This window comes from Nelumbo lutea, chromosome 5, assembly GCF_056320005.1.
Source record: "Nelumbo lutea isolate HS-2025 chromosome 5, American lotus-T2T, whole genome shotgun sequence".
NCBI lineage: Eukaryota > Viridiplantae > Streptophyta > Magnoliopsida > Proteales > Nelumbonaceae > Nelumbo > Nelumbo lutea.
In genome coordinates this window covers 64,052,980-64,125,068 of record NC_142688.1, presented here as the reverse complement: position 1 = coordinate 64,125,068, position 72,089 = coordinate 64,052,980, and the positions used below count along the sequence as shown (strand labels likewise).

The window sequence follows — 72,089 nt, the reverse complement described above, 5'->3', positions numbered from 1 at the left end:
AGTTCTTGGGAGAGATCAATATCTGATCTTGATATCAATCTTTTGGGAAAAGATAGATTGGAGTTGTACTTACAAGCCATCCTATTGATTCTTGCGAATGGTTAAGTTCTTTTCGAAGAACACTGCTGATTCTGCTCCATCCTGCACTGTGCCATCTTCAGTGGGAGCAGATTTTGGATCCTTCCTTGGGCATGAACACCTCCGTTGGGAGATACTATTTCTCCGTATCAGGTATAATCCCTCCCTACTCCTTTTGGTTCAGATCTGGTTCAGTTTATGATTCAAGAATGATCCTTCAAAATATGATTTTCTAAATAAGGAATGTGATTCGTAGTTGAAGGGAGAGAAATTTTTTTTGAAATTCGCCCCCTTATTCCGCAATCTTTGGGCATCCATGTGATGGATATCCTATCCCTTCAGTGGTATCAGAGCCATGGTTTAAATTTTGAACCGATTTGTTTCAGATCTGAACCTGTGCATATGGGCAGAAGGCGTTCTACCCAATTTGCACAGATATGGGTTTTGGGAACTTTGTTCCCAAAATTGATGGGCAAATATTCTGAAATTAATTTCATATAAATCTGATTATTGTTTAGAACTGTTCTTTATAATTTTCTTGATTTATGGGCTGTTTATACAAGAGGAGATCGAATTCTTGGTTTGCGTAGGGAACCTGAAAGATTTGCAATTTCTTGATTTATTTATTACATTTGTTCTGTAAATAATTTTTTTTTTTATTTTTAGACTCAATGTATAGGTATTCGATCAGATATAATCATTAATAGAAATAGGATTTTTATTTATTTTTATATTGGATCGAAGATGGCGGCACAGAAAAGGAGAATTCGCAGAGAAGAAGATTTCGCAGATGGGAGAACTACAATCTGCGATTTGCAGTTTATGAAACTGCAAACTGTGATCTAACCTTTGTTTTGCAAGATGGATTGTGCAAACAGCCCTGATTGACTGATTCTTGATTTTATTTTATCAGTTCTATAATTTCAGATTATTTTTTTGAATTAAAGATTTAATTAAAGATCAAACCCTAGACCTATTCGAACCAAGATTGGTTCAAACTGTTTGGACCAAATCTAGGGTGTAATCAAGGCTGAAAGTCAGCCCTAATTTTCCCACTAATGGGCCTGAGGATTGATATTTAATTAAATGGTTAATTCGGCCCAACCTATAAAGGCCGAGTTTTAAAACTGTTTGGGCCGAACTGGGTAATCCTAATTCAGTCCATATACCTAGATAATATTAATGGCTAATATTATGGATTTAAAATGGGCTTCCAATGGTCCTTATAGATGATTAATTGATTGGATCAATTTATCCCTGCATGAGATGTATGGATGTGTGATGTGCTACGTACATGGGCCATAAGTGCTTGGCCCATGCTCATTCAACAGTGGCTCTTGCGCACACCATGGCTGAATGCACATCATTGCCATGGTGTCCCTTTCGGTCATTGGATGACCTCTCTTAGTGGTGGGCCCCACACCTCATCAAGAGGTTACGTGCGGAACCCTAGCCGATAAATCAAACTAGGGTGTAATTAACTGCTCCCTCCAACTAATATGAGTGCATGTGATAGGGAGATTCATATGATGAACTCTCTAAAGGCCTTCCATCATTAGCATGAGGATGGGTCCTTCAGTAATGAGGAGACGCACCAGAAAATGGGCTATCCATTTGCTGTTGGGCTTGTCTAAGTGTTTCATAAGATGATAGGGGCGTCATAGACCGATGTGGGAGGGGCTTCACCAAAAAATGGGAACTCTCTCACGGTACCTTGGCGTTCACGTATATGATGGGAAAGCACTCACTGGACAGAAAGGTTTACCTGAAAACGTCTCTGAACCTTGTCTGATAGAGGCCAAAGGGAAAACTCATATGATGAATGGATATGATCCTTCACAGAAAGGTGGTGGGGTTATGCAGCTGAAACAGTTGGCTCCATGCACCCTATGTGATTTCCCACATTTCCAGAGACAACCCGTAGTCTCCGTCACTGAGAAAGGAGGGAAATCTCAGAGATGAATAAATGGAAATGGATCATAGATTAAAATCCATATCTATGAAATGAACATGAATCAAATTAGGTTGTGGACTGATGTTTGCTCTTTTATCAGAAAATGGCAAACGGATCTTTTGCAAAACTGCTTGATGACAACAAGTTGAAGGGCCCAAACTATGCTGACTGGTACAGGAACCTTATGCTGGTCCTAGCTTCTGAAAAGCTAGACAAAGTGGCAAAGAATCCTACCCCAGAGCGTCCGGGTGATAGGGCTTCTGAGGCCCGAAGGAGAGACTATCAAGAATGGGAGGAGAAAAACTCCCTTTCCCGGTGTTACATCATTGCCTCCTTAGACAACCTGATACGGAGGCAGTTCGATCAGATCGAACTTGCCAAAGACATATTGGACAGTCTCAAGACAATGTATGAAGAGTAGAATCGTTCTACTCGACAAAAGGTCTTGAAACAGTTCATGACCGCACAAATGTCCAAGGGTCAGCAAGTTCACGACCATTGTCTTCGGATGATGGGATACATCAACGAACTGGAGGCCCTTGGATCCAGGCTGGACCTTACAACCCAGATAGATGCTATCCTTAATTCTTTGCCTCCTTCCTTTAATCCATTCATTATGAACTATAATATGAACAAGCTGATTGTCAGTTTGCAAGAGCCCAACAATATGTTGCAAAGAGCCGAAGAACTAATTTGAAAGGATGAGCCTGTAGCTATGCTTGCTGAAGCTAGCAAGACAGGCAAGAGAAAGAAAAAGGCAAAGAAGCCTCAGAAGAAAGCCACTAAGGGTAAAAAGTAGAAGAAAGACAAAGCATCAGATGTCTGTCACTTCTGCAAGAAGACCGGCCATTGGAAAAGAAACTGTCCTGCCTACCTGGAATCCAAGAATGGTAATTTTGAAACTTGTGTTATAGAAACCAATTTATTGGTAGCTTTTGCGTCCTGGTGTATTGACTCCGGGGCTACAACTCATGCATGTAACTCACTGCAAGGGTTCAAGGTAAGCAGAAAGCTGAGTGAAGGAGAAGTCACACTCTACTTGGGGACTACTACAACTGTTGCAGCCACGGCCATAGGAACTGTGGAGTTACTTTTTAGAAAAGAAACTATTGTACTGAGAAATTGTCTTTATGTACAAAATTTAAGGAGAAATTTGATTTCTGTCTCAAAACTATGTGCAGATGGTATTCTGCCTTCTTTAGTAATACGATTACTATTAAAAGAAATAACAGATTCATCGCATACGGGGAACTGGAGAACGGTCTCTATGTTCTACATCCTTCTCTAGAAAACTAATATAACTGAAACTACGTCGGCTAAAATCCCCAAGAAGAGAGCCTGTGATACAGTTAATCCCATGTGTCTGTGGCATCATCGACTTGGCCACATCGGTGTTGACCGAATCACAAGGTTGGTAAAGGATGATCCTTTGGATTTTCTAACTGTAGAAGATCTTTCCACCTGTGAGCCTTGCCTACAAGGCAAAATGACGAAATGGCCATTTAATGGTAAGCCTGAAAAATGTACAGGCATAGTTGACCTAATACATACTGATTGTTAGATAGTTTTGTATGCCCTTAACTTCAATCAAAATTGATGTACTTTATGAGTTTATTGTAAATGAATAAAAGTACATATTTGATTCATGTTCCCTTGGTATGTTTCTGTGTATTACCCTTAAACTGGACACTTATTGAGACTCGTGTTAGTTTAGAATGTTCACAGCCAGTGGGTCGGTCTGGGGAGACCTATCCTGACAAGGCTGACACTGTGGTGCCACCAAGTCGGTTGGGGTGGCTTGTCTCAGCTACCGGGGTGAGACCCTAGGCACATATAGTGTGGGATTAATTGAATCTTTGAACTGGACCAGATTTCCAGTATTGCCCTGGACCATGGAGATTGATGGGCAAAACTGGAAAGTTACACCCGACCCCTAGACTCGATTATGATACTGCACTAGGTGTCGGATCGGGTTGTCTTTGATGTACCAATCAGTGAGATCCTTAGCGGGGATCAAAACCTGGGTATGTTGGGACAATTCGAGAATTCATCTGAGTGGGTGATCATAGTGACAGGATCAGCCCCTTTGTCGGACAAAGGTAATGATCGGGGATGCACTCTCACTGTTGGAAACCAAGACTGTCGGCATCCGATTTCAACCGTTGAAATTTGTTTTGCAAAATATATTTTATATGAGATATAAAAGTATATATATTATGGTTTCTAAAATGTTTGCAAAAGGGTTTTAATTCCCTGGATCCATATAAGTCGAGAGTGCAACACTATTCCTTGCAGCCGAGGGAGAGGTCCTCTCTTGTTGGGCAGTGTATGATCATTATGGGCTGAGAGGTTAAGTGTAAGACCATTGAGGATAATACCTGATGGGCTAATCTTGCATCTTGGCTTGGCCCAGGGACCACTTAGGGTAAGTGTTGGGCCCATAGAGCCCATTTGATGGGTTTCAAGGGGTGCACTGTCTTTAACAGTGTATTCGACTAGGCCTTGTAACAAAGGCTGGGCCGAACCCATGTGGCTGATGTGTAGATCAATGCTTGGGTCCCACGCCATACAAGGAAGCCCAACTGGGCAGCAGTTAGGAAGGTTAAGTGAGCACATAAGCTTAATGGGCCTAAAACCCATTTCGAACTGGGCTATTAATTTAGTTAATTAAAGGGGCGAATTCTGAGATGGATTAGATCTAGAAACCTCCTAATAAGATTAGGATAAAGCTAATCTAATCTGTAGATAAGATAAGGGTTTATCCTTATCATTAGAAGAGAAGGCTGATCCAAATATGATTTGGATAAGCACCTCCTAATGGGATTAGGAGCTGATCTTTTCAAGTTAACAAAAGAAGGAAGGGGGCGGCAGCCTTGAGAGAGACGAAGAAACACATCAGATCCTCTTTAGTGCTGAAATCAAGAAGAGAGAATTCTGCACCCTGCGAATACTCTCTGAAGATATATATGTGCAGCAGCCGCAAGGCTTCATTGTTGCAGGTCAAGAAAACATGGTATGTAAACTTAATAGATCCATTTATGGACTTAAGCAAGCTTCAAGAAGTGGAACATCCATTTTGACTCTGCTGTCAAATCGTTTGACTTCGAACAGAATCTAGATGAACCCTATGTCTACAGGAAGTGCAGTGGAGATAAGGTTACTTTATTGGTTTTGTATGTAGATGACATTCTACTCATTGGGAATGATGTAGGAATGTTAACTATAGTGAAAGTATGGCTTTCACTGCAATTCTCCATGAAATATCTTGGAGAAGCCTCCTATATACTGGATCTTCGACTCTAAAGAGATAGATCGAAGCGGATAATAGGATTATCCCAATCTGCTTATGATAGATATAAATATATAACCCTAGCAAGTGCACTAGTGATGTAGTAAAATAGTATTGTTCCCATGGGGATTTAACAAAATAAGTATTAGAATCACAGTCTTTCCTAATTATTTGGACAATCGAAATTTAGATTTAAGGAAACAAGAACTAATAAAAATTGGAAAATAAAAACAAGGGTGATCACTAATCGAATATGCAGATACTGGAATCGCTAGGACTTTTGGTCCACCTAACCAATGCAATGAATATTGATGGGTCCAATTATCCAAGACTAATTGTTATTCCCATAAACTGAGATTTTCTCCAATTTATTTAATATTCTCTCTCGAGATATACTAAACCTACTCCCATCACGTAACCCTTCGATCTCTCGAGTAAAGCTCTCAAGATGGAAGTGCATTAAGTCCAAAAAAACCATTAAATTCAGATGAATCATGTATATATATCTCTATATACCATTCAATTCATACTATAAATTATTCTGTCAATTATGTGAATTCCTCTCTCAATTCATTCACATAACCCAAATCAATTAAGAGGTGGCCAAGCTCTTAATTGCATTAAGCACAATAATTCATAGACTATATGGAAATCACAATCTTGGATAAATCAAGAAAATAAAAATATATTCATTAACATGGTTAGGCTTTCCATAGCCCTAGCAAGAAACAAATCAGTTCATGATGGAAGAATTAAAACAAACAAAGGGGAAGAAAGTACTCTTGAATTCACCCATGGTGCTGAGATCTCTTCTTCTTGAAGTTTTTTGAATTCTTAAACCTTTCTTTAACCCTTCTTGACCGGTTGCTCCTTGCTTCTTGATTCAAATCAGAAGTTGAATGATTGAATGATTCAGTGATCAAGTGATACCTAAAGCTGGTCCACCCCCTCCGTTATATAGATTAAAGGGGAGGGGGTGGTCTCCTACTTCCTCTTGAAGTTTATCTTACAAGAATAGAAAGTTCTATCCTAATTCTAACATTATCTTTCTATCTCTTGAACTCAATCCCTTTTTCACTCTAAGATTACATCAAGAATTTAAATCTAGAAGGATTCTTCTTAGTTTCTTGTTCTTGGATTCGTAATAGACCTCCTCTACGAATTGGGCTTCAGCCAGGCTTTTCTGCGAGTTGGGCTTCAACTGCGGATTGGGCCTTCCTACGAAATTGCCCCAACTTCGGGCCCAAATTAGACTTTGATGCAAGCCGAATCTGCAAAAGCCCAAAACAAAAAAGTTATGGCTTTTTCTCTTATCTTTCTAGTGGATCTTGAATCAACCCATTCAGAGTTCAGAGACGCGAGTTAGGTCCATAACACTGAATGATGTCGAAACAGTGAAAAATCATCCGATTTGTCTTTCTTTGCTCTTGATGCCTTCTTTCATACCCTGAAACAAAATACAAGAGATATGAGTCCAATTAGATGCTAATTTAGTATAAAAGACAGAATAATTGGGGATAAAAATATGATAAATTCTACTCTCATCAACTTACATTGACATATGATTTTCCCTTTGGCCTCTGTCAAACAAGGTTCAGAGCCGTTTTCAGGTAAACCTTTCTGTCCAGTGAGTGTTTACCCATCATATTCGTGAACGCCAAGGTACCGTGAGAGAGTTCCCATTTTCCGGTGAAGTCCCTCCCACATCGGTGGCTGAGACAAACCACCCCAACCGACTTGGTGGTGCCATAGTGTCAGCGTTGTCAGAGTAGGTCTCCCCAGACCGACCCACTGGCTGTGAACATTCTAAACTAACACGAGTCTCGTTAAGTGTCCAGTTTAAGGGTATTACATAGAAACAAACCAAGGGAACATGAATCAAATATGCACTTTTATTCATTTACAATAAACTCATAAAGTACATCATTTTGATTGAAGCTAAGGGCATACAAAATGGTCTAACACTGCCCACAGTCCCTGGGTGTTATAAGGTGGCTTGGCCCAGGGACCACTTAGGATAAGTGTTGGGCCCATAGAGCCCATCTGATGGGTTCTAGGGGGTTCATTGTCCATAACAGTGTATTCGGCCAGGCCTTGTAACAAAGGCTGGGCTGAACCCAAGTGGTTGATGTGTAGATAGATGTTTGGGTACCACGCCATACAAGGAAGCCCAACTGGGCAGTAGTTTGGAAGAATAAATGAATACATAACCCTAAATGGGCCTTAGGGTGCAGAATTCTCTCTTCTATGATCTCAGCTCTAAAGACAAGACTGTTGCTGGTGATTGTGTGTTGTGTCTAAAGGCTTCCGCCCCCTCTTCCTTTTATAGACTTAAAGGGATTAGCTCCTAATCTCATTAGGAGTTGCTAACCCAAATCATATCTGGATTAGAAGTCCCTTTAAGATAAGAGATAACCCTTATCTTATCTGCAGATTAGATCAGCCATCTCCTAATCTAATTAGGAAGTTTCCAAATCTAAATCTCATTTAGATCTTGTACTCTCTGAGTGGATAGGGTGTGGGCCCAATCCTATCAGCTGATCTTATCTCATAATTCACTCCTTAATGACTAATCAAATTAGCCCAGTTCGAAATGGGCTTAAGGCCCATTTAGGGTTAGGTATTCATTTAGCCTTCCAAATTGCTGCCCAGTTGGGCTTCCTTGTATGGCGTGGGACCCAAACATTAATCTACACATCAGCCACATGGGTTCAGCCCAGCCTTTGTTACAAGGCCTGGCCGAATACACTATTATGAACAATGCACCCCCTGAACCCCATCATATGGGCTCTATGGGCCCAACACTAACCCTAAGTGATCCCTGGGCCAAGCCACCTGGCCCACACCCTATCCACTTAGAGAGTCCAGGATCTAAATGAGATTTAGATTTGGAAACTTCCTAATTAGATTAGGAGCTGGCTAATCTAATCTACAAATAAGATAAGGATTATCCCTTATCTTAAAGGGACTTCTAATCCAGATATGATTTGGGTTAGCAACTCCTGATGGGATTAGGAGCTAATCCCTTTAAGTCTATAAAAGGAAGAGGGGGCGGCAGCCTTTAGACACAACATCCAATAGACTCAAGTCTTGTCTTAAGAGCTGAGATCACAGAGGAGAGAATTCTGCACCTTGCAAATTCTTCCTAGCCGCCTCCTTCCTACAGCCGCCGCCATAAGCAGTTCGATCTCCTTTGCTTGGGAGAAATATAGATTGGATCTTGAATCCAATCTTTTGGAGAAAAGATTGGTAGGAGTTGTATTCACAAGCCGTCCAAGTGATTCTTGGGAAGAATCAAGTTCTTAGGAAGGACACTGCTGATTTTGCTCCACTTTGCACTGCGCCATCTTTAGTGGGAGCAGATTTTGGTTTCTTCCTTGAGCATGAACACCTCCATTGGGAGATACTATTTCTCTGTACTAGATATTATCTCTCTCTCTCCTCCTTTTGGTTCAGTTCTTGTTCATTTTGTGGTTCAAGAATGATCATTGAAAATGAGATTTTCTAAATAGGGAATTCGATTCCCAATTGAAGGGAAAGAAATATTTTTGAAATTCCCCCCTTTATTCCACAATCTTGGGCATCCATATGATGGATTTCCTATCCCTTCAGTGGTATCAGAGCCATGGTTCAAATCTTGAACCATTCTTTTTCAGATCTGAACCTGCGCAAATAGGGAGAAGGCGTTCTATCCAATTTGCGCAGATATGGGTTTTGGGAAATTAGTTCCCAAAACAGATGGGCAAATAATCTGAAATTAATTTTAAATAAATCTGTTTATTATTTAGAATAGTTCTTTATAATTTTCTTGATTTATGGGCTGTTCGTACAAGAGGACATCAAAATCTTGTTTTGCATAGGGAGAACTCCAAGATTTGTAGTTTATTGAATTTATTTATTACATTTGGTCTGTAAATAATATTTTTTATTTTTAGATTCAAAGTATAGGCATTCGATCTGATGTAATAATTAATAGAAATAGGATTTCTATTTATTTTTAATTCTGAATCGAAGATGGCGGTGCAGAGAAGGAGATTTCGCAGATGGGAGATTCGCTATCTGCGATTTGTAGTTTGAGAAACAACAATCTGTGAACTAACATTTGTTTTGCAGGATGGAGTGTGCAAACAACCATGATTAACTGTTTTTGTTTTTCTTTTATGAGTTATTTAATTTCAGATTATTTTCTTGAATTAAGGATTTAATTAAAAATCAAACCCTAGACCCATTCGAACCAAGATTGGTTCAAACTGTTTGGACCAACACTAGGGTTTAATCAAGGCTGAAAGTCAGCCCTAATTTTTGCACTAATGGGCCTAAGGATTGATATTTAATTAAATGGTTAACTCGGCCCAGCCTGTAAAGGCCCAGTTTTAAATAGTCAAAACTGCAAAAGCTCATTTTAAAGGATAAAGCTATATGGGCCAAACTGGGTAACCCTAATTCAGCCGGTATACCTAGATAATATTAATGGTTAATATTATGGAATTTTAACGGGCTTCCAATGGGTCTTACAAATAATTAATTGATTGGATCAATTTATCCCTGCTTGAGATGTATGGATGTGTGATGTGCTGCGTACATGGGCCATAAGTGCTTGGCCCATGCTCATTCGACAGTGGCTCTTGCGCACACCATGGCTGAATGCACATCATTGCCATGGTGGGCCCCACACCTCATCAAGAGGTTACGTGCAGAACCCTAACTGATTTAAGGCCCACCAAAATCTGGCTTTATGAAAGTCAGTGGGAGCCACTTTGGTTTGACCTAAATCAAACTAGGGTGTAATTATTTGTTCCCTCCAGCTAATATGAGTGCATGTGATAGGGAGATTCATACGATGAACTCTCTAAAGGCCTTCCATCATTAGCATGAGGATGGGTCCTTCAGTAATGAGGAGACGCACTAGAAAATTGGCTATCCATTTGCTGTTGGGCTTGTCTGAGTGTTTCATAAGATGATAGGTGCGTCATAGACCGATGTGGGAGGGGCTTCACCAGAAAATGGGAACTCTCTCACGGTACCTTGGCGTTCACGTATATGATGGGAAAGAAAGGTTTGATAGAGGCCAAAGGGGAAACTAATATGATGAGTGGATATGATCCTTCACAGAAAGGTGGTGGGGTTATGCAGCTGAAACAGTTGGCTCCATGCACCCTATGTGATTTCCCACATTTTTAGAGACAACCTATAGTCTCCATCACTAAGAAAGGAGGGAAGTCTCAGAGATGAATAAATGGAAATGGATCGTAGATTAAAAGTCATATATATGAAATGAACATGAATCAAATTAGGTTGTGGACTGATGTTTGCTCTATTATCAGAAAATGGCAAACAGATATTTTGCAAAGCTTCTTGACGATAACAAGCTTAAGGGCCCAAACTACGCCGACTGGTACAGGAACCTTATGCTGGTCTTAGCTTTAGAAAAACTGGACAAAGTGGCAAAGAATCCTGCCCCGGAGCGTCCGGGTGACAAGGCTTCTGAGGCCCGAAGGAGAGACTATCAGGAATGAGAGGAGAAAAACTCCCTAGCCCGGTGTTACATCATCACCTCCTTGGACAACCCAATATAGAGGCAGTTCGATCAGATCGAACTTGCCTAGGACATATTGGACAGCCTGAGGATGATGTATGAAGAGCAGAATCGTTCTACTCGGCAAAAGGTCTTGAAACAGTTCATGACCACTCAAATGTCCAAGGGGCAACAAGTTCACGACCATTGTCTTCGGATGATGGGTTACATCAATGAACTGAAGGCTGAAATCCCCAAGAAGAGAGTCCGTGATATAGTTAATCCCATGTGTCTGTGGCATTACCGACTTGGCCACATCGGTGTTGACCGAATCACAAGGTTGGTAAAGGATGGTCCTTTGGATTTTCTAACTATAGAAGATGTTCCCACTTGTGAGCCTTGCCTGCAAGGCAAGATGACGAAACAGACATTTAACGATAAGCCTGAAAGATGTACAGGCACACTTGACCTAATACATACTGATGTATGTGGTCCCCTGAGTGTTAGGACATGAAATCAACACGTGTATTTCATCACCTTCACAGATGATTTCTCACGATATGGTTACGTGTACCTAATGAGACACAAGTTTAAATTCTTTGAAATGTTCAAAGAGTTCAGACAAGAGGTCGAGAAACAGTTGGGGAGAGAAATTAAAGCCCTTTGATCTGATCAAGGTGGCGAGTATCTCTCTGACGAGTTCAGGAACTACATAAAGGACAATGGGATTGTATCACAATTAGCTCCTCCTGCTACACCACAACTTAACGGTGTTTCAAAGAGGAGGAATAGGACCTTATTGGATATGGTCCGGTCACTTCTCATACACTCAGAGTTACCCACATCCTTTTGGGGTTATGCATTAAAGACTGCGATTTATGTGCTGAATCGGGTTCCAACCAAATCTGTTCCGAACACTCCATATGAACTTTGGACCGGAAAGAAACCAAGTGTCAAACACTTGAAGATTTGGGGTTGTCCAGCACACATTAAAAGAATGAGTGCAGACAAGTTGGAATCCAAGACCAGTCGTTGCCTATTTGTAGGCTACCCAAAAGGCTCTGTAGGTTACCTTTTTTATGACCCAAGTGAGCAGAAAGTGTTCTGCAGTCGAAATGCTCAGTTCTTGGAGACCGATTATATCCTGGACACCCATCGTCAGGAAATTGTTCTTGATGAGGAGAGCTCAGGAGCAGTGGGAGATGTCCCACAAGTTCCAGGTAGTGACCAACCTAGAAGATCCACTCAAAGAAAGGAAATGTTCCTTTCAGGCACGAAGTCACTCTCTCCAAGAAGATGTCTCCCCAGACTTCTGAGGAGATTGATGGCAGGAAGGACGTTCCCTATGCCTCTGCCGTAGGGTGCATCATGTATGCCATGCTGTGCACTAGCCCTGACATTGCTCAGGCAGTGAGTGTAGTAAGCAGATTTTAGGCCAACCCAGGGCAGGAGCATTGGACTGTTGTGAAAAACATACTTAAGTACCTTCGAAGGACAAAAGAGTTTTGTCTAGTATTCGATGGTAGCTCACAACAGATCCAAGAGTATACAGATATCGATTTCCAGTCGGATCCAGATGATAGAAAGTCTACATCTGGATATATTTTCATGATAGGATCGTGTGTTGTTTCCTGAGTGTCTGCAAACAGGGGTCCTAAGTTGCAAATTAATAGTCCACAACCCAAACTGAGCGCATTGCCGAAAGTGAGGCTGCCCTATGAATGAAGGTGTTCATTCCTGAATTTGAAATTCAGCACATCACCCATTCCATTGTTGTATGACAACACTGGACCTACGGAAGGATGACAGTAAGAGGTAGCACCAGCGGAGAATGTGGTAGACCCATTGACTAAGCCACTGACACAGAAGTGTTTGAGAAACATGTGGAAACCATGGGACACCGACTAGTACCTGATTGGACCTAAATGCAAGTGGGAGCTATTATACAGTTTTGTATGCCCTTAGCTTCAATCAAAATGATGTACTTTATGAGTTTATTGTAAATGAATAAAAGTGCATATTTGATTCATGTTCCCTTGGTATGTTTCTGTGTAATACCCTTAAACTGGACACTTAATGAGACCCGTATTAGTGTAGAATGTTCACAGCCAGTGGGTCAGTCTAGGGAGACCTATTCTGACAAGGCTGACACTGTGGTGCCACCAAGTCGGTTGGGGTGGCTTGTCTCAGCTACCAGTGTGAGACCATAGGCACATACAGTGTGGGATTAATTGAATCTTTGAATTGGACTAGATTTCCAGTATTGCCCTGGACCTTGGAGATTGATGGGCAAAACTGAAAAGTTACACCCGACCCCTAGACTCGATTATGATGCTGCACTAGGTGTCGGATTGGGCTGTCTTTGATGTAGCAATCAGTGAGATCCTTAGCGGGGGTCAAAACCTGGGTATGTTGGGACAATCAGAGAATTCATCTGAGTGGGTGATCATAGTGACAGGATCAACCCCTTTGTCGGACAAAGGTAATGATCGGGGATGCACTCTCACTGATGGAAACCAACACTGCAGGCAGCCGATTTCAATCGTTGAGATTTGTTTTGCAAAATATATTTTATATGAGATATAAAAGTATATTAATTATGGTTTCGAAATGTTTGCAAAAAGGTTTTAATTCCAGGGATCCATATTTGAGAGAGTGCAACACTGTTCCTTGCAGCCGAGGGAGAGGTCCTCTCTTGTCGGGCAGTGTATGATCATTATGGGCTGAGAGGTTAAGTGTAAGGCCATTGAGGACAATACCTGATGGGCTAATGTTGCATCTGCCAACAGTCCTTGGGTGTTACAAGGTGACTTGGCCTAGGGACCACTTACGGTAAGTGTTGGGCCCATAGAGCCCATCTAATGGTTTTCAGGGAGTGTACTATCCATAACAGTGTATTCGGCCAGGCCTTGTTACAAAGGCTGGGATGAACCCATGTGGCTAATGTGTAGATAATTGTTTGGGTCCCATGCCATACAAGGAAGCCCAACTGGGCAGCAGTTTGGAAGGCTTGATGAATACATAACCCTAAATGTGCCTTAAGCCCATTTCAAATTGGGCTAATTTGATTAGTCTTTAAGGGGCGAATTTTGAGATAAGATCTGCTGATAGGATTGGGCCCACACCCTATCCACTCAGAGAGTCCAATCTAAATGTGATTTAGATTTGGAAACTTCCGAATTAGATTACGAGTTGGCTGATCTAAGCTATAGATAAGATAAGGATTATCCCTTATCTTAAAGGGACTTCTAATCCATATATGATTTTGGTTAGCAACTCCTAATGGGATTAGGAGCTGATCCCTTTAAGTCTATAAAAGGAAGAGGGGGCGGCAGCCTTTAGACACAAAATCCAACAGACTCAAGTCTTGTCTTCAGAGCTAAGATCACAGAGGAGAGAATTCTGCACTTTGCAAATTCTTTCTAGCCGCCTCCTTCCTACAGTTGTCGCCTATAGCAGTTCGATCTCCATTGCTTGGGAGAAATATAGATTGGATCTTGATTCCAATCTTTTGGAGAAAAGATTGGTAGGAGTTGTATTCAAAAGCGTCCAGGTGATTCTTGGGAACAATCAAGTTCTTAGGAAGGACAGTGCTGATTCTGCTCCACCTTGCACTGCGCCATCTTCAGTGGGAGTAGATTTGGGTTTCTACCTTGGGTGATAACACTTCCATTGAGAGATACTATTTCTCTGTATCAGGTATTATATCTCTCTCCTCCTTTTGGTTCAAATCTGGTTCTGTTTGTGGTTCAAGAATGATCCTTGAAAATGAGATTTTATAAATAAGGAATTCGATTCCCAATTGAAGGGAAAGAAAAATTTTTGAAATTCGCCCCCTTTATTCCACAATCTTGGGCGTCCATATGATGGATTTCCTATCCCTTCAGGCAGATGCAAGATTAGCCCATTAGGTATTATCCTCAATGGTCTTACACAACCTCTCAACCTATAATGATCATACACAGCCCGACAAGAGAGGACCTCTCCCTCGACTACAAGGAACAGTGTTGCACTCTCTCAAGTATGGATCCCGGGAATTAAAACCTTTTGAAAATCATTTCAAAACCATAATTTATATACTTTTATATCTCATATAAAATATATTTTGCAAAACAAATCTCAACGATTGAAATCGGCTGCCGGCTGTCTTGGTTTCCATCAGTGAGAGTGCATCCCCGATCATTACCTTTGTCCGACAAAGGGGCTGATCCTGTCACTATGATCACCCACTCAGATGAATTCTCTGACTGTCCCAACATACCCAGGTTTTGACCCCCGCTAAGGATCTCACTGATTGCTACATCAAAGACAGCCCAATCCGACACCTAGTGCAGCATCATAATCGAGTCTAGGGGTCGGGTGTAACTTTTCAGTTTTGCCCATCAATCTCCAAGGTCCAGGGCAATACTGGAAATCTAGTCCAATTCAAAGATTCAATTAATCCCACACTGTATGTGCCTATGGTCTCACACTGGTAGCTGAGACAAGCCACCCCAACCGACTTGGTGGCACCACAGTGTCAGCCTTGTCAGAATAGGTCTCCCCAGACTGACCCACTGGCTGTGAACATTCTACACTAATACGGGTCTCATTAAGTGTCCAGTTTAAGGGTATTACACAGAAACATACCAAGGGAACATGAATCAAATATGCACTTTTATTCATTTACAATAAACTCATAAAGTGCATCATTTTGATTGAAGCTAAGGGCATACAAAACTGTATAATAGCTCCCACTTGCATTTAGGTCCAATCAGGTACTAGCTAGAGTCCCATGCTTTCCACATGTTTCTCAAACACTTTCTGTTATAGTGGCTTTGTCAATGGGTCTGCTACATTTTCCGCTGACGCTACCTTCTAAATCAGGATGTCCCCCCTACAAACAATGTCCCTCAGTACATGGTACTTCCTCTCGATGTGCTTCGACTTCGAGTGGGCTCGTGGCTCCTTAGCTTGAGCAATAGCTCCATTGTTGTCACACAACAATGGGATGGGTGATGTGCTGGATGGAACTACTCCCAACTCGTGAACGGACTTCTTCATCCACACGGCTTCTTTGGCAGCCTCACTTGCGGCACTGTACTCAACCTCGGTCGTGGAGTCTGCAGTGGACCCCTGTTTGCTTCTTTTCCAGCAAACAGCACACGATCCTATTGTGGAAACATATCCAGATGTAGACTTTCTATCATCTGGATCCGACTGGAAATCGGCATCTGTATAACATTGGATCTATAGTGAGCTACCATCGATCCTACCCTAGGTTGGCCTGAAATCTACTTACCACACTCACTGCCTGAGCAATGTCAGGGCGAGTGCACAACATGGCATACATGATGCTCCCTACGGCAGAGGCATAGGGAACATCTTTCATGCCATCAATCTCCTCAGAAGTCTTGGGAGACATCTTCTTGGAGAGAGTGACTCCGTGCTTGAAAGGAACATTTCCTTTCTTGGAGTTTTCCATGTTGTATCTCTATAGAGTCGAAGGCCCAGTATATAGGAGGCCTCTCCAAGATCTTTCATGGAGAATTGCTGTGAAAGCCATACTTTAACTGTAGTCAACATTCCTCCATCATTCCCAATGAGTAGAATGTCATCCACATATAGAACCAAGAAGGTAACCTTATCTCCACTGTACTTCCTTAAACACAGGGTTCATCCGGATTCTGCTCGAAGTCAAACAATTTGATAGCAGAGTCAAAACGGATGGAAGCTTGCTTAAGTCCATAAATGGATCTATTAAGTTTACATACCATGTTTTCCTGACCCGCAGCTATGAAGCCTTGCGGCTGCTGCATATAGATATCTTCAGTAAGATCTCCATTCAGGAATGCCGTTTTGACATCCATTTTCCAAAACTCATAATCATGGTACGCTGCTACAGTTAGCAGGATCCTAATGGAGTTAAGCATGGCCACAGTTAAAAAGTTTTCCTCATAATCGATGCCCTCTTTCTGAGTGCACCCTTTCACCACCAGACGTATTTGGAAGGTTTCAACCCTACTAGTGGGGCCCTTCTTCCTCTTGTAAATCCATTTGCAACCGATTCTTTTTACCTCAGAGGGCAGATCTACTAGAGTCCAGACTCTATTGGTATCCATTGAGTCCACCTCTACTCTCATGGCCTCCCCCCACGTATAAGAATCTATGTCCAACATTGCTTCCGCGTAAGTCACGGGATCCTCCTCACTAGTCAAGGTTTCCACCAGGTAACTATCCTGGTCATAACCATAATGGACCGGTGGCTTGGATACCCGAGTGGATCTTCTAGGTTAGTCACTACCTAGAACTTGTGGGACATCTCCAACTGCTCCTTAGCTCTCCTCATCAAGAACGATTTCCTGACGATGGGTGTTCAGGATGTAATCGGTCTCCAAGAACTGGGCATTTCGACTGCAGAACACTTTCTGCTCACTTGGGTCATAGAAAAGGTAACCTACAATGCCTTTTGTGTAACCTACAAATAGGCAACGGCTGGTCTTGGATTCCAACTTGTCTGCACTCATTCTTTTAACGTGTGCTGGACAACCCCAAATCTTCAAGTGTCTGACACTTGGTTTCTTTCCGGTCCAAAATTCATATGGAGTATTTGGAACCGATTTGGTTGGAACCCGATTCAGCACGTAAAATCACAGTCTCTAATGCGTAACCGCAAAAGGATGTGGGTAACTCTGAGTGTATGAGAAGTGACCGGACCATATCCAATAAGATCCTATTCTGCCTCTCTGAAACACCGTTAAATTGTGGTGTAGTAGGAGGAGCTAATTGTGATACTATCCCATTGTCCTTTAAGTAGTCCCTTAATTCGTCAGAGAGATACCCGCCACCTTGATCAGATCGAAGGGCTTTAATTTCTCTCCTTAACTGTTTCTCGACCTCTTCTCTAAACTCTTTGAACCTTTCAAAGGATTCAGACTTGTGTCTCATTAGGTACATGTAACCATATCGTGAGAAATCATTTGTGAAGGTGATGAAATACACATGTTGATTTCGTGTTCGAACACTCAGGGGACCACATACATCAGTATGTATTAGCTCAAGTGTGCCTGTACATCTTTCAGGCTTACCATTAAATGGTCGTTTTGTCATCTTGCCTTGTAGGCAAGGCTCACAGGTGGGAAGATCTTCTACATTTAGAAAATCCAAAGGACCATCCTTTCTAATCAGTTCTTTGGCTCTTTGCAACATATTACTGAGCTCTTGCAAGCTGACGTATAGCTTGTTCATGTTATAGTTCATGATGAATGGATTAAAGGAAAGAGGCAAAGAATTAAGGATAGCATCTATCTGGGTTGCGAGGTCCAGCCCGGATCCAAGTGCCTCCAGTTCGTTGATGTAACCCATCATTTGAAGACAATGGTCGTGAACTTGTTGGACCTTGGACATTTGAGTGGTTATGAACTGTATCAAGACCTTTTGTCGAGTAGAATGATTTTGCTCTTCATACATCATCCTCAGGCTGTCCAATATGTCCTTGGCAAGTTTGATCTGATCAAACTACCTCTGTATTGGGTTGTCCAAGGAGGCGATGATGTAACACCGGGCTAGGGAGTTTTTCTCCTCCCATTCCTGATAGTCTCTCCTTCGGGCCTCAAAAGCCCTGTCACCCGGACGCTCTGGGGCAGGATTCTTTGCCACATTGTCCAGATTTTCTGAAGCTAGGACCAACATAAGGTTCCTGTACCAGTCGGCGTAGTTTGGGCCTTTGCGCTTGTTGTCCTCAAGAAGCTTTGCAAAAGATCCGTTTGCCATTTTCTGATAAAAGAGCAAACATCAGTTCACAACCTAATTTGATTCATGTTCATTTCATAGATATGGCTTTTAATCTACGATCTATTTCCATTTATTCATCTATGAGATTTCCCTCCTTTCTCAGTGATGGAGACTATGGGTTGTCTCTAGAAATGTGGGAAATCACATAGGGTGCATAGAGCCAACTGTTTCAGCTGCAAAACCCCACCACCTTTCTGTGAAGGATCATATCCACTCATCATATGAGTTTTCCCTTTGGCCTCTGTCAGACAAGGTTCAGAGCCATTTTTAGGTAAACCTTTCTGTCCAGTGAGTGCTTACCCATCTTATTCATGAACGCCAAGTTTTCGTGAGAGAGTTCCCATTTTCTGGTGAAGCCCCTCTCACATCGGTCTATGACGCCCCTATCATCTTATGAAACACTCAGACAAGCCCAACAACAAATGGATAGCCCATTTTTTGGTGTGTTTCCTCATTACTGAAGGACCCATCATCATGCTAATGATAGAAGCCCATTAGAGAGTTTATCATCTGAATCTCCCTATCACATGCACTCATATTAGCTGGAGGGAAAAAATAATTACGCCCTAGTTTGATTTAGGTCAAACCAAAGTGGCTCCCACTAACTTTCATAAAGTTAGATTTTGATGGGCCTTTAATCATCTAGGGTTCCGCACGTAACCTCTTGATGAGGTGTGGGGCCCACCACTGAGGGTGGTCATCCAGTGACCAAAAGGGACACCATGGCAATGATGTGCATTCAGCCATGGTGTGCTCAAGAGCCACTGTCGAATGAGCATGGGCCAAGTACTTATGGCCCATGTACGCAGCACATCACACATTCATACATCTCATGCAGGAATTGATTGATCCAATCAATTAGTTATCTGTAAGGCCCATTGGAAGCCCGTTAAAATTCCATAATATTAACCATTAATATTATCTAGGTATATGGGCCGAATTACGGTTACCCAATTCGGCCCATATAGCTTTATCCTTTAAAGTGGGCTTTTAGCAGTTTTAGCTATTTAAAACTGGGCCTTTACAGGTTGGGCCGAATTAACCATTTAATTAAATATCAATCCTCTGGCCATTACTGGGAAAATTAGGGCTGATTTTCCACCTTGATTAAACCCTGGATTTGGTCCAAATAGTTTGAACCAATCTTGGTTCGAATGGGTCTAGGTCTGTTCGCACACTCCATCCTGCAAAACATAGGTTAGATCATAGATTGCAGTTTCACAAACTGCAAATCGCAAATATCGAATCTCCCATCTGCGAAATCTGCTCCCACTAAAGATGGGGATAGATAATACCTGATACAGAGAAACAATATCTCTCAATGGAGGTGTTCATGCCCAAAGTAGGATCCAAAATCTGCTCCCACTGAAGATGGCGCAGTGCAGGGTGGAGTAGAATCAGCAGTGTTCTTCCTAAGAACTTGATCCTTCCCAAGAATCACCTGGATGGCTTGTGAATACAACTCCTACAAATCTTTTCTCCAAAAGATTGGAATCAAGATCCAATCTTGATTTCTCCCAAGCAATGGAGATCGAACTGCTATAGGTGGCGGCTGAAGGAAGGAGGCGGCTAGAGAGTATTTGCAGGGTGCAGAATTCTCTCTTGTGTGATCTCAGCTCTGAAGACAAGACTGTTGCTGGTGATTGTGTGTTGTGCCTAAAGGCTGCTGCCCCCTCTTCCTTTTATAAACTTAAAGGGATCAGCTCCTAATCCCATTAGGAGTTGCTAACCCAAATCATATATGGATTCGAAGTCCCTTTAAGATAAGAGATAACCCTTATCTTATCTATAGATTAGATCAGCCATCTCCTAATCTAATTAGGAAGTTTCCAAATCTAAATCTCATTTATATCTTGTACTCTCTGAGTGGATAGGGTGTGGGCCAAATCCTATCAGCTGATCTTATCTCATAATTCGCCCCTTAATGACTAATCAAATTAGCCCAGTTCCAAATGGGCTTAAGGCCGATTTAGGGTTATGTATTTATTTAGCCTTCCAAACTGCTACCCAGTTGGGCTTCCTTGTATGGTGTGGGACTCAAACATTGATCTACACATCATCTACATGGGTTCAGCCCAGCCTTTGTTACAAGGCCTGGCCGAATACACTGTTATGGACAGTCCACCCCCTGAAACCCATCAGATGGGCAGAGCCACCTTGTAACACCCAGGGACAGTGGGCAGATGCAAAATTAGACCATCAGGTATTATCCTCAATGGTCTTACACTTAACCTCTCAGCCCATAATGATCATACACTGCCCGACAAGAGAGGACCTCACCCTCGGCTACAAGGAACAGTGTTGCACTCTCTCAAGTATGGATCCTGGGAATTAAAACCTTTTACAAATCATTTCGAAACCATAATTTATATACTTTTATATCTCATATAAAATATATTTTGCAAAACAAATCTCAACGATGAAATCGGCTGCCGTCAGTCTTGGTTTCCATCAGTGAGAGTGCATCCCCGATCATTACCTTTGTCCGACAAAGGGGCTGATCCTGTCACTATGATCACCCACTCAGATGAATTCTCAAACTGTCCCAACATACCCTGGTTCTGACCCCTACTAAGGATCTCGCTAATTGGTACATCAAAGACAGCCCAATTCGACACCTAGTGCAGTATCTGAAGGGATAGAAAATCCATCACATGGATGCCCAAGATTGTGACACTAGCAAGTGCACTAGCCGTTCAAGTAATAAAATAGTGAGTGAAGTATCGTTCCCACAAGGATTTAGGAAATAAGTATCAATACTAAATTGAGTACTTCTTATCTGATTAACAAATAAATCAAAACTTTAATGAAAGCTAAAAATCCTAAATTAAAATCTATCTAAATCATTGGTCCAATTGCCTTCAAATCAGGTTAGAAGTGTAGGCAGTAAATTTCAATCTCAGAATTCAGCAATCTATCAATTTGGATCATTCAAATAAATCATAATTGAGCATTGGTTTGGTGAAACCCCAAGGTCATGAACAACCTCTCTTAAGCACATGTTCATCCTATGCATGAGTGACAATTCTTCTATCTCTAACAAGAATCTAATCCCCATGCATGCATTTCTTCAAACACTTCTAAGGCATCAATTCAAAACTGAATTGATCACCAACTAAATTGTGCAAGTTATCTCTAATCTTGCATCCAATTCAGTTCTTGAATAGTAGATCTGAATTCTTAGAGTCTCTCTCAAGCACTCTAGGAATTCCAAACTTTAGATCCATTCGGCCAATCTGAAAATTGCAGATCTGAATTCTCTTTCAAGCAATTCAGATCTTGCAATCTCAGATATGAGAATTCAGATCTGAGTTTTGAAGGTTATTTGCCGAATTAATCTACAAAAACACCCTTATACAAGAAACTCCAAGTACAATTCATGACCATTCGAATGAATCAAAAAGAATTAGATTGCTGAACTGAAATTTTACAAGCTTAAATACATCAAGGAAGAATGGAAGAAGGAGAAAGAAGAAAAAAAATATAACAAAGCAACAGAATTCAAATTAAAGGAGAATGAAACTACAATTGAGTTATTACAAATAATCTTTGAATCACAAACCTCCAATTTTGAACTCACATTCTCTTCTAGCTTGCTTGTTTTGAATTTCCTTCAGCCCTTCTTCTTCTTCCTTGCGCCTAACCTTCTTCTCTTCTCTTCTCTCAAGGTGGCCGAACCTCTAAGAGTGGGAGAGCCTTCCTCTCAAGCAATTGAACACCTCTCCCCCCTCCTAAAGGCCTCCTTATATAGTTTTTCAAGGGGGCTCTTGCCCCTTCTTGAAGCCTCTAGAATGGGGTGTATTACACCCCTTTCTTGAGCTTTCTACAGCTCTCTTGAAAGCTTCCTAAGGGCTGCTATTTGGGCTGCACTTAGGCTCTCTCTTAGCACATGATAGCTATACATTGAGCTGCTCTTTTGGGCTGAGAATGAGCGTTCCTTGCTGGGCCGAATTCTACTCTTAGCTAGGCTTTCTTTTCTTGGGTTTTCTTAAGGAATCCACTTGCTCTTCTTGGGCCGAAGTGCTCTCTCTTGCTTCCACAACCGGGCTGGGTTGGATTTGGTCTTTTTGAACCTTCATTTCTTGCCTTTTTCCTTCATTTTCTTGGATTAATTACCCCTGAAAATTATTCTTAGCATTAAGCTAAATTAAGGAAAAAATTAATAAAACCGGCATAAAAATCCATGCTAAAGTCCTCAAAAATTATAGATAAATTGTAGGTTCATCACCTGGATACCCGAGTGGATCTTCTAGGTTGGTCACTACCTAGAACTTGTGGGACATCTCCCACTGCTCTTGAGTTGTCCTCATTAAGAACAATTTCCTGACGATAGGTGTCCAGGATATAGTCGGTCTCCAAGAACTGGGCATTTCAACTACAAAACACTTTCTGCTCACTTGGGTCATAGGAAAGGTAACTTATAGAGCCTTTTGGGTAGCCTACAAATAGGCAACGGCTGGTCTAGGATTCCAACTTGTCTGCACTTGTTCTTTTAACGTGTGCTGGACAACCCCAAATCTTCAAGTGTCTGACACTTGGTTTCTTTCCGGTCCAAAGTTCATATGGATTGTTCGAAACCGATTTGGTTGGAACCCGATTCAGCACGTAAATCGCAGTTTCTAATGCATAACCCCAAAAGGATGTGGGTAACTCTGAGTGTATGAGAAGTGACTGGACCATATCCAATAATGTCCTATTCCTCCTCTCTGAAACACCATTAAGTTGTGGTGGGGCAGGAGGAGCTAATTGTGATACTATCCCATTGTCCTTTAAGTAGTCCCTGAACTCGTCAGAGAGATACTCGCCACCTCGGTCAAATCGAAGGGCTTTAATTTCTCTCCCCAACTGTTTCTCGACCTCTTGTCTAAACACTTTGAACTTTTCAAAGGATTCAGACTTGTGTCTCATTAGGTACACGTAACCATATCGTGAGAAATCATTTGTGAAGGTGATGAAATACACATGTTGATTCCGTATCCTAACACTCAGGGGACCACATACATCAGTATGTATTCGGTCAAGTGTGCTTGTACATCTTTCAGGCTTACCGCCAAGTAGCCGTTTTGTCATCTTGCCTTGTAGGCAAGGCTCACAGGTGGGAAGATCTTCTACATTTAGAAAATCCAAAGGACCATCCTTTACCAACCTTGTGATTCGATCAACACCGATGTGGCCAAGTCGGTAGTGCCACAGACACGTGGGATTATCTGTATCACGGGCACTCTTCTTGGGGATTTCAGCCGACGTAGTTTCGGTTATGTTAGTTTCTAGAGAAGGATGTAGAACATAGAGACCGTTCTCCAGTTCCCCATATGCGATGAATCTGTTATTTCTTTTAATAGTAATTGTATTACTAAAGAAGATAGAATAACCATCTGCACATAGTTTTAAAACAAAAATCATATTTCTTCTTATGTTTTGTACATAAAGACAATCTTTGAGTACAATTTTTCTATCTCTAAAAATTAACTCTACGATTCCTATTGCCGCGGCTGCAACAGTTGCAGTAGTCCCCAAATAGAGAGTGACTTCTTCACTCAGCCTTCTGCTTACCTTGAACCCCTGTAGTTAGTTACACGCATGAGTTGAAGCCCCGGAGTCAATACACCAAGACACAGAAGCTACCAATAAATTGGTTTCTATAACACAAGTTTCGAAATTACCTTTCTTGGATTCCAAGTAGGAAGGACATTTCCTTTTTCAATGGCCGGTCTTCTTGCAGAAGTGACAGGCATCCGATGCTTTGTCTTTCTTCTGCCTTTTGCTCTTAGTGGCTTTCTTCTGAGGCTTCTTTGCTTTCCTCTTTCACTTGCTCGTTTTGCTAGCTTCAACAAGCATAGCTACAGGCTCATCCTTTCTAATCAGTTCTTCGGCTCTTTGCAACATATTACTAAGCTCTTGCAAGCTGATGTATAGCTTGTTCATGTTATAGTTCATGATGAATGGATTAAAGGAAGGAGGCAAAGAATTAAGGATAGCATCTATCTGGGTTGCGAGGTCCAGCCCGGATCCAAGTGCCTCTAGTTCGTTGATGTAACCCATCATTTGAAGACAATGGTCGTGAACTTGTTGGACCTTGGACATTTGAGTGGTTATGAACTGTTTCAAGACCTTTTGTCGAGTAGATTGATTTTGCTCTTCATACATCATCCTCAGGCTGTCCAATATGTCCTTGGCAAGTTTGATTTGATCAAACTACCTCTGTATTGGGTTGTCCAAGGAGGCAATGATGTAACACCAGGCTAGGGAGTTTTTCTCCTCCCATTCCTGATAGTCTCTCATTCGGGCCTCAGAAGCCCTGTCACCCGGACGCTCTGGGGCAGGATTCTTTGCCACTTTGTCAAGCTTTTCTGAAGCTAGGACCAGCATAAGGTTCTTGTACCAGTCGGCGTAGTTTGGGCCTTTAAGCTTGTTGTCGTCAAGAAGCTTTGCAAAAGATCCGTTTGCCATTTTCTGATAAAAGAGCAAACATCAGTCCACAACATAATTTGATTCATGTTCATTTTATAGATATGACTTTTAATCTACAATCCATTTCCATTTATTCATCTCTGAGATTTCCCTCCTTTCTCAGTGACAGAGACTACGGGTTGTCTCTGGAAATGTGGGAAATCACATAGGGTGTATGGAGCCAACTGTTTCAGCTACATAACCCCACCACCTTTCTATGAAGGATCATATCCACTCATCATATGAGTTTTCCCTTTGGCCTCTGTCAGACAAGGTTCAGAGCTGTTTTCAGGTAAACCTTTCTGTCCAGTGAGTGCTTACCCATCATATTCGTGAACGCCAAGGTACCGTGAGAGAGTTCCCATTTTCTAGAGAAGCCCCTCCCACATCGGTCTATGACGCCCCTATCATCTTATTAAACACTCAGACAAGCTCAACAGCAAATGGATAGCCCATTTTCTGGTGCGTCTTCTCATTACTGAAGGACCCATCCTCATGCTAATGATGGAAGGCCTTTAGAGAGTTCATCATATGAATCTCCCTATCACATGCACCCATATTAGCTGGAGGGAACAAAATTTACGCCCTAGTTTGATTTAGGTCAAACCAAAGTGGCTCCCACTGACTTTCATAAAGCCAGATTTCGATGGGCCTTAAATCGGCTAGGGTTCGTACGTAACCTCTCGATGAGGTGTGGGGCCCACCACTGAGGGAGGTCATCCAATGACCAAAAGAGACACCATGGTAATGATGTGCATTCAGCCATGGTGTGCGCAAGAGCCACTGTCGAATGAGCATGGGCCAAGTACTTATGGCCCATGTACGAAGCACATCACACATCCATACATCTCATGCAGGGATAAATTGATTCAATCAATTAATTATCTGTAAGGTCCGTTGGAAGCCCGTTAAAAATCCATAATATTAACCATTAATATTATCTAGGTATATGCGCTGAATTAGGGTTACCTAGTTCGGCCCATATAGCTTTATCCTTTAATAGGGCTTTTAGTAGTTTTAACTATTTAAAACTAGGCCTTTACAGGCTGGGCCGAATTAACCATTTAATTAAATATCAATCCTTAGGCCCATTAGTGGGAAAATTCAGGCTAACTTTCAGCCTTGATTAAACACTAGAATTGGTCCAAACAGTTTGAACCAATCTTGGATCGAATGGGTCTAGGGTTTGATTTTTAATTAAATCCTTAATTCAAGAAAATAATCTGAAATTAAATAACTGATAAAAAAAACAATAATCAGTTAATCAGGGTTGTTCACACACTCTATCCTACAAAACCGAGGTTAGATCACAGATTGCAATTTCTCAAACTACAAATCGCAGATAGCGAATCTCCCATCTAGGAAATCTCCTTCTCTGCGCCGCGATCATCGATCCAAAATTAAAAATAAATAGAAATCCTATTTCTATTAATTATTACATCAGATCGAATGCCTATACATTGATTCTAAAAATAAAAAAAATAAATAAACAAATTATTTATAGACTAAATGTAATAAATAAATTCAATAAACTACAAATCTTATAGTTCTCCCTACTCAAACCAAGATTTCGATCTCCTCTTGTACGAACAACCCATAAATCAAGAAAATTATAAAGAACTATTCTAAATAATAATCAGATTTATTTAAAATTAATTTTAGATTATTTTCCCATCTGTTTTGGGAACAAATTTCCCAAAACCCATATCTGCGCAAATTGGGTAGAACGCCTTCTCCTTATTTGTGCAGGTTCAGATCTGAAACAGAATGGTTCAAGATTTGAACCATGGCTCTGATACCACTGAAGGGATAGGAAATCCATCATATGGACGCCCAAGATTGCGGAATAAAGGGGGCAAATTTCAAAAATTTTTCTCTCCCTTCAACTGGGAATCGAATTCCCTATTTAGAAAATCATATTTTCAAGGATCATTTTTGAACCATAAACTGAACCAGATCTGAACCAAAAGGAGGAGAGAAAGATAATACCTGATACAGAGAAACAATATATCTCAATGGAGGTGTTCACGGCCAAGGTAGAAACCAAAATCTGCTCCCACTGAAGATGGCACAGTGCAAGGTGGAGCAGAATCAACAGTGTCCTTCCTAAGAACTTGATTCTACCTAAGAATCACCTGGACGGCTTGTGAATACAACCCCTACCAATCTTTTCTCCAAAAGATTGGAATCAAGATCCAATCTTGATTTCTCCCAAGTAATGGAGATCGAACTGCAATAGGCGGCGGCTGCAGGAAGGAGGCGGCTAGAAAGAATTTGCAGGGTGCAGAGTTCTCTCCTCTGTGATCTCAGCTTTGAAGATAAGACTTGAGTCTGTTGGATGTTGTGTCTAAAGGATGTCGCCCCCTCTTCCTTTTATAGACTTAAAGGGATCCGCTCCTAATCCCATTAGGAGTTGCTAACCTAAATCATATCTGGATTACAAGTCCCTTTAAGATAAGGGATAATCTTTATCTTATCTGTAGATTAGATCAGCCAGTTCCGAATCTAATTAGGAAGTTTCCAAATCTAAATCTCATTTAGATCTTGCACTCTCTGTATGGATAGGGTGTGGGTCCAATCCTATCAACTGATCTTATCTCAGAATTCGCCCCTTAAAGACTAATCAAATTAGCCTAGTTCGAAATGGGCTTAAGGCCCATTTAGGGTTATGTAGTCATCAAGCCTTCCAAACTACTGCCCAGTTGTGCTTCCTTGTTTGGCGTGGGACCCAAACATTGACCTACGCATCAGCCACATGGGTTCAGCCCAGCCTTTGTTACATGGCCTAGCTGAATACACTGTTATAGATAGTGCACCCCCTGAAACCCATCAGATGGGCTCTTTGGGCCCAACACTTTCCCTAAGTGGTCCCTGGGCCAAGCCACCTTGTAATACCCAAGGACTGTGGGCAGATGCAAGATTAGCCCATCAGGTATTATCCTCAATGGCCTTACACTTAACCTCTTAGCCCATAACGATCATACATTGCCCGACAAGAGAGGACCTCTCCCTCGGCTGCAAGGAACAGTGTTGCACTCTCTCAAATATGGATCCTGGGAATTAAAACCTATGTGCAAACATTTTGAAACCATAAGATATATACTTTTATATCTTATATGAAATATATTTTGCAAAACAAATCTCAACGATTGAAATCGGTTGTTGGCAGTCTTGGTTTCCATCAGTGAGAGTGCATCCCCGATCATTACCTTTGTCCGACAAAGGGGCTGATCCTGTCACTATGATCACCCACTCAGATGAATTCTCAGACTGTCCCAACATACCCAGGTTTTGACCCCCACTAAGGATCTCACTGATTGGTACATCAAAGACAACCCAATCCGACACCTAGTGCAGTATCATAATCGAGTCTAGGGGTCGGGTGTAACTTTCTAGTTTTGCCCATCAATCTCCAAGGTCCAGGGCAATACTGAAAATTAGGTCCAGTTCAAAGATTCAATTAATCCCACACTGTGTGTGCCTAGGGTCTCACCCTGGCAGCTGAGACAAGCCACCCCAACCGACTTGGTGGCACTACCGTGTCAGCCTTGTTAGGATAGGTCTCCCCAGACCGACCCACTAGTTGTGAACATTCTAAACTAATACGAGTCTCATTAAGTGTCCAGTTTAAGGGTATTACACAGAAATATACCAAGGGAACATGAATCAAATATGCACTTTTATTCATTTACAATAAATTCATAAAGTACATCATTTTGATTGAAGCTAAGGGCATACAAAACTGTCTAACACCATCTTCATCCAAGGAGTTCTCCGCCAGCTGCCGCCATTCCTTCAAGCCAGGTTTGATCTTTGCAGAAGAAAGAAATCAAGAAATCAATTCTTGACATCAGTCCTGCAAAAAAGACGAAAAAATATTTGGTGCTTAGAGTTTCCAGAGGATTCTTGAGATGGATCGAGTGTGTAGGACTCACTTTGCTGGTTCCATTCCACATACTGCTGTGTCATCTTCAGCAGGAGCGGATCTTGGTGTCCTCTTTGGGCATGAAAACCAACTTTGGGAGATACTGCTTCTCGGGATCAGGTATAATTCCTCCCTTTTTCTTTTGGTTCATATCTAGTTCGATTATGGTTCAAGTCAGATCCTTGAATACTGTATTCTAATTTAGGGAATACGATTCCCATTTGGAAGAAGGTAGGAAAATTTTTTAAACTCGCACACCCATTCCGCAATCTTTTCGTGTCCATTATGAAGGGATAGAAAATCCATCATATGGATGCCCAAGATTGCGGACTAAAGGAGGGCGAATTTCAAAAATTTTTCTCTCCCTTCAACTGGGAATCGAATTCCCTATTTAGAAGATCATATTTTCAAGGATCATTCTTGGATCATAAACTAAACCAGATCTGAACCAAAAGGAGGAGAGAGAGATAATACCCGATACAGATAAACAATATCTCTCAATGGAGGTGTTCACACCCAAGGTAGAAACCAAAATCTGCTCCCACTGAGGATGGCGTAGTGCAAGGTGGAGCAGAATCAACAGTGTCCTTCCTAAGAACTTGATTCTTCCCAAGAATCACCTGGACGGCTTGTGAATACAACTCCTACCAATCTTTTCTCCAAAAGATTTGAATCAAGATCCAATCTATATTTCTCCCAAGCAATGGAGATCGAACTGCTATAGGTGGCGGCTGCAGGAAGGAGGCGGCTAGAGAGTATTTGCAGGGTGCAGAATTCTCTCTTCTATGATCTCAGCTCTAAAGACAAGACTGTTGCTGGTGAGTCTCTTGGATCTCTAAAGGCTGCCGCCCCCACTTCCTTTTATAGGCTTAAAGGGATCAGCTCCTAATCCCATTAGGAGTTGCTAACCCAAATCATATCTGGATTAGAAGTCCCTTTAAGATAAGGGATAATCCTTATCTTATCTGTAGATTAGATCAGCCAGCTCCTAATCTAATTAGGAAGTTTCCAAATCAAAATCTCATTTATATCTTGGACTCTCTGAGTGGATAGGGTGTGGGCCCAATCCTATCAGCTGATTTTATCTCAGAATTCACCCCTTAAAGACTAATCAAATTAGCCCAGTTTGAAATGGGCTTAAGGCTCATTAAGGGTTATGTATTCATTAAGCCTTTCAAACTGCTGCCCAGTTGGGCTTCCTTGTATGGTGTGTGACTCAAACATTGATCTACACATCAGCCACATGGGTTCATCCCAGCCTTTGTTACAAGGTCTGGCCGAATACACTATTATGGACAGTGCACCCCGTGAAAACCCATCAAATGGGCTCTATGGGCCCAACACTTTCCCTAAGTGGTCCCTGAGCCAAGCCACTTTGTAACACCCAGGGACTATGGGCAGATCCCATCAGGTATTATCCTCAATGGCCTTACACTCAACCTCTCAGCCCATAATGATCATATACTGCCCGACAAGAGAGGACCTCTCCCTCGGCTGCAAGGAACAGTGTTGCACTCTGTCAAGTATGAATCCCGGGAATTAAAACCTTTTGCAAACATTTCGAAACCCTAATATATATATATATACTTTTATATCTCATATAAAATATATTTTGCAAAACAAATCTCAACGATTGAAATCGGCTACCGGTAGTCTTGGTTTCCATCAGTGAGAGTGCATCCCCGATCATTACCTTTGTCCGACAAAGTGGCTGATCCTGTCACTATGATTACCCACTCAGATGAATTCTCAAACTGTCCCAACATACCCAGGTTTTGACCCCCGCTAAGGATCTCACTAATTGGTATATCAAAGACAACCCAATCCGACACCTAGTGTAGTATCATAATCGAGTCTAGGGGTTGGGTGTAACTTTCCAGTTTTGCCCATCAATCTCCAAGGTCCAAGGCAATACTGGAAATCTGGTCCAGTTCAAACATTCAATTAATCCCACACTGTATGTGCCTAGGGTCTCACCCCGGTAGCTGAGACAAGTCACCCCAACCGACTTGGTGGCACCACAGTGTCAGCCTTGTCAGGTAGGATAGGTCTCCCCAGACTGACCCACTGGCTGTGAACATTCTAAACTAACACGAGTCTCATTAAGTGTACAGTTTAAGGGTATTACATAGAAACATACCAAGGGAACATGAATCAAATATGGACTTTTATTCATTTACAATAAACTCATAAAGTACATCAATTTGATTGAAGCTAAGGGCATACAAAACTATCTAACACATTAGATGGATCCTACCATTCTGTCAGTGGTATCAGAGCCACAGGTTTGAATCTTGAACTCAAAGAAAATCACATCTGAACCTACGCAGATGGACAGAAGATGTTCTACCAAGATTTGTGCATATTGTTTTCTCTTTTTCCTCAAGAAGTTGTTTCTTGTTAAGTGCGATTGATCTGAAATTAATTTTTGTTATCTCCAAAATTTATTTAGAACTGTTCTTCATTTATTTTGATTTAATGGACTCTTCGAACCTGGATATCGCATTGAAAAGTTGGCGCAGATGGTCTGCACACCCATTTTCCTTTTTATTTATTTATTTTATTCAATTTGGTTTTTAAGTAATTTTTTTTACTTTCTAGACTGAATGTATAGTATTTGATCAAGAATGTAATTAATTAATAGAAATAGAATTTTTATAATTTTTTATTTTCTTGATTAAAGAAGAAGGAAGAAGAAGGCGGCGTTGGAGATTTGCAGATGGAGAAATCGCTTTCTGTGGTTTGCAGTATGTGAAATTGCAACTCTAGTGAATAACCTCTATTTTGCAGGTGGTGCGAACAATCCATATTTGATTTATGATTGTTGAAAATCAAAATTATTAATTTCAGATCTTTCATGAATTAATTCTTGAATTGAAAAAAGAAAATTAACAATTTATCTATATTTTATGAGGTTTTTGCATGGATTTTTATGCCGGTTTTATTAATTTTTGCCTTAATTTAGCTTGATTGCAAGAAAGATTTCAGGGGGAGCCAAATCAACAAAAAGAAGGCAAAAGCAAGAAAAGAAAACCCAAAATTTATCAAATGGTCATGAATTATACTTGAAGTTTCTTGAATAAGGGTGTTATTGTAGAGTAATTCGGCCAACTAACCTTCAAAACTCAGATCTGAGATTGCAAGATCTGAATTGCTTGAAAGAGAATTCAGATCTGCAATTTTTAGATTGGCCGAATTAATCTACAGCTTGGAATTCCTAGAATGCTTGAGAGAGACTCTTGGAATTCAGATCTACTATTCAAGAACTGAATTGAGTGCAAGGTTAGATATAACTTGCACAATTCAGTTGGTGATCAATTCAGATTTGAATTGATGCCTTAGAAGTGTTTGAAGAAATGCATGCATGGGGATTAGATTCTTGCTAGAGATAGAAGAACCGTCACTCATGCATAGGATGAACATGCGCTTGAGAGAGGCTGTTCATGACCTTGGGGTTTCACCAAACCAAGGCTCAATCATGATTTATTCGAATGATCCAAATTGATAGATTGCTGAATTCTGAGATTGACATTTACTGCTTACTCTTCTAACCTGATTTGAAGGCAATTGGGCCAATGATTTAGATAGATTTTAATTTAGGATTTCTTAGCTTTCATTAGAGTTTTGATTTATTTGTTGATCAGATAAGAAGTGCTCAATTTAGTATTGGTAATTGTTTCCTAAATCCTCGTGGGAACGATACTTCACTCACTACTTTATTACTTGAACGGCTAGTGCACTTGCTAGTGTCACAATGAGCCACATATCAAGTTTTTGGCGCCGTTGCCGGGGATTTAGAGAAACAATATTAGGAAACATTGAGCATTCTTAATCTGATCTCATTCAGTATTGCATTCATAGTTGGGTTAATTTGCTAACTTTTTCATTTCAGCTTGGACTGCAACTGCTGTACTACTGTAGTTATGTCTCTTCTTTCTTAAGTAGATTACTTTCTTTTTCTGGTTTCTGTTTCATTTTAATAAAGGCATATTTGATTTCTATTCAATCTTGGTGTTGTTCCCTTCAAAAAGAAAAAAAAAAGAAAAAAAATTCACATAAACATGAGTGTTGCAGATCTGAGTTGCATTCGGCACTCAGATCAGCAGATTTCAGATCTGCAGCACTCAGCCGAAAAGAATTGCTTGTGTTTCAGAATTTTATTTCTTTTTCCATTACAAAAAAGAAAAAAATATATATATAAAATGAAAAAAAAGAGATCTTTTGAACAACAAGAGGAGCAATTGAGAATTTGGATCAGAATTCAGATCTGAGTTTAGATCTGAATTCTGCTACAGCAGATTTGCAACAGTTCAGATCTGAGTTCCTTTGAACTCATACCTGAACTGATGCAATTTTGAGGGGAATTGGGTGTCATCACCACCCCAATTCACCCTAGGGCACTTCTACTACTCCTCAAGGGCAATTTGGTAGAAATAACTGAAGGTAAGGCAATTGAGATTTCAAATCCAAACTCAGACTTGAGTTCAGACCTGAACTGATGTAAATTCAAAGGGTAATTGGGGGTTATCTTCACCCCAATACACCCTACAAAAAAATCTGCTATCTCCCAAAAACAATTGGATAGTCATGGTTGAAGAAATTCGAATCTGCAATCACCTAGATCTGAACTGGGGTTGTGAACAGAGCAGGATACAGGGCATACTTTGCTGTATTAAATAACTTGTACTCCGATCTATCTGAGCTGATTTGGTTGAAGAAAAGTATATTTAATCTGAGAATTTTTTATGCCTCAAGAGATTTCATGAAAAGTGGCACTTCCACACCATTTTTCTATTAGAGTTCAGACCTATAGCAGGGCTACTATAGCAGACCTGCTACAGCAAGACTGAACCAGGGCAGGTTTTGAACAGGTTTGTATTACAATTAACATTACTAAATTGGCATTGTGAATTGTCCTGGGCTGATCTTTGAATTTTTTTTTTTTTTTCAAGATAGATAGCTCTGATTTCAGCTGTGCATGAATAGAAAGTCTAGCAGATCTGAATGGGTGTGTGCAGCCGTGTGTACTACATTCCAATAAGTGTATACTCCATCAAGGGCTACATTGATGGAGCCATGTTTCTTCTCTTGATACTTGATTGTTCCATCCTTAGTTTCAGTTTTAATGTAGCTTATGCAAATCAAATTTCTCTTCTTTTTTGGGTTCTAAAAAAATATATATATAAATAAATAAATAAATAAATCTCAAAATGAGTTCAGATCTGAATTGCATTCATCAATCAGACCTGCACTCATCCAAAAAGATTTTGGTTGCATTGTTGTATTTTGTTTTAGTTTTCTTCCTTTAAAAAAAAAAAATGGGAGATTTTGTCAGTAGTATAGTTGCATTACTGCTTTGTGTTCTATTTCATTTCAAAAGAAAAGAAAAAGAAAATCAGATCCCAGCAGCCACACCATGGTGAATACAGGTCTGATTTCAGATCTTTTTACTACTGATTGATTTCGGTTTTGTGCAGATCTGTATACAGCATGTTTCATTGCTGATATCAGTAGGTTATCCTGCTGAATTGCTCAGTTTTAGTATGGCTACTCCTTCTGGTGTTTGGTGATGCATAGCTCATCAAAACAGTGTGCTCAAATCTGATATTTAGTAGCCTTCCAATATGGAAATCAGACCTGAGCACAACTGTACTGTTATCAGCAGCTGCTATTATATTTATTGTTGTTCTCAGTGGCTTCTGAGATTTCAGAGCTGATCTCAATTTTGTGTAGAACTGATGTCTGAATTGCTATCTCACAATCCTTTGTACATTGATTTCAGTTTAGTGTATTGACCTTCAGTAGCACAGAAGAGCCTTTTAATATGAAACTCAGACTTGAACACAATCACTGCTGATCCGCATTTGGCTGTCCTCAGTAGCTGCTAAGATTTCAGAATTGTATATTACTGTTCTCAGTAGCTACTGAGATTTCAGCTCTCAGCAGTTTAGATCTGTGTAATTAAATCCCATCCCTGATTTCAGCAATATAAAGAAGAGGAATTTGTAAACTGTTGTTCTAATCAGAGATTACTGAATTCAGACCTGTTTGTAAATTGCTACTAAATTCTGTATATTGAATAAGATGTTGATCTGCTTTTAGTTAGCTGCATTTATTTATGATAGGATGTAGGTTTTTGTATTCCAATAATTCACTTTACATTTTCAGTATGATAGGATTAGTTATTTATTTTCTTTTGTGAATATTGGCATTTTTATTGCTTTGACCTTAACAGTTTATGACAAGCAGACCTGAACTGGAAGAGATCCTTTACGACCCAGAGATTGAACGAACTCTCCGTGTCCATTTGAGAGCTGCTAGGCAAGTCAGACAAGAAGCACAAGAAATGGCTGAACAAAGAACTATGATGGATTATGCCAAGCCCACCCTCACCGGGACTGTCCCCAGCATTATCAGGCCAACTATTGCTGCCAATAACTTCGAAATTAAACCAGCCATAATCCAAATGATACAAAATACGGTTCAGTTTTGTGGTATGGCCCATGAGGATCCGAATGCCCATATTGCTAACTTCTTGGAAATCTGTGACACCTTCAAACACAATGGGGTAAGTGATGATGCCATCTGGCTGAGGTTATTCCCATTTTCTTTGAAGGATAAAGCCAAAGCTTGGTTGAACTCATTACCGGCAGGATCTATAGCCACATGGGACGAAATGGCCAGTCGTTTTCTCTCTAAATATTTTCCCCCTTCTAAAACTGCTAAAATGAAGAATGACATCACTACTTTTTTTCCAGCAAGAGGGGGAATCTCTCTATGAGTCATGGGAACGTTACAAGGAGCTACTAAGGAGGGTTCCTCACCATGGCCTTCCGATTTGGCTACAGGTGCAAACATTTTATAATGGTCTAATCGATTCAAACAAGACCATCTTAGATGCAGCAGCTGGGGGCTCTATAAACAATAAGACTCCCGAGGTTGCCCATGCACTCATCGAGGAGATGACAGCCAATAACTACCAATGGCATTCAGAAAGGACACCAGTCAGAAAGCAGCATGGCCTTCATAATGTGGATACATACACAGCTCTCTCTGCACAAATAGGAGCACTTAGCAAAAAAATTTGATGAGATGCAGATGGCAGCTATGCATGTACAGTATGATAAGTGTGGGGGAGGCCATGATAGCACTGAATTCCAAGTTGGCAGTCAGTCTTTTCAGTCCACAGAACAAGTAGACTTTGTTGGCAACTTTACAAGACAGCCAGGAAATCAGTACCATCATACCCATAACCCCGGATGGAGAGGCCACCTGAATCAGCATGCACCTAAACCTTTCCACCAAAACTTCTATCAGCCGGAACTGAAATCTAACTTGGAGGAGCTAATGACCAAGTTCATAGCTAGTGCGGAAAATAGATTTCAGAAAAACGAAACATCGATAAGGAACTTGGAAACTCAGGTTGGGCAGCTGGCACAGATGATTTCAGAAAGGGCTCCGGGTACCTTACCTAGTAACACCATGGTAAACCCAAGGGAACAAGAGGCTGTTGGGAGAATTCCCAATTCAGATACTTAGTCATAAACTGTCTTACTTGCTTTTTGTTTTTATTTTTCATAGCATTTAAGTTTAGTTAGGTTTTCTTAGAATTTAATTGAATAAAGATACTGATCTCCTCTTCTAGTTTGCAAGTGATTTCTAGCAGAAGAAGTTTTCCACCGACAACATATTGCAGAATTTAAGAATGATCTTCAGGGAAGTCCTCTAAATACCTCCTATTACTTGATGATGCTCTTGCTAGTTTTATTGTTACTGCCTAACACTACGAACATTGAGGACAATGTTCATCTTAAGTGTGGGGGAGTGAGCCCAAGGCTAGGGTATGGGGGCTGAAACCATGCACCCCAACACACATATGCAGGCAATGACATAACCAAAAAAAGACTGGAATCCCTCAAGTTCATTACTATTTATTTGATGATTTTTTTAAGAAGGAACTCAATGAGTTGAGGGAGACTGATGTACTTGTTAAGTTTTTATTCTTGTGAATGACCCAATTTGATATATGCATGAGAAAAGGGGAGCTGAATATGCTTTTCAGCATGACTTGCCCTAACTTCCTTCATGTGTATGGAAGCCCTTGATTTCATTGTTAATGGTCAAGAAAGCTAAGTGCACATCTGAAGTGCTGATTCTTGAGGTTCAATAATTGCAAAGAAGGACAAAAGCCCAAATTGACTCCGCTATTCTGAGCTGAATAGTAAAACTAGCAGCTTAGAACATGAGTCCTATTTACCTACCTCAAGCAAGTGACCAGTGTGAGATGGAGCATAAGATGCACTCACACCAAAAAAAAAGAGAGAGAAAAGTGTGTGAGATGGAGCATAAAATGCACTCACACAGAAAAAAAAAAAAAGAAAAAAAAAGAAAAGGGTGAGATGGAGCATAAGATGCACTCACCCTTAGAAATAAGTAATTGTGGTGACAACCGAGGTTCAAAGGGGCACTCTAAAGTTGAACTCTCATTGAGATTTAGTTACAGATGTGAAACTTAGTGAAATTTGATTATTAACCTTGACAATTAAGGAGCTGATTTATATATGAAATAGGAGTGAAGGCTAGACTATGGTGAAACTCATATTCTCCTTTCCTTGGATCTGATACATATCTTAAATGGTAATTTACAAGAATAAGAGTTGAGCACTTACAAAAGTTCCCCGACTACTCAATGCATTTCTATCTTAAAAAGTTCACCAGGTAAATGGTGAGAACAGAAGGGGGGAATGTTAAGTTTATGGCTGATGTCTTTGCTTGAGGACAAGCAAAAGCTTAAGTGTGAGGGTATTTGATGAACCAACAATTTATCTATATTTTATGAGGTTTTTGCATGGATTTTTATGCCGGTTTTATTAATTTTTGCCTTAATTTAGCTTGATTGCAAGAAAGATTTCAGGGGGAGCCAAATCAACAAAAAGAAGGCAAAAGCAAGAAAAGAAAACCCAAAATTTATCAAGTTCAGCCTGGCCCAGCCATGAGAGCAAGAGAATTTCATTCGGCCGAAGAAGAGCAAGTGAAACTCTTTGGAAAATCCAAGGGAAGAAGCCTAGCAAGAAGGAAATTTCGGCCCAGCCCATTTTTAGCCCAAATAACAGCCTAGAGTGTAGCCCACTTGAGCTCAAAAGCAAGCTAAGTTGTAGCCCAAATAGCAGCCCAAAGGGAGCTAGGGGCGGCAACTCCTAGATGTTTCTTGAAGAGAAGGAGGGAGCACTCTAGAAGGTTCATGAGGGGTATAATACACCCAATTCTAGAGACTTCAAGAAGGGGCAAGAGCCCCCTTGAAAAACTATATAAGGAGGCCTCTAGGAGGGGAGAAAGTTGTTCAATTGCTTGAGAGGAAGGCTCTCCCACTCTTAGAGGTTCGGCCACCTTGAGAGAAGAGAAGAGAAGAAGGCTAGGCGCAAGGAAGAAGAAGAAGAAGGGCTGAAGGAAGTTCAAGACAAGCAAGCTAGAAGGAGAAGGTGAGTTCGAATTGAGGGTTTGTGATTCAAAGATCTTTTGTAATAAATCATTTGTAGTTTCATTCTCTTTTGATTTGAATTCAGTTTCTTTGTTATATTTTGTTTCTTCTTTCTCCTTGTTTCCATTATTCCTTGATGTATTTCAGCTTGTAAAATTTCAGTTCAGCAATCTAATTCTTTTTTATTCACTCAAGTGGTCATGAATTATACTTGAAGTTTCTTGAATAAGGGTGTTATTGTAGAGTAATTCGGCCAACTAACCTTCAAAACTCATATCTGAATTCTCAGATCTGAGATTGCAAGATCTGAATTGCTTGAAAGAGAATTCAGATCTGAAATTTTCAGATTGGCCGAATTAATCTACAGCTTGGAATTCCTAGAGTGATTGAGAGAGACTCTAGGAATTTAGTTCTACTATTCAAGAACTGAATTGAGTGCAAGGTTAGAGATAACTTGCACAATTCAGTTGGTGATCAATTCAGATTTGAATTGATGCCTTAGAAGTGTTTGAAGAAATGCATGCATGGGGATTAGATTCTTGCTAGAGATAGAAGAACCGTCACTCATGCATAGGATGAACATGCGCTTGAGAGAGGCTGTTCATGACCTTGGGGTTTCACCAAACCAAGGCTCAATCATGATTCATTCGAATGATCCAAATTGATAGATTGCTGAATTCTGAGATTGACATTTACTGCTTACTCTTCTAACCTGAATTGAAGGCAATTGGGCCAATGATTTAGATAGATTTTAATTTAGGATTTCTTAGCTTTCATTAGAGTTTTGATTTATTTGTTGATCAGATAAGAAGTGCTCAATTTAGTATTGGTAATTGTTTCCTAAATCCTCGTGGGAACGATACTTCACTCACTACTTTATTACTTGAACGGCTAGTGCACTTGCTAGTGTCACAATGAGCCACACATCACAGATCTTTCATGAATTAATTCTTGAATTGAAAATCAGTTTTGCACCATTTCGGACTAGATTGGACCACAACTGTTTGGACCGAATCTAGGGTTCGAAGGGGACAGTTTTTCAGTCCAATTTTTTCTCACACTTGCTATTCCAAATCTGATGTTCAATTATGAGGATTAATTCGGCCTACCTGTAAAGCCCAGTTTTAAATGGTTAAAATTGCAAAAGCCCACTATTGTGAGAAAAGTTGTATGGGCCGAACTACTAACTGCGATTCAGCCCATATACCTAATCGACATTAATTATTAATGTTATGGTTTTTAAATGGACTGTTCAATGGGCTTTACAGGAGTTAATTGATTGGATCAATTCTTCCTTTGCATGTGATGTTTGGATGTTGGATGGGCTGCGACCATGGGCCATAAGCACTTAGCCCATGATTAATCGTTAGTGGCTCTTACGCACACCATGGCTGAATGCACATCATTGCCATGGTGTCCCATAAGGTCATTGGATGACCCCTCCTTGCTTGGCGGGTCCCACAACCTTGAAAAGGGATGCATACGAAACCCCTCCTTTCTTGGTGGGCCCCACTAGAAATCTGACTTTATGAAGGTTAGTGGGAGCCACTTTGGTTTGACCTAAAATTAGAACTAGGGCATAATTTTGTTCCCTCCAGCAAATATGAGTGCATGTGGTAGGGAGATCCATACGATGGACTCTCTAAAGGCCTTCTGTCATTAGCATAATGATGGGTCCTTCAGAAATGAGGAAATGCACCATAAAATTGGGCTATCCATTTGCTGTTGGATCGGTTAGAGTGTTTCATAAGATGATAGGGGCGTCACAGACCGATGTGGGAGGGGCTTCACCAGAAAATGGGAACTCTCTCACAGTACCTTGGCATAACCTGAATATGATGGGTGAGCACTCACTGAACAAAAAGGTTTACCTGAAAATGGCTCTGAACCTTGTCTGACAGAGGCCAAGAGGAAACTGATTCGATGTGAAGGGATCAGAAATCCATCACATGGACGCCCAAAAGATTGTGGAATAAGGGGGCGAATTTCAAAATTTTTTCTCTCCCTTCAACTGGGAATCGAATTCCCTATTTAGAAAATAATATTTTCAAGGATCATTCTTGAACCATAAACAGAACCAAATCTGAACCAAAAGGAGTAGGGAGAGATAATACCTGGTACAGAGAAGTAGTATCTCCCAATGGAGGTGTTCACGCCCAAGGAAGGATCCAAAATTTGCTCCCACTGAAGATGGCGCAGTGCAGGGTGGAGCAAAATCAATAGTGTTCTTCCAAAAGAACTTGATCCTTCTCAAGAATCACCTGGACGGCATGTGAATACCACTCCCACCAATCTTTTCTACAAAAGATTGGAATCAAGATCCAATCTTGATTTCTCCCAAGAACTGGAGATCGAACTGCTATAGGTGGCGGCTGCAGGAAGGAGGCGGCAAGAGAGTATTTGCAAGGTGCAGATTCTCTCTTCTATGATTTCAGCTCTGAAGACAAGACTATGTATTGCTTGCTTGTGATGTCTAAAGGCTGCCGCCCCCTCTTCCTTTTATAGACTTAAAGGGATAAGCTCCTAATCCCATTAGGAGTTGCTAACCCAAATCAGGTCTGGATTAGAAGTCCCTTTAAGATAAGGGATAACCCTATCTTATCTGCAGATTAGATCAGCCATCTCCTAATCTAATTAGGAAGTTTCCAGATCTAAATTTTATTTAGATCTTGGACTCTCTAAGTGGATAGGGTGTGGGCCCAATCCTATCAGCTGATCCATCTCAGAATTCGCCCCTTAAGTGACTAATCAAATTAGCCCAGTTCGAAATGAGTTTACGGCCCATTTAAGATTATGTATTCATTTATCCTTCCAAACTACTGCCCAGTTGGGCTTCCTTGTATGGCGTGGGACCAAAACATTGATCTACACATCAGCCACATGGGTTCAGCCCAACCTTTGTTAGAAGGCATGGACGAATACACTGTTATGGACAGTGCACCCCCTGAAACCCATCAGATGGGCTCTATGGGTCCAACACTTACCCAAGTGGTCCCTGGGCCAAACCACCTTGTAACACCCAGGGACTGTAGGCAGATACACGATTAGCCCATCAGGTATTATCCTCAATGATATTACACTTAACCTCTTAGTCCATAATGATCATACACTGCCCGACAAGAGAGGACCTCTCCCTCGGCTGCAAGGAACAGTGTTGCACTCTCTCTTCTGTGGATCCCAAGAATTAAAACCTTTGCAAATCATTTCGAAACCATACAATATATACTTTTATATCTCATATAAAATATATTTTGCAAATCAAATCTCAATGATTGAAATCGGCTGCCGACAGTCTTGGTTTCCATCAGTGAGAGTGCATCCCCGATCATTACCTTTGTCCGACAAAGGGGTTGATCCTGTCACTATGATCACCCACTCAGATGAATTCTCAGACTGTCCCAACATACCCTGGTTTTGACCCCCGCTAAGGATCTCACTAATTGGTACATCAAAGATAGCCTAATCTGACACCTAATACAGTATAATAATCGAGTCTAGGGGTCGGGTGTAACTTTCCAGTTTTGCCCATCAATCTCCAAGGTCCAGGGCAATACTGGAAATCTGGTCCAGTTTAAAGATTCAATTAATCCTACACTGTAAGTGCCTAGGGTCTCACCCCGGTGGCTGAGACAAGCCACCCCAACCGACTTGGTGGCGCCACAGTGTCAGCCTTGTCAGTATAGGTCTCCCCAGACCGACCCACTGGCTGTGAACATTCTAAACTAACATGAGTCTCGTTAAGTGTCTAGTTTAAGGGTATTACACAGAAACATACCAAGGGAACATGAATCAAATATGCACTTTTATTCATTTACAATAAACTCATAAAGTACATCATTTTTATTGAAGCTATGGGCATACAAAACTATCTAACAACTCGCACTTGCACTTGGGTAGAACGCCTTCTCCCTATTTGTGCAGGTTCAGATATGAAATAGAATGGTTCAATATTTGAACCATGGCTTTGATACCACTGAAGGGATAGGAAATCCATTACATGGACGCCCAAAAGATTGTGGAATAAGGGGGCGAATTTCAAAATTTTTTCTCTCCCTTCAACTAGGAATCGAATCCCCTATTTTGAAAATCATATTTTCAATGATCATTCTTGAACCGTAAACTGAACCAGATCTGAACGAAAAGGAGTGGGAGAGATAATACCCGAAACAAAGAAGTAGTATCTCCCAAAGGAGGTGTTCACGCCCAAGGAAGGATCCAAAATCTGCTCCCACTGAAGATGGTGCAATGCAGGGTGGAGCAGAATCAACAATGTTCTTCCAAAAGAACTTGATCCTTCTCAAGAATCACCTCTACGGCTTGTGAATACAACTCCCACCAATCTTTTCTCCAAAAGATTGGAATCAAGATCCAATCTTGATTTCTCCTAAGAGCCAGAGATCGAACTGCTGTAGGCGGCGGTTGAAGGAAGGAGGCGGCAAGAGAGTATTTGCAGGGTTTAGATTTTCTCTTCTGTGATTTTAGCTCTAAGGACAAGACTATGTATTGCTTGCTTGTGATGTCTAAAGGCCGCCGCCCCCTCTTCCTTTTATAGACGTAAAGGGATCAGCTCCTAATCCCATTAGGAGTTGCTAACCCAAATCAGGTCTGGATTAGAAGTCCCTTTAAGATAAGGGATAACCCTATCTTATCTGCAGAATAGATCAGCCATCTCCTAATCTAATTAGGAAGTTTCTAGATCTAAATTTTATTTAGATCTTGTACTCTCTAAGTGGATAGGGTGTGGGCCCAATCCTTTCAGCTGATTCATCTCAGAATTCGCCCCTTAAGTGACTAATCAAATTAGCCCAGTTCAAAATGGGCTTAAGGCCCATTTAAGGTTATGTATTCATTTAGCCTTCCAAACTGCTGCCCAGTTGGGCTTCCTTGTATGGCGTGGGACCCAAACATTGATCTACACATCAGCCACATGGGTTAAGTCTGAATACTTTGAAAAGTTCAAAGAGTTCAGATAGGAAATCGAGAAATAGTTAGGGAGAGAAATTAAGTCCCTTTGATCGGATCGAGGTGGCGAGTATCTCTCTGATGAATTTAGGGACTACTTGAAGGTCAACGGGATAGTGTCACAATTAGCTCCTCCTGCCACACCTCAACTCAACGTGTTTCAGAGAGGAGGAATAGGACCTTGTTGGACATGGTCCGGTCACTTCTCATATGCTCAGAATTACCCACAACCTTCTTGGGATATGCATTAGAGACTGCTATCTACGTACTAAATTAGGTTCCAACCAAATTGGTTCCGAAGACTCCACATGAACTATGGACTGGAAGGAAGCCAAGTGTAAGACACTTGAAGATTTGGGGTTGCCCTGCACACGTTAAAAGAACAAGTGGGGACAAGTTGGAATCCAAAACCAGTCGTTGCCTATTTATAGGCTACCCAAAAGATTCGGTGGGTTATCTATTCTATGACTCAAGTGAGAAAAAAGTGTTCTGCACTCGAAACGCCCAATTCTTAGAAACCGAATACATCTTGGACACCCATCGTCAGGAAGTAGTTCTTGATTAGGAGAGCTCAAGAGCAGTGGGAGATGTCCCACAATTTTCAGGTAGTGACCAACCTAGAAGATCCACTCGGGTATCCAGGCCACCAGTCCGATGTGATTATGACCAGGATAGTTACCTGGTGGAAGCCTTGACTAGTGAGGAGGATCCCATAACTTATGCGGAAGCTATGTTAGACATAGATTCCCAGAAGTGGGTGGAGGCCATGAGAGCTAAGATGGACTCGATGGAGACCAATGGGGTCTGGACTCTAGTAGATCCGCCCTCTAGGGTAAAGGCAATTGGTTGCAAATGGATCTACTAGAGGAAGAAGGGGCTTGATGGCAGGATTGAGACCTACAAAGCTCGTTCGGTGGCGAAAGGGTATACTCAGAAAGAAGGCATTGATTATGAGGAAACATTTTCACCTGTGGCCATGCTTAAATCCATTAGGATCTTGCTAGCTGTAGCAGCATACCATAACTATGAGATTTGGCAGATGGATGTCAAAACTGCATTCCTGAATGGAGATCTTAGTGAAGATATCTACATGCACCAGCCGCAAAGCTTCATTGCTGCTGGTCAAGAACACATGGTATGTAAACTTAATAGATCCATATATGGATTTAAGCAGGCTTTTAGGAGTTGGAACATCCGTTTTGATTCTGTAGTCAAAACGTTTGACTTTGAGCAGAATCCGGATGAACCCTGTGTTTATAGGAAGACCAGTGGGAATAAGGTCACCTTTTTGGTGTTGTACGTGGACAATATCCTACTCATAGGAAATGAAGTAGGAATGTTGACTTCGGTCAAGGTATGGCTATCACAGCAGTTCTCCATGAAAGATCTTGGAGAAGCTTCATACATACTGGGTGTTCAACTCTATAGAGATAGATCAAAGCAGATAATTGGATTATCCCAGGCTGCTTACATTGACAAATTTGTCAAAAGATATAGCATGGAGAACTTCATGAAAGGAAACGTTCCTTTCAAGCATAGAGTCACTCTCTCCAAGAAGATGTCTCCCAAGACTTCTGAGGAGATTGAGGGCATGAGAGACGTTAGCTATGCCTCAGTCATAGGGAGCATCATGTATGCCATGTTGTGCACTCGCCCGAACATTGCTCAGGCGGTGAGTGTGGTAAGCAGAAGCAGATGTAGTATGGGATAAGTTTGTTATTTAGTGTAAATAAATAAAGTGCATGTTTGATTCATGTTATTTGGTATAATTCTGTGTAAGACCCTAAAACTGGACACTTATAGAGACTCATGTTAGTTTTAAATGTTCACAGCCATTGAATAAGTCTAGGGAGATTTTTCCTACCAAGGCTGATACTGGTGTGCCACCAAGTGTTGGGATGGCCTGTCTCGGCCACCAGGGTAAGACCCAAGGCACATGTAGTATGGGATTACTCGAATCCTTGAACCGGACCAGATTTCCAATATTGCCCTGGACCTTGGAGACAGATGGGCAAAACTGAAAAGTTACACCTGACCCCTAGTATGGGTTTACTCGCGCTGTCTTTGATATGCCAATCAGTGAGATCCTTAGCGGGGATCAAAACGTGGGTCTGTTGGGACAGTCTGAGAATTCATCTGAGTGGGTGATCATAGTGACAGGATCAACCCCTTTGTCAAACAAAGGTAATGGTCGGGAATGCACTCTCTCTGATGGAAACCTAACTGCCGGCAGTTGATTTCAATCATTGGAATTTTGTTTTGCAAAATTAATATATACATATATATATTTGTATGGTTTCAAAATGTTTGCAAATGGTTTTAATTCCCAGGATCCATGTGAGTGGAGAGTGCAGCACTGTTCCTTGCAACCAAGGGAGAGGTCCTCTCTTGTCGGGTAGTGCTTGACCATTAAGGGCGGAGAGGTTAAGTGTAAGACCATTTTGGATAGTACCTGATGGGCTAATCTTGCACCTGCCCACAGTCCCTGGGTTTTTATAAGATGGCTTGGCCCAGGGACCACTTAATGTAAGTGTTGGGCCCATAGGGTCCATGTGATGTGCTCAGGGGTTCACTGAGCTTTTTAGTGAATTCGGCTGGGCCTTGTAATAAAGGTTGGGCTGAATCTATGTGGTTGGTGTGTAGATCAATGCTTGGGTCCCACGCCATACAAAGAAGCACAACTGGGCAGCAGATTGGAAACTATTTAAGCACTGAACACTTAATGGGCCAAAAGCCCATATCAAGCTGGGATGATATGATCACCCATCTATGGGGTGGATTTGAGATTAATGTTAGCAAAAGGATTGGGCCTTTAACCTTATCCACTCTAGGAGGCCAAATTCAAATCATATTTGAATCTGGTAACCTCCTGATAAGATCAGGAGTAAGCTAACTTAATCTGCAGATAGGATTAAGATCATCCCCTATCCAAATACTGATTTGGATTGGGATAACTCCTAATTATGAGGTTTCTTAATCAAGAAGAAAAGAGGAGAAACCAGAAGAAAGAAATATCAGATTTCGAACCAAGGGTTGTAAGCAAGAAAGCATCCTACAATTGAGATTAGATCTCATTCACACTTCAAAGAGAAGAGAAGCAATTCAGCCATCTTTGTCCCAGGAGTTCTCCTCCAGCTGCCGCCATTCCTTCTAGCAAGATTTGATCTTTGCAAAAGAAAAAAATCAAGAAATCAACTATTGACATCAGTCCTGTAGAAAAGACTGAAAAAGATTTGGTGCTCAGAGTTTCCAGAGGATTCTTGAGTAGAATCTAGTGTGTAGGACGCACTCTGCTAGTTTCGTTCCACATACAACTGTGTCATCTTCAGTAGGAGCGGATCTTGGTGTCCTCTTTGGGCGTGAACACCAACTTTGGGAGATACTACTTCTCTGGATCAGGTATAATTCCTCCATTTTTCTTTTGGTTCAGATCTGGTTTGATTATGGTTCAAGTAGGATCCTTGAATATTATATTCCAATTAGGGAATATGATTCCCAGTTGGAAGAAGGTAGGAAAATTTTTGAAATTCGCCCACTCATTCTGCAATCTTTTTGGCATCCATTAGATGGATCCTACCATTCTTTCACCTTATAGATGGGAACTATGCTCAAAGGCAATGTTGTGCTTACTGAATGCTGGTGTTGTCTCAATGTATGCTTCCTTGGGATTCTCAGATCTCGACCACATGCTGTACTCTAAATCCGATGTCCTGACCTTCTTGGAACTAGATGTCACGATCCGGAGGAAACTCTCTAACTCATAAATGTGATTAGTAGATTTCTTCCTTTTTTATTTTTTATTTTTTGCTCTTTTTTGTTTTTATTAAAATTGGACCACTAAAGAGAATGAAAAAACTGCTAAGGACTATGAAATGGGAGATTTAACCTAAGGCCACTAAGGCGGGATATGCAGAATTTCAGATGTATGTGAAAACCGTGAAATGTCAACAAAATATTGAGAAAACAATGATAAAACCAGCCTGCCCCTAGTTCAGAACCAGATGGGGTGAACACTTAGGTAGATAAAGAAGTATTCATGAAGCTGGGAGTGGACCGGCCACCTATGAAGAGGGTAGGTTGCTATGAATTGGCTATCTAATCAAAGAGCCTAAGGGTATTAATGAAGAATGGGTATTAAAGAGCTGAGTGTGATGGGTGTTGGTTTATTAGGCTTATGTTGCATTAGAATGGAAAGGAGCAAATTTGGGATGATAAGGAGCAGTTTAGGATGATGGCTCAGGATTGCTCTATGGTCAGAAAAGCCGCTAATGCCTCTATAGCCAACTAAGCTGAAAGAAATGCAAAATGCAATACAACACAAACGAAGTAGACCTTTATTGTGAAAGACATAAAAATTAAGGAAAGGCCTTCACAAAAAGCCAAAACTAAGGAAAAGATTTGATTCAGATTAAGACAATTGCAATGAGCAATTTTTTTGGATTACCACAAGTTTAGAGCCAGAATTAGATTATTCTTTTTCAATTTTAAGAAAGAACGCAATCAATCAATAACCAACACATGTTTCATTCAAGAACCTGCAAAGATTTCATTTATCCTAACCAAACCATACAACATTTTATTAGGTGTTTTTTCTTTTTATCTTTGATTATTCTTCTTTTTCCTTCCCTTTGTTTTTTTTTCTTCTTTTTTTATTTCAACTCACTTACGTACTTTTTCTTTTTCTTTTCCTTTGATTTACTTTTCTTATTTTTTTCCTTTTTCTTTTTTTTTTTGGGGCTCGAGACTCATGCATGCAATGACAAATTATTTGTAATCTGCAACTTTCCTTCCTCTCTCTTTTCCTTCTCTTCTTCTCATTTTTCTTTCTCTCTCTCTCTCTTTTTTCTCTTTCCTCTTTCTTTTTTAACTTATTATGGTATACACAAATTTTGATTTTGATTTTCTTTTCTTTATTCTTCTTCTTATTTTTTTATTATTTATTTATTTATTACTCTCTTTTATTTTTTTTGAATTTTGGATTTTTTTATTTTTAATATTTTTATCATTTTATTATTTGTATTTTCTGTATCTTTTATTCCCTCTACACCATTCTTTTAACGTTTTTATGTATTTCTTCCGTTAGGGGAGGCTTGCCCACTTCTGTAGAGTTATCATAGACTAAGTGGGTCATAACCACCCACTTTCTGCATGCAAACCAAAAAAAACACCCACTGATCGACTCCATGGTGCTGAGCCAAGAGCTAGTGGACAATGACCCCAATTACTGTAGTGTGAAAATGGCGACAACCCAAAACACGGTATGCTATCTTGGACCCCAACTCAACACACCCAAATGCATGTAGGGACTTTGTAAAATACTAGCTTCTAGCAGCCACAAACAGACATGGCTCGACTGATGGCTAACTTCGCCCATTCGGTAGATTCAATAATCAAATGGTCATCAGATGACAAGCACTCATTTAAAAAATCTCTGCTTGAGACAAACTGCTGAATTAAGGAAGCTGCATTACAACCCAGTATAACAGCTAGATCGGCCAGTACTCCAATTGCCGACCTAGTCACTGTATCGTCCATGTCTTTCTCCATGCACAAGCTGTCTAAGAGCTTGATGGTCTTGGGAGAATTCTTGAAACCTTGGAGAACCCCCGAGTATGCTTCCAAGATCCCGTTTCTTAGAAGATTGGCGTACTCTATTATTTCATCATCAGTGTTAAGATAATGATGAAGAGTCCTCGACGTGTTGGAGTTCAGGAACCTATCATGTTATCTCATCAGTTAGTTTCCTTGTTGTACTTTGTATTTATCACATAGAAGTTGATTGTAATCCAAATTGCTATTCAATGTATATAAAAAGATATCAGGGCCGAACCATCATGAATTGGTTCTTCCCATTCTATTAGTTTCTGTCTTCTATTCTCTCTCTGGTATCTCTTTATCTTGGTATCAGAGCCAACATCCTTATGGCCTCTTCAGGAGATTTTTCTCTTGCATCAAACCAGGTGAGATCGACTGTTGATAACTCCACTGGGCTGCCCCAGCTTCCAAACATCACCCACTACATCCCAGTGAAGCTAACCAGCGAAAATTATCTACTGTGGAAGAACCAGTTTCTTCCTACTAATTACACCCATAAGCTGATGGGTGTCGTCGATGGCCCCATTCCAGCTCTGCCCAAGGAGATCGTTGATCCCAGTGATCCGTCGAGGAGTATTCCAAATCCTACCTTTGAGAGATGGTTTCAGCTTGATCAGTTAGTACTCAGTTGGCTGATCTCATCCTTGACCGAAAGCATCATGGCACAGGTTGTTGGATTGCGGTCTTCTCAAGAGGTTTGGAATGCTCTTTCCAAATCTTACTCGACTCTCTCTCGCTCCAGAATCCTTCAACTCCGGCGCCAGTTACAATCATTGAGGAAAGGAAACTGACTGATGAAATAACAGGATAGGTTCCTGAGCTCCAACACGTCGAGGATTCTTCATCATTATCTTAACACGCCCCCTTCAAGCGAACTGTCTGCTAGAACATGAAGCTTGAATTTAGACCACTGGAAACTCATCCCACTGAGTGGCTTGGCTTAGTTTCCTTGTTGTACTTTGTATTTATCACATAGAAGTTGATTGTAATCCCAGCTGCTATTCAATGTATATAAATAGATACAAGGGTCGAACCATCATGAATTGGTTTTTCCCATTCTATTAGTTTTTGTCTTCTATTCTCTCTCTGGTATCTCTTTATCTATCAGCACCTGCTAATGCATGGGCAGACAGTTTGGCTGCACTCTGGAGCATGGGTATTGCATGCATCAAGTACTTTTCAAAATTACCGAAGCATGAGAATATAGGGGGCCTCACAGTCCGATGCAACTGATTGCTAGACAAATCCTTCAGGAGTTGTGTCATGATCTCATCACAGTACAAAAGTATCTTATCTTCCAATGCCCTGCATAGATCCCCAACTACACCAACTGTGACAGCACAGACCTGGCACTCCTCAAGATGTTGAAGACCCAGTTCTAAATACTTGTAAAATTCTTGCATATACTTGTCGAATTCCTGACCTGTTGCATAAGCGAAGGCTCCAAGGGCAAGCATGGCTTCTTCATGTATAGTGGCACTTCTGCAAGCAAAAACCCTCAAGAAGAGGCTCATCATCTAATCAGCGTATTGCATGAAGACATACTTTGTTGGCTCGGAAGCCCCCAACTTCTATATAATGACCTGCAAGCACCCACAGAGAAGACCTCGCAATTCATTCTACTTTTCCCTTTCATCAGATGAACTGGGCCTCTAGTGTTTGATAGAGTTCCATCATTATGAGAGGAACTAATTGCACCACCAACGGAGCAGACTCATATGTTGAATACCTAACAATTCATTTAGAGTTTCATAAACAACAGTTTGGAGGCAAGATTCCCCAGCATCTTCTCTGTGTCACATTGAGAAGGGCCTGAACAATTTCCTGGAAAAAAGGTGTTAGGGGGGGAGGATGATGACCCTACATCCTCATAACCTTGGGCTATGAAATATAGAGAACCACATGCTTTCTCAGCAACATTCGGAGTATCTCTCATGCTCTGAAGTAGCTCTGCTATAATCTGTTAGTAGTTTGCATGGGTAATGGTAGGTGTCTCCACTGTTGAACCATGAAGGAATTCAAAAATTCTTCCAAGGGTCCATGCAGTAATGTCTTTCACATGGTTGTTTGGGTCCTTAATCAATGTACTGAGCATAAAGTTTAGAGCAACATTAACAATAGATGTAAGCTTCTCTGGTGTTGGACCCTCCAAGATGGAACCCAAGGCATAAGTGGCTGCCTCCCTCTGTCCCCAATCTGGCTTTGTTATGTTCTCTTTAATAAAAGGCGTAACAATTGGAACAATATCATCTCTCCCACAGTCCTTGCAACCAAACCAAAACATGTACCCCCATCCATGAGAAGGTTCCATGCCCCTTCAATACCCATCCTTGTCTGCCAAAAGATTCCTCAAGGCTCTTATAACAAAACCTTCAACCACTTTGTCCTATTTGTTCTTGAGCTGGTCCCAAAGGGTCGGAACTACATCTTCTGCGACATATTTTCATACCCACTGGAAGAAACTTCATAGATTGCCTCTGCAGCTGCCTTCCTCCCTTCAGTTGATTCTGACCTCAGAAGTGACAGCAATGGTGATATGCACCCTCCCAGCAGGACCTTCACCCGTAACTTCTTCCTTATAGAGAGCACTCAGAGTTGCAGCAACATTCACTTTGGCTTTAGGTGCACCACTCCTGAGGATGGATATAAATAACGACATTGCCTGTTAGTGGGAAGCAATAAGTATCCTTGCATCTTTTCTTATTTTAGAAAGATCAAGCAGTTGTGTTGTAATAAGCTCTTTTCATGAGGTGATGACAAGTTGGAACTTAGCTGTTCAATGAACTAAGCAACAGTGGACATGGTACTTTCTGAATCATCCATTCATGCTTTTCCATTTGTCTCCCTAGGCTGAGAAATAGATGAGGATATCAGTTCTTGAGGTTCAAGAGGGGGGGGGGGGGGTGGAGACTCTAGCATTTGATCCCAGCCCTCATTGTCGCCACCTGGGCACCGCTGAAAATGCAAATTCCGAAGAACCCCCATCTTGTAACTGATCCAGCTCTTCCTCTTCTTCTTCCACCAGGGAAGCATTACCAGCTTAGTTACTCTAACCAAATCATCCATTGATTCAACCAAAATAGGGGAAGCACAAAGAGGCAAAGCTCAGTACAGTGAGCCCTAACTTCTCTACTTCAAACGACCCACTGCTACAGCACCAACAACTCAAACATCATCAATGGCGACGACCCAAATCTCAAAACTGGGTTGCCTCTTTTCCTCTTCTGCAGAACCTTTTACTTGTGCCAAAGCAGAAACTAGAGAAAGAAATGGAGTGGGAAGGAGAGAGGAGGTTGTTTTGTGTGTGTTTCTTTCCCTTTCTCTTTTTTTTTTAGGTTTTTTTCTCTTTTTTTTATTATCATAGTGCTTTTTTTTCTCTTTTCCATTTTTTAGTTTTTATTTTTTATTTTCTTAATTTTTATTTCCTTTTGTGTGCATTTGTGCTTAACTAACATTTCCTACTCTTTTTTATCTTTTTGTTCTACCTTTTTCTCTTTTTTCTCTTTTTTTAACTTGCTCCTTTATGTTTAATTTTTTATTATTTTTCTCTTTTGTTGTTTTTTTATTAATGACTTGAATTTTAGTTTTTTTTTTTTGGAGGGGGGGGGGAATTTGGTTGTTTTAGATTTATTTTATTTTTTTTTCTTTGATTTTCTTCTAGGTGTAATTGTGCCTAGCCTTCCTATCCCTCCTATTTCAAAATTTTTTTCTTCTCCTTTTTTTTAAATTTTTAGTATTTCATTTATGTTTTTTTTAATTTATCTATAATTTATCCTATTGTTCTATTTCTATTTCATTTTTATTGGACTCTTGACATTTTTATCTATTTTTTGTTTCATTTTTTATTATTTTTTATATTTTTATGTGGGCTCCAAAAGGGGTAAGCAAGCAAACAAAGCGGAAGTGGCCAATATCCTAAATAACTAGGTTGACATGTGGACAATAATGCATGAGGGAAGGGTTTGACACCTAGACTCAGTGGTTCCAACAAGGTTGACAACCTTCAAACCTCCACACATTGGACAAATAGGCTTCTCAGGTTGGTGGCTGGTTTGTGGGTTGTCAGTGCCGTCCAAATGGCCTAGCACCTACTGGCCCCTGTCCTAATAGAAAATATGATGCTAAAATTTAATGCAAATGGTGTGTGAAGAGTGTGGACAAACAAAAAAGAAATCACAGAAATAAAACAATAAGCAGATATCTACTAATCATTAAGAAACAAGCAATTATTATTCTAATAAAAGAAAAGTAATATAGAAGCATGTGTATATACAAGAAAAAGCTATTAAGCCAAATGGGCCCCACCTATATATGTATATAATATGTTTTATGAAAAGGTTTGCAAAAGGTTTGCAAAAGGTTTTAATTCCTCGGATCCATCCGAGCAAAGAGTGCAACATTGTACCTTGCAGCTGATGGAGAGGTCCTCTCTTGTCTGTAGTGTTTGATCATTAAGGGCTGAGAGGTTAAGTATAAGACCATTTAGGATTGTTATACCTGATGGGCTAATCTCACTTAAGACCATTGTCCTTGGGCCTTCATAAGATGGCTGGCCTTAAGTACCATTTAGTGTAAATGTTGGGCCCATAAGAGCCCATACTGATGGACTCAGGGGTTCACTATGCTTAGCAATGAATTCGGCCAGGCTTTGTCACAGAAGCTAGGCTGAGCCCAAATGGGCTTTTGTAAGGTCAATGTTGGGGTCCCATGCCATATAAAGAGAGTCAAATTAGCCAACAACTAAAAGGGGACGTGAGCCACTTACTTAATGGGCCTAGGGACCATGATTAATTGGATTAATCAGGATGTCACATGATAGCTTAAAGCAGTCATGTGACATTGGCGAATTTGGGTATGGATATGGGCTTGGATTAGTAGATAGGATAAGAGGATAAGTCTTATCCACTTAAAGAGTCCAGATCCAATTAAAGATTTGGATTAGGAAGCTCCTAATTGGATTTGGAGAGCTACTCTTTAAGGTATATAAATAGAGGAGGGCGAACTTCTCCAGGTTTACACACTACTCTCAGTTTTCTCTCTCTCCTTCTGTTCTTGCCGCCCTAACCCTAATTTGACCTCCATTCTTGAACTTATACAGATTAGTTCTGATATCTGATTTTGCAAGAAAAAATCAGATTTATTTCGTGCTCATCTCCCTTGCTCGATCCAAGCTGTTGGATTGTAGTTCTTGCTGAAGGACTACGTTGTTGAACCGGCTTCACCTTAAGCTACATTATATTCAGTGGAGGCTGGTTTTGGTACCCTCATTGGGCGTGAACACCCACTTTGGGTACTACACATGTGGAATCCGTATAAGGTATTCTTCTCCCTTTCTTTTGGTTTCAGATCTGGTCCGGTTCGGTGCAAGAACAATCCTTGAAAAATGCAGTTTTTCTAAAATTGGGAATGTGATTCCCAAAAGGGTAAAAAGAAATTTTTAAAAATTTTCCCTACCATCTAGCATGGTTCAGCCATTCATATGATGGATTTCCCCTTTCTTCAATGTCATAACCTTTTTAGACAACTCTATCAAGAGGAAATTTGATAAAATCAATATCTGCAAAGATATCTTGGATAGTCTAAAGATGATGTATGAGAAGCATAATCGTTCTGCTAGGCAAGAGGTCCTCAAATTGTTGATGGCCATGGGGATGACCAAAAGCCAACCGGTTTATAACTATGTCATGCGGATGATGGGTTATATAAATGAAATAGAGGCTCTTAGATCCCAACTTGATGATGACACCAAAACTGATGCCATCCTAAACTCTTTGCCCTCATCCTTTAATCAGTTTGTCATGAACTACAACAAGAACAAGCTAAAGGTTAATTTACAAGAGCTCAGCAATATGTTACAAAGTCTAAGGAACTGATAAAGAAGGACAAGCTAGTAGCCATGCTTGTTGAAGGTGGAAAATATAGCAAGAGAAAGAGGAAGGGTAAGAAGTGGCCTTAGAAGAAGGTAGGCAAGTTGAAAAAGCATAAGAGAGACAAGTCCTTCGATGAATGTCATTTCTGTAAGAAGACTGGGCATTGGAAGTGAAATTATTCTCAATATCTGGAATCCTACAAGAACAAAGAAGGTAATTTCGATTCTCTTGTCATAGAGACCATTATGTTGGTTACTTCTGCTTCCTTGTGTATTGACTCTAGGTCTTCCACTCTTGCGTGTAACACATTACAGGGGTTCAAGAAAAGCAGAAGGATGATTAATGATGAGGTGGTACTTTACTTAGGCACTACTGCAACTGTTGTAGCTATTGCTATAGGAACAATAGAATTGATTTTTAGAGAAGGAATTGTAACACTCAAAGATTGTCTTTATGTAAGGTTACTTAGAAAAAATTTGATTTTAGTTTCTAAGTTATGAAAGGATGCTTATTATGTTTTATTCAATAATAAGATTATAATTAAATTCAATAACAAATTGTTAGACAGTTTTGAATGCCCTTAGCTTCAATCAAAATGATGTACTTTATGAGTTTATTGTAAATGAATAAAAGTGCATATTTGATTCATGTTCCCTTGGTATGTTTCTATGTAATACTCTTAAACTGGACACTTAATGAGACTCGTGTTAGTTTAGAATGTTCACAGCCAGGGGGCCGGTCTAGGGAGACCTGTCCTGACAAGGCTGACACTGTGGTGCAACCAAGTCAGTTGGGGTGGCTTGTCTCAGCTGCCGGGGTGAGACCCTAGGCACATACAGTGTAGGATTAATTGAATCTTTGAACTGGACCAGATTTCCAGTATTGCCCTAGACCTTGGAGATTGATGGGCAAAACTAAAAAGTTACACCCGACCCCTAGACTCAATTATGATATTGCACTAGGTGTCGGATTGGGTTGTCTTTGATATACCATTCAGTGAGATCCTTAGCGGGGATCAAAACCTGGGTATGTTGGGACAGTCTGAGAATTCATCTGAGTGGGTGATCATAGTGACAGGATCAGCCCCTTTGTCGGACAAAGGTAATGATTGGGGATGCACTCTCACTGATGGAAACCAAGACTGTCGGCAGCCGATTTCAATTATTGAGATTTGTTTTTGCAAAATATATTTTATATGAGATATAAAAGTATATATATTATGGTTTCAAAATGATTTGCAAAAGGTTTTAATTCTCGGGATCCATATAAGAGAGAGTGCAACACTGTTCCTTGCAGCCGAGGGAGAGGTCCTCTCTTGTCGGGTAGTGTATGATCATTATGGGCTGAGAGGTTAAGTGTAAGACCATTGAGGATAATACCTGATGGGCTAATCTTGCATCTGCCCACAGTCCTTGGGTGTTATAAGGTGTCTTGGCCCAAGGACCACTTAGGGTAAGTGTTGGGCCCATAGAGCCCATCTGATGGGTTTCAAGGGGTGCACAGTCCATAACAGTGTATTCGGCCAGGCCTTGTAACAAAGGCTGGGCTGAACCCATGTGGCTGATGTATAAATCAATGTTTGGGTCCCACGCCATACAAGGAAGCCCAACTGGGCAGCAGTTTGGAAGGCTAAATGAATACATAACCTTAAATGGGCCTTAAGCCCATTTCGAACTGGGCTAATTTGATTAGTCACTTAAGGGGCGAATCCTAAGATGGATCATCTGATAGGATTGGGCCCAGACCCTATCCACTTAGAGAGTCCAAGATCTAAATGAGATTTAGATTTGGAAACCTCCTAATTAGATTAGGAGATGGCTGATCTAATCTACAGATAAGACAAGGGTTATCCCTTATCACTTAAAGGGACTTCTAATCCAAATATGATTTGGGTTAGCAACTCCTAATGGGATTAGGAGCTGATCCCTTTAAGTCTATAAAAGGAAGAGGGGGCGGCAGCCTTCATACAAGACAATCCAGAGATCGTTGTCTTCAGAGTTGAGATTACTAGAAGAGAGAATTCTGCACCCTGCAAATACTCTCTTGCCGCCTCCTTCCTACAACTGCCAACTACAATAGTTCGATCTCCAGTTCTTGGGAGAAATCAAGATTTGATCTTGATATCAATCTTTTGGAGAAAAGATTGGTAGGAGTTGTATTCACAAGCCGTCTAGTTGTTTCTTGCGAAGGGTCAAGTTCTTTTGGAAGAACACTACTGATTCTGCTCCACCCTACGCTGCGCCATTTTCAGTGGGAGCAGATTTTGGATCCTTCCTTGGGCGTGAACACCTCCATTGGGAGATACTGCTTCTCTGTATCAGGTATTATCCCTCCCTACTCCTTTTGGTTTAAATCTGGTTCAGTTTATGGTTCAAGAATGATCCATGAAAATATGATTTTCTAAATAGGGAATTCGATCCCAATTGAAGGGAGAGAAAAATTTTTGAAATTCGCCCCCTTATTCCGCAATCTTTGGGCGTCCATGTGATGGATATCCTATCCCTTCACAAATTCCTTATGGAGAACTTGAGAATGGTCTCTATGTCCTCCATCATTCTCTAGAAACAAATATAATCGAAATTACGTCATAACACATCCCCAAGAAAAGAACACGTGATACAGTTAACCCCATGTGCCTGTGGCATTACCGACTTGGCCATATCAATATAAAACGTATCACAAGATTAGTGAATGTTGGTCCTCTAGATTTTCTAACTATAGAAGATATATCAACTTGTGAGCCTTGCCTCCAAGGTAAGATGACAAAACAGCAATTTACAAATAAGCCTAAAAGATCTATAAGCACACTTGACCTAATACATATAGATGTATGTGGTTCCATGAATGTTAGGACATAGAACCAACACCATTATTTCATAACTTCACCGATGATTATTTTCAGTATGGTTACATGTACCTAATGAGACATAAGTCTAAATCCTTTGAAATGTTCAAGGAGTTTAGACAAGAAGTCAAGAAATAGTTGGGGAGACACATCAAAACCCTTCGATCAGATCGAGGAGGTGAATATCTCTTTGACGAATTCAATGACTACTTAAAGGATAATGGGATTATATCACAATTGTCTCCTCCTGCTACACCACAGTTAAACAGTGTGTCAGAGAGAAGAAATTGGACTCTATTAGATATGGTCTGATCACTCCTCATCCATTCAGAGTTACCTATATCCATTTTGGGGGCATGCATTGGAGACTGCAATATATGCGTTGAACTGAATTCCAACTAATTTGGTTCCTAAGACTCCTTATGACCTATGGACCAGTAGGAAACCAAGTGTAAGACACTTGAAAATATGGGGTTGTTCAGCACACGTTAAAAGAATAAGTGTTGATAAATTGGAATCCAAAACCAGTTGTTGCTTATTTGTAGGCTACCCCAAGGTCTCTATAGGGTATCTTTTCTATGACATGAGTGAACAAAAGTTGTTTATTAGTCAAAATGTTTGTTTCTTGGAAGAAGACTATATCTTGAATGATTATCATAAGAAAATTGTTCTTGATGAAATGAACTCAGGAGAAGTGGGAGATAACCCACATGTTCCAGATAATACCCAGCTTAAAAGATCTACCCGGGTGTCTACACCTCCAGTTCACAATGACTATATTCAAGAAAGTTACTTGTTTGAATCTATGAATAGTAAGGAAGATCCCGTGACTTATACGAAAGCTATGTTGGACATAGACTCCTTGAAGTGGGTAGAAATCATAAAAGTCGAGATGGACTCGATGAAAAACAACGGAGTTTGGACTCTCACAGACCCACCCCCTGGGGTGAAGGCAATTGGTTGCAAATGGATCTACAAGAGAAAAAAGGGCCCTGATGGAAAGGTTGAGACCTATAAATCTTGGCTTTTAGCAAAAGAGTACACTTAGAAAGGAGTTAATTATGAAGAAACCTTTTCGCCCGTGGCCATGCTCAAATCCATACATATTTTGTTAGTTATAGTTGCACACTATGACTATGAGATTTGGCATATGCATGTCAAAAACATGTTCCTGAATGGAGATCTTGAAGGGATGAAAGATCCATCGTATGGATGCCCAAATCTTGCAGAATGAAGGGGGCAAATTTCAAAAATTTTTCTCTCCCTTCAACTGGGAATCGCATTCCCTATTTAGAAAATCATATTTTCAATGATCAATCTTGAACTATAAACTGAACTAGATCTGAACCAAAAGGAGTAGGAGAGAGGTATACCTGATACAGAGAAATAGTATCTCTCAATGAAGGTGTTCAAGCCCAAGAAAGGATCCAAAGACTACTCTCACTGAAGATGGTGCGGCGCAGTGTAGGATGGAGCAGAATCAGTAGTGTTCTTCTCCAAGAACTCTATCCTTCGCATGAAACAACAGGATGGCACATGAGCATAGCTTCCTATCAATCCTTTAACAAAGAACTGATGTCAAGATCGAATCTTGACTTCTCCCACATCTGGCAAACTGGGCGGCAAGAACAAGGAGGTGACAAGAAAGAATTCTACAGGGTTGCTTAATTCTTCCTTCTGTGTTTTCAGCTTTGAAGAGGATGTGAGCATGTGTCTTCTAAAGGCTACAGCCCCCTCCTTCTTTTGTAACCATAAAGGATTAGCTCCTAATCCAATTAGGAGCTGCTAATCCAAATCATATTTGGATCAAACATCCCTTTAGGTGATACGGATAAACCCTCATCTTATCTATAGATTAGGTCAGCCTTCTCCAAATCTCATTAGGAGGTTTCTAGATCTGGATACTCTGAGTGGATGGGGTTAAGACCCTATCCTGTCTGCTAATCCATCTCAGAATTTGCCCATATTTAACTTAATAAATTAGTCCAGTTCGAAATGGGCTTTAGGCCCATTAAGCTTATGTGCTCACTTAGCTTTCCTAACTGCTGCCCAGTTGGGCTTCCTTGTATGGCGTGGGACTCAAGCATTGATCTACACATCAGCCAAAAGGGTTTGGCCCAGCCTTTGTTACAAGGCCTGGCCGAATACACTACTATCGACAGTGCACCTCCTAAAACCCATCAAATGGGCTCTATGGGCCCAACACTTACCCTAAGTGGTCCCTGGGCCAAGCCACCTTGTAACACCCAGGGACTGTGGGCAGATGCAAGATTAGCCCATCAGGTATTACCCTCAATGGTCTTATACTTAACCTCTCAGCCCATAATGATCTAACACTGCCCGACAAGAGAGGACCTCTCCCTCGGCTACCAGGGACAGTGTTGCACTCTTTGCTTATATGGATCCCGAGAATTGAAACCTTTTGCAAACAATTTAGAAACCATAATATATCTCATATAAAATATATTTTGCAAAACAACTCTCAACGATTGAAATAGGTTGCTGGCAGTCTTAGTTTCCATCAGTGAGAGTGCATCCCCAATCATTACCTTTGTCTGACAAAGGGGCTGATCCTGTCACTATGATCACCCACTCAGATGAATTCTCAGACTATTCCAACATACCCAGGTTTTGACATCCGCTAAGGATCTCACTGATTGGTACATCAAAGACAACCCAATCCGACACCAAGTGCAGTATCATAATCGAGTCTAGGGGTCGGGTGTAACTTTCCAGTTGTGCCCATTAATCTCCAAGGTCCAAGGCAATACTGAAAATCTGGTCCAGTTCAAAGATTCAATTAATCCTACACTGTATGTGCCTAGGGTCAAACCCTAGCAGCTGAGACAGGCCACCCCAACCGACTTGGTGATACAACAGTGTCAGCCTTATCAGGATAGGTCTCCCCAGACCGACCCACTGACTGTGAACATTCTAAACTAACACAAGTCTCATTAAGTGTCCAGTTTAAGGGTATTACATAGAAACTTACCAAGGGAACATGAATCAAATATGTACTCTTAATCATTTACAATAAACTCATAATGTACATCATTCTGATTGAAGCTAAGGGCATACAAAACTATCTAATAGGTCCCACTAGCACTTAGGTCCAATCAGGTACAAGCCTGAGTCTCATGCTTTCCACTTGTTTCTCAAACACTTTCTGTGATAGTGGCTTTGTCAATGGGTCTGCTACATTTTCCACTGACGCTACCTTCTGAATCAGGACGTCCCCTCTACCAACAATCTCCCACAGTATGTGGTACTTCTTCTCAATGTGCTTCAACTTTGAGTGGGCTCGTGGCTCCTTAGCCTAAGCAATGGCTCCATTGTTGTCACACAACAACAGGATGGGTGATGTGCTAGACGGAACTACTCCCAACTCATTAACGAATTTCTTCTTCCACATGGCTTCTTTGGCAGCATCACTTGTGGCAATGTACTCGGCCTTGGTCGTGGAGTCTACAGTGGACCCCTGTTTGCTACATTTCCATCAAACCGCACACAATCCTATCGTGAAAACATATCCAGATGTAGAGTTTCTATCATCTAAATCTGACTAGAAATCGGCATCTGTATACACTTGGATCTATAGTGAGCTACCATCGAATACTAGACAAAACTCTTTTGTCTTTCAAAGGTACTTAAGTATATTTTTCATAGTAGTCCAGTGCTCCTGCCTTGAGTTGGCTTGGAATCTGCTTACTACACTCACTGCCTGAGCAATGTCAAGACGAGTGCACAGCATGGCATACATGATGCTCCCTACGGAAGAGACATAGGGAATGTCTTTCATGCCATCAATCCCCTCAAAAGTCTTGGGAGACATCTTCTTGGAGAGAGTGACTCCGTGCCTGAAAGGAACATTTCCTTTCTTGGAGTTTTCCATGTTGTATCTTTTGACAATTTTGTCAATGTAAGCAGATTGGGATAATCCTATTATCCGCTTTGATCTATCTCTATAGACTCAAAGACCTAGTATATAGGAGGCTTCTCCAAGATCTTTCATGGAGAATTGCTATGAAAGCCATACTTTCACCGTAATTAACATCCCTACATCATTCCCAATGAGTGGAATGTCATCTACATACAGAACCAAGAAGGTTACCTTATCTCCACTGTACTTCCTGTAGACACAAGGTTCATCTGGGTTCTGCTTGAAGTCAAACGATTTGACAGTAGAGTCAAAACGGATGTTCCAACTTCTAGAAGCTTGCTTAAGTCCATAAATGGATCTATTAAGTTTACATACCATGTTTTCCTAAAATGCAGCAATGAAGCCTTGCGGCTGCTACATATAGATATCTTCAGTCAGATCTCCGTTTAGGAATACAGTTTTGACATCCATCTACCAAATCTCATATTTATGGAATGCTGCTTCAGCTAGCAGGATCCTAATGGATTTAAGCATGGCCACAGGCGAAAAGTTTTCCTCATAATCAATGCCCTCTTTTTGAGTGTACCATTTCGCCACTAGACGAGCTTTGAAGGTCTCAACCCTACCATCGAGGCCCTTCTTTCTCTTGTAAATCCATTTGCAACCGAATGCTTTTACCCTGGAGGGCAGATCGATTAGAGTCTAGACTCCATTGGTCTGCATTGAGTCCATCTCTGCTTTCATGGCCTCTACCCACTTCTAGGAATCTATGTCCAACATAGCTTCCACGTAAGTCACGGGATCCTCCTCACTAGTCAAGGTTTCCACCAGGTAACTATCCTGGTCATAACCATAACGGACTAGTGGCCTAGATACCCGAGTGGATTTTCTTGGTTGGTCACTACCTGTAATTTGTGGGACATCTCCCATTGCTCCTGAGCTCTCCTCATCAAGAACTACTTCCTGACGATGGGTGTCCAGGATGTAATCGGTTTCCAAGAATTGTGCACTGCGGCTGCAAAACACTTTCTGCTCACTTGGGTCATAGAATAGGTAACCTACAGAGCCTTTTGGGTAGACTACAAATAGGAAATGACTGGTCTTAGATTCCAACTTGTCTACACTTGTTCTTTTAACATGTGTTGGACAACCCCAAATCTTCAAGTGTTTGACACTTGGTTTCTTTCCGGTCCAAAGTTCATATGGAGTGTTCGGAACCGATTTGGTTGGAACCCGATTCAGCATGTAAATCGTAGTCTCTAATGTGTAAACCCAAAAGGATGTGGGTAACTCTAAGTGTCTGAGAAGCGACTGGACCATATCCAATAAGGTCCTATTCCTCCTCTCTGAAACACCATTAAGTTGTGGTGTAGTAGGAGGAGATAACTATGATACTATCCCATTGTTCTTTAAGTAGTCTCTGAATTCGTCAGAGAGATACTCGCCACCTCGATCTGATCGAAGGGCTTTAATTTCTCTCCCTAACTGCTTCTTAACCTATTCTCTAAACTCTTTGAACTTCTCAAAGGATTCAAACTTGTGTCTCATTAGGTACACATAACCATATCGTGAAAAATCATCGGTGAAAGTGATAAAATACACGTGTTGATTTCGTGTCCTCACACTCAAGGGATCACATACATCAGTATGTATAAGGTCAAATGTGCCTAACATCTTTCAAGCTCACCGTTAAATGGTCGTTTTGTCATCTTGCCTTGTAGGCAAGGCTCACAAGTGGGATGATCTTCTACAATTAGAAAATCTAAAGGTCCATCCTTTACCAACCTTGTGATTCTATCAACACCGATGTGGCCAAGTCGGTAATGCCACAGGCATGTGGGATTAACTATATCACGGGCTCTCTTCTTGCGGATTTCAGATGACATAGTTTCGGTTATGTTAGTTTTTAAAGAAGGATGTAGAACATAGAGACCATTCTCCAGTTCCCCATATGCAATGAATCTGTTATTTCTTTTAATAGTAATCGTATTAATAAAGAAGACAGAATAACCATTTGCACCCAGTTTTGAGACAGAAATCAAATTTCTTCTTAAATTTTCTACATAAAAACAATCTTTTAGTACAATAGTTCATTCTCTTAAAAGTAATTCCATGGTTCCTATGGCTGCAGCTGCAACAGTTGCAGTAGTCCCCAAGTAGAGAGTGACTTCTCCTTCACTCAGCCTTTTGCTTACCTTGAACCCCTGTAGTGAATTACCCACATGAGTTGAAGCCCCGGAGTCAATGCACCAAGATGCAAAAGCTACCACAGATTGATTTCTATAACACAGGTTTCAAAATTACCTTTCTTGGATTCCAGGTAAGCAAGACAGTTTCTTTTCCAGTGGCCGGTCTTCTTGCAGAATTGACAAGCATCTGATGCTTTGTCTTTCTTCTGCTTCTTGCCCTTAGTGGCTTTCTTCTGAGGCTTCTTTGCCTTCCTCTTTCTCTTGCCTGTTTTGCTAGTGTCAACAAGCATAGCTACAGGCTCATCCTTTTTAATCAGTTTTTCAGCTCTTTGCAACATATTGCTGAGCTCTTGTAAGCTGACATTCAACTTGTTCATGTTATAGCTCATGATGAACGGATTAAAGGATGGTGGCAAATAATTAAGGATAGCATCTATCTGGGTCACAAGGTCTAGCCGGGATCCAAGAGCCTCTAGTTCATTGATGTATCCCATCATCCGAAGACAATGATCATGAACTAGTTGGCTCTTGGACATCTGTGCGGTCATGAACTGTTTCAAGACCTTCTGTCGAGTAGAACGATTCTGCTCTGAATACATCATCCTAAGACTGTCCAATATATCCTTAGCAAGTTCGATCTGATCGAATAGCCTCTGTATTGGGTTGTCCAGGGAGACAATGATGTAGCACCGGACAAGGGAGTTTTCTCCTCCCATTCCTGATAGTCTCTCCTTCGGGCCTCAGAAGCCCTATCACCCAAACGCTCTGGGGCAGGATTCTTAGCAACTTTTTTAACTTTTCAGAAGTTAGGACCAGCATAACGTTCTTGTACCAGTCAGCATAGTTTGGGCCCTTCAACTTATTGTCATCAAGATGCTTTGCAAATTGTCCATTTGCCATTTTCTGATAAAAGAGCAAACATCAGTCCACAACCTAATTTGATTCATATTCATTACATAGATATGGATTTTAATTTACGTTCCATTCCCATTTATTCATCTCTGAGATTTCCCTCCTTTCACAGTGACGAAGACTACAAGTTGTCTCTGGAAATGTGGGAAATCACATAGGGTGCATGGAGCCAATTGTTTTAGCTGATAACCCACCACCTTTCTGTGATGGATCATATCCACTCATCATATGAGTTTTCCCTTTGGCCTCTGTCAGACAAGGTTCAGAGCCATTTTCAGGTAAACCTTTCTATCTAGTGAGTGCTTACCCATCATATTCGTGAAAGCTAAGGTACCATGAGAGAGTTCCCATTTTCTGGTGAAGCCCCTCCCACATCGGTCTATGACGCCTTTATCATCTTATGAAACACTCAGACAAGCCCAACAGCAAATGGATAGCCCATTTTCTGGTGTGTTTCCTCATTACTGAAGGACCCATCCTCATGCTAATGATGTAAGGCCTTTAGAGAGTTCATCATATGAATCTCCCTATCACATGCACTCATATTAGCTAGAGGGAACAATAAATTACGTCCTAGTTTGATCTAGGTCAAGACCCAAGTGGCTCCCACTGACATTCATAAAGTCAGATTTTGGTGGGCCCAAATCGGCTAGGGTCCCATACATAACCTCTCCATGAGGTGTGGGGCCCACCACTGTGGGAGGTTATCCAATGACCAAAAGGGACACCTTGGCAATGATGTGCATTCAGCCATGGTGTGCGCAAGAGCCACTGTCGATTGAGCATGGGCCAAGCACATATGGCCCATGTACGTAGAACATCACACATCCATACATCTCATGCAAGGATAAATTGATCCAATCAATTAATTATTTGTAAAGCCCAATTGAAGCCCATTTTAAATCCATAATATTAACTATTGATATTATCTAGCTATATGGGCTGAATTAGGGTTGATGGGTTCGGCCCATATAGCTTTAAGTGTTAAGTGGGCTTTTAGCAGTTTTAACCATTTAAAACTGGGCCTTTACAAGTTGGGATGAATTAACTATTTAATTAATTATCAATCCTCAGGCCCATTAGTGGGAAAATTATGGCTGACTTTTAGCCTTGATCGAACCATAGATTTGGTCCAAACAATTTGAACCAATCTTGGTTCGAATGGGTCTAGGGTTTGATCCTTAATTATATCTTTAATTCAAGAAAATAATCAGAAATTAAATACTGTTAAAAGAACAATCAAGAATCAGTCTATCATGGCTGTTCACACAACCCTTCAAGCAAAACAGAGGTTAGATCACAGGTTGCAGTTTCACAAACTGCAAATCGCATATGGCGATTCTCCCATCTGTGAAATCTCCTTCTCTACAAGGTCTCCTTCTCTGCGCCGCCATCTTCAATCCAAAATAACATAAATAAAAATCCTAATTTCTATTAATAATTACTTCAAATCAAATACCTATACATTCAGTCTAAAAAAAATATTTTACAGACCAAATGTAATAAAATAATCCATAATCTATAAAATTGTAGGTTCCCAATGCAAAGCAAGACTTCGATCTCCTCTTGTACTAACAACCCATAAATCAAGAAAATCATAAAGAACAATTCTAAACAATAATCAGATTTATATAAAAATTAATTTCAGATTATTCACCCATAATTTTGGGAACAAATTTCCCAAAACCCTTATCTGCGCAAATCGGGTAGAACACCTTCTGCCCATTTGCGCAGGTTCAGATTTGAAACAAATTGGTTCAAGATTTGAACCTGGCTCTAATACCACTGAAGGGATGAGAGGTCCATCGTATGGACACCCAAACCTTGCGGAATGAAGGGGGTGAATTTCAAAAACTTTTCTCTCCCTTCAACTAGGAATCGCATTCCCTATTTAGAAAATCATATTTTCAATGATCAATCTTGAACCATAAACTGAACCAGATCTGAACTAAAAGGAGTATGAGAGAGGTATACCTGATACTGAGAAATATTATCTCTCAATGAAGGTGTTCACGCCCAAGGAAGGATCCAAAGACTACTCCCATTGAAGATAGCGCAGTGTAGGATGGAACAGAATCAGCAGCGTTCTTCTCCAAGAACTCTCTCCTTTGCAAGAAATAGTAGGATGGCACGTGAGCATAGCTTCCTATCAATCTTTTCACAAAGAACAGATGTCAAGATCGAATCTTGACTTCTCCTACAATTGGAGATCGAACTGGCAAACTGGGTGGCAAGAACAAGGAGGTGGCAAGAAAGAAAATTGCAGGGTTGCTTAATTCTTCCTTTTGTGTTTTTAGCTATGAAGAGGATGTGAGTATGTGTCTTCTAAAGGCAACCACCCCCTCCTTGTTTTGTAACCCTAAAGGATCAGCTCCTAATCCAATTAGGAGTTGCTGATCCAAATCCTATTTGGATCAGAAATCCCTTTAGGTGATAAGGATAAACACTCATCTCATCAGCAGATTAGATAAGCCTTCTCCTAATCTCATTAAAAGGTTTCTAGATCTGAATCATATTCAGATCTGGACTCTCTTAGTGGATGGGGTTAAGACCCTATCCTGTCTGCTGATCCATCTCAGAATTCACCCATATTTAACTTATTAAATTAGTCCAGTTCGAAATGGGCTTTAGGCCCATTAAGCTTATGTGCTCACTTAGCCTTCCTAACTGCTGCCCAGTTGGGCTTCCTTGTATGGCGTGGGACCCAAGCATTGATCTACACATCACCCACATGGGTTCGGCCCAGCCTTTGTTACAAGGCCAAGCCGAATACACTGCTATGGACAGTGCACCCCCTGAAACCCATCAAATGGGATCTATGGGCCCAACATTTACCCTAAGTGGTCCCTGGGCCAAGCCACCTTGTAATACCCAGGGATTGTGGGCAGATGCAAGATTAGCCCATCAGGTATTACTCTCAATGGTCTTACACTTAAGCTCTCAGCCCATAATGATCTAACACTGCCCGACAAGATAGGACCTCTCCCTCGACTACAAGGAATAGTGTTGCACTCTCTGCTTATATGGATCCCGGGAATTGAAACCTTTTGCAAACATTTTAGAAACCATAATATATATACTTTTATATCTCATATAAAATATATTTTACAAAACAAATCTTAATGATTGAAATCGGTGACCGGTAGTCTTGGTTTCCATCAGTGAGAGTGCATCCCCGATCATTACCATTGTCCGACAAAGGGGTTGATCCTATCACTATGATCACCCACTCAGATGAATTCTTAGACTGTCCCAACATACCGAGGTTTTGACCCCCCGCTAAAGATGTCACTGATTGGTACATCAATGACAACCCAATCCAACATCTAGTGCAGTATCATAATCGAGTGTAGGGGTCGGGTGTCACTTTCCAGTTTTGCCCATTAATGTCCAAGGTCCAGAGCAATACCGGAAATCTGGTCCAGTTCAAAGATTCAATTAATCCTACACTGTATGTGCCTAAGGTCTCACCCTGGCAGCTGAGATAGGCCACCCCAACCGACTTGGTGTCACAACAGTGTCAGCCTTATTAGGATAGGTCTCCCCAGACCAACCCATTGGCTGTGAACATTCTAAACTAACACAAATCTCATTAAGTGTCTAGTTTAAGGGTATACACAGAAACTTACCAAGGGAACATGAATCAAATATGTACTTTTATTCATTTACAATAAACTTGTAATGTACATCATTTTGATTGAAGCTAAGGGCATACAAAACTATCTAACAGTATGGATGCCCAAATCTTATACAATAAGGTGGGCGGATTTCAAAAATTTTTTCTCTCCCTTTCAACTGGGAATCGAATTCCCTATTTTGAAAATCATATTTTCAAGGATCAATCTTGAACCATAAACTGAACCAGATCTGAACAAAAGTAGTAGGAAAGAATTATACCTGATACGGAGAAGTAATATCTCCCAATGGATGTGTTCACGCCCAAGGAAGGATCCAAAGACTGCTCCCACTAAAGATGATGCAGTGCAGGATGGAACAGAATCAGCAGAGTTCTTCTCCAAGAACCTAGTCCTTCGCAAGAAATAGCAGGATGGCACGTGAGCATAGCTTCCTATCAGTCCTTTCACAAAGAACTGATATCAAGATCAAATCTTGACTTCTCCCTGTGAACTAGAGATCGAACTCGCAAGGTAGGTGGCAAGTAAAAGGAGGCGGCAAGAAAGAATTCTGTAGGGTTGCTTGATTCTTTCTTCTGTAATTTTTTAGCACTAAAGAGAATGTGAATATGTCTCTTCTGAAGGCTGCTGCCCCTTCCTTCTTTTGCAACCCTAAAGGATCAGTTCCTAATCCCATTAAGAGTTGCTGATCCAAATCTTATTTTGATCATACATCACTATAGGTGATAAGGATAAATCCTTATCTTATCTTCAGATTAGATCAACCTTCTCCTAATATTATTAGGAGGATTCCATATCTGAATCACATTCAGATTTGGACTCTCTGAGTAGATAAGATCAAGGCCCAATCCCATTAACTAATCTAATCCTAGAATTTGCCCCATATTTAACTAATTAAATAGCCCATATCGAAATGGGCTTTAGGCCCATTAAGGTCAAGTGCTCACTTATACTTCCTAACTACTGCCCAGTTTGGCTTCCTTGTATGGCGTGGGACCCAAACATTGATCTACGCATCGGCCACATGGGTTCGGCCCAACCTTTGTTTCAAGGCCTGATCAAATACACTGCTATGGACAGTGCACCCCCTGAAACCCATCAGATGGACTCTATGGGCCCAACACTTACCCTAAGTGGTCCCTAGGCCAAGACACCTTGTAACACCTAGGAATTGTGGGCAGATGCAAGATTAGTCCATCACGTATTATCCTTAATGGTCTTACACTCAACCTCTTAGCCCATAATGATCAAACACTACCCGACAAGAGAAGACCTCTCCCTCGGCTACAAGGAAAATGCTGCACTCTCTACTTATATGGATCCCAGGAATTAAAACCTTTGCAAATATTTTAGAAACCATAATATATATATACTTTTATATCTCAAGTAAAATATATTTTGCAAAACAAATCTCAACGATTGAATTTGGCTACCGGCAGTCTTGGTTTCCATCAGTGAGAGTGCATCCCCGATCATTACCTTTGTCCGACAAAGGGGCTGATCCTGTCACTATGATCACCCACTCAGATGAATTTTCAGACTGTCCCAACATACCCAGGTTTTGATCCGCGCTAAGGATCTCACTGATTGGTACATCAACAACAGCTCAATTCGACACCTAGTAAAGTATCATAATCGAGTCTTGGGGTTAGGTGTAACTTTCTAGTTTTGCCCATTAATCTCCAAGGTCCAAGGCAATACTAAAAATCTAGTGTGGTTCATAGATTCAATTGATTCTACACTTCATGTGCCTAGGGTCTCACCCTGGCAGCTGAGACAGGCCACCCCAACCAACTTGGTGGCACATCAGTGTTAGCCTTATTAGGATAAATCTCCCTAGTCCGACCCACTAGCTATGAACATTCTAAACTAACATGAGTCTCCCATTAAATGTTTAGTTTAAGGGTATTATATAGAAACATACAAAGGGAACATTAACCAAATATGTACTTTTATTCATTTACAATAAACTCATAATGTACATTATTCTGATTGAAGCTAAGGGCATATAGAACAGTCTAACAGCTCCCACTTGCACTTAGGTCCAATTAGGTACAAGCCGGAGTCCCATGCTTTCCACGTGTTTTTCAAACACTTTCTATGATAGTGGCTTCATCAATGGGCCTGCTACATTTTCCGCTGACGCTACCTTCTGAATCAAGATTTCCCCTCTACCAACAATCTCCTGCAGTACGTGGTACTTCCTCTCGATGTGCTTTGACTTCGAGTAGGCTCATGGCTCCTTAGCCTGAGCAATGACTCCATTGTTGTCACACAACAACGGGATGGGTGATGTGCTATATGGAATGAACTTCTTCATCCACACGGCTTCTTTGGCAGCCTCGCTTTCGACAATATACTCGGCCTTGGTCGTGGAATTGGCAGTGGACCCCTATTTGCTGTTTTTCCAACAAACATCACACGATCCTATCGTGAAAACATTTCTAGATGTAGACTTTCTATCATCTGGATTTGACTAGAAATCAGCATCAATATACCCTTAGATCTATAGTGAACTACCATCGAATACCAGACAAAACTCTTTTGTCCTTCGAAGGTACTAAAGTATATTTTTTACAGCAGTCCAGTGCTCCTGCCCTGGGTAGGGCTGGAATTTGCTTACCACACTCACTGCCTGAAGATTGTCAGGACGAGTGCATAGCATGGCATTACATGATGTTCCATACGATAGAGGCATAGGGATCGTCTTTCATGCCCTCAATCTCCTTAGAGGTCTTGGGAGACATCTTCTTGGAGAGAGTGACTCTGTGCCCGAAAGGAACATTTCCTTTCTTGGAGTTCTCCATACTTTATCTTTTGACAATTTTATCAATGTAAGCATATTGGGATAATCCTATTATCCACTTCGATCTATCTCTATAAAGTCAAAGACCCAGTATATAGGACGCTTCTCCAAGATTTTTCATGGAGAATTGTTGTGAAAGTCATACTTTCACCATACTTAACATTCCTACATCATTCCCAATGAGTAGAATGTCATCTACATACAGAATCAAGAAGGGTTACCTTATCTCCACTATACTTTTTGTAAACATAAGGTTCATCCGGATTCTGCTTGTAGTCAAACGATTTGACAGTAGAGTCAAAACGGATATTCCAACTCCTAGAAGCTTGCTTAAGTCCATAAATGGATCTATTTAGTTTACATACCATTTGTTCCTGACCAGCAGCAATGAAGCCTTGCGGCTGCTGCATGTAGATATCTTCAGTAAGATCTCCATTTAGGAATGCAGTTTTGACATCCATCTGCCAAATCTCATAATCATGGTATGCTGCTACAACAAGCAGGATCCTAATGGATTTAAGCATGGCCACAGGCAAAAAGGTTTCCTCATAATCGATGCCCTCTTTCTGAGTGTACCATTTTGCCACCAGACGAGCTTTGAAGGTCTCAACCCCACCATCGGGGCCTCTCTTCCTCTTATAAATCCATTTGCAACCGATTTCTTTTATCTTGGAGGGCGGATCTACTAGAGTCCAAACTCCATTGGTCTCCATTGAGTCCATCTCATCTCTCATGGCCTCCACCCACTTCTGGGAAACTATGCCAACATAGGTTCCGCGTAAGTCACGGGATCCTCCTCACTAGTCAAGGTTTTCACCAGGTAACTATCCTGGTCGTAACCATAACAAACTGGTGGCTTGGATACCCGAGTGGATCTTCTAGGTTGGTCACTACCTTGAACTTGTGGGACATCTCCCACTGCTCCCGATCTCT

The 72,089-nt window shown here is 40.9% G+C and overlaps 1 non-coding gene and 1 pseudogene across 1 annotated transcript; both read right to left on the bottom strand.

The window, feature by feature from the left end:
* Positions 1 to 35,708: 35,708 nt before the first annotated feature.
* LOC148852729 (small nucleolar RNA R71) lies at positions 35,709 to 35,816 on the bottom strand. Its single transcript, XR_016100107.1, has one exon. It is a non-coding gene; the product is annotated as a small nucleolar RNA R71 (small nucleolar RNA).
* Positions 35,817 to 48,749: 12,933 nt separating this feature from the next.
* LOC148852728 (importin subunit beta-1 pseudogene) lies at positions 48,750 to 51,347 on the bottom strand (annotated as a pseudogene).
* Between the last annotated feature and the right edge of the window lie 20,742 nt (positions 51,348 to 72,089).